We start from the raw sequence: 72089 nt of genomic DNA on the forward strand, positions 1-72089 counted from the left end.
TTTTTAAACAGTGATCTATCTCTTTCACGTTTGTAGAACAATGATTAATTGTTTGGGTTTTTGATTTAGCACTCTAGATTCCATAAATTACCTCCTTAAATTAAGAAAATAAAATTGTAGTATTTAAACTTTATTTTATAAAAGAGGTTCTTATTACATATTATTTATGAATAATACGACTTATTCTTAAAAAAATAAATATCTTTGAGTCGTTTCATTAACTACTAAGGTACCCGATCTTCTACACAGGATTTATAGGGTTTCGGGTAGGTGGATGATAATGCAATCTTAAGATTTCATTGTTATAAAATTTTTATTTAAAAAAAAAAAATTCTCTTTGGGGATGCTAACTGACTAAGTGGTAGTTGGAAATCCTCATAGAAAAATTATACTTTCCTTGAATTTTGGGAATTTGTGAATAGTATATTTTGTTTACATAGAAGGCTAATCCATAGATTTACAGTTGAATACCTTTCCAAGCCATTACAAAAATTTTCACAAGCAGTTCTTATAATTATAAATGAATAACAGCTACACCTATCCTTTAAATTAATTATTTTCACAACCAAAAGTTAGAAATCTGTAGGATTTCTTTAAGAAATTAAACATTATTTAACTCTTTAGGATTCATCATTAAAATTCTTTCTAGTAAATATTAATTAAAATAAATAATTCATTATATATTCTTTCTTGGCTTTTCGGCTTTTTAAAAAAAAAAACAAATATCCCTTGGTTTTTCCAGTTATTTGTTTTTATACTATTTAGTAGCAGATGTCTATGATTTACATGGTACAAGCACATACATCAATTTTCAGGACTAAAAAATTTGGGGATTACAATAACAGTTGACTGAAGATATCTGATCCGTGAGTGGTATTTCATTTTAAGAAATAGGCTAATATTTTAGAATATTTATCGGAACATTTAATTTTTTTATTTCATTTAGTATAAACAGTTCGTTTAATGTTCATATATTATTATTGAATAAGGGCTTCCATTATTAAAGTTAGGAAAAGATCTTATTAATGAATTCATCTTTTTATGAGAAGTAATTGATTAATAGTTTGCCACCTTCTCTCAATTGCATATACTTAATCCGAAATAGTTTTTTAGGCTCATCTGGATATTTGAACTTATAAGACAATTAAACAAAAAAATTATATATCCGTTAATTTCATAATAGTGATGGATATGTAACTTTAAAAATTATATTTTAAAAATTTATAAACTTTATAAATGTTATATAAAAAAAACTAACAAATTGATATGCAATCTTGCTCTGTGAAGTTGATAAAGGAAACCAACAAAAAACCATAAATCTTTAAAACCACCATTGAAAAATATTGTTTAGCAATTACATAGTTTTTTTTTATTAAATATTCGTTTGTACTGAATAAATAAAATATTTGAATAAAGGGATTGAATGAAGAGTCTTTATCAATTGAATTGCTGTTTAAAGTCTAGTAGAATAATCGTATAACCTCTTTGTTTGGTTGATTTGGATTTATGGCTTGTTCTTCCTTGGATCCCATTAATGCTTCTACATTGCTATTTGTTTTAATGAAATTAAGCAGTAAATTTCTAAAACGATCGTTTAGTTTAATTACCAAGGCAAAAAGAATTGCTATCCGATTAAAGGTGACTCGCAGATATTTATTGACCTTATAAATAACTTAAAACTATCCAAGGACTGGATGAGTGATCAGTAAATCAATAATACAGAAAGGATTGATACTGGTAAATTTTCGTTCTAACTTCTGTATTATTGGTATTATTTTATCAAACTATAATTTAGTCCGATACTGGAGGGCCATAGTAGTATACTAATTATGATTACTAGATTTATTTTAAATTCAAGTAAGGCTTTATTGACACAATGAAATTTTCCTACCTAATCAATAAAAATATTTAACCTAATCTATAAATATGCATTCACTTGCTAGAAAAATTTAAAGCGTTTTGTAATTAATCTAAATAATTTATTAAAACAAAAGGGTTTTTTCAACATTTCAATGTTTTAAACATATTTCTCGTAGAATATCATATTAATATGTTTATTTCTTGTTGTAGTAGCAACTAAATATTGAAGCTTATCTAGAAACTACATTTAACAATCCTGGGGAAAAAAATTAGGAAAGGTAATTTACGTTCTTTTTAAATATATTTTATTGTAGTGAAAATTTTTAAATAAGTGTCGTTAAAAGTTATACTAGCATCATCACACAAAACTTAAAACGCTAAGAGATCATAAAGGGAGCACATACAAGTGAAACAAATAAATGGATATCAAATATCTTTTGTGAAAATTGAATTAATAAAAACAAATATATATGAAAAAAGTTGAAAAAAAAGTTGTAATACTTTCCTAGCATTGGTTATTTATTTTTATTTAGTGGAAAAAATAATGATAAATAAAACAGGTACTTAAAATTTCATTTTTGGGTTACGGGTAATTCAAGATGAAATTTTATGGTAAAATTATCGTTATATTTTTAAATAAACCAATTTTTTTTATTAAAAAAATGTCCTACTCCTCCACCTCCATCACCCCCTTTCAAAAACCTTTTTGACTTTTCTAAGTTTATTACATTTAAATAGAAAACTAAACATAATATTCCACTAAAAATTGTAGAATCAATAAAAAGTTAGATAAAATTGTTTTTTTGGCAGGAGGGAGTAAATCATGATGAAAATTTCATTAAGTTGGTAATAAGCTTACATTTAGTTAACATAAACTACTTACATTCAGTTAAAAATAGCTATAATTTTAATAATATCTAAAAACTTAATCACAAAAAGTTTTGAAAAGCAACATTTTCTAAATCTGATCGGTTCAGCGACCCACAATACTGCTCCCAAAGTATATATTTTGGATCATAAGGCAGAAAAAACAATTCGTTCAAATATGTAATAAATAAAATTTTTGGGGAAAAGGGAATTTTGGGACAATTTATTTGAAATGTTAAGATAAGTATGATTAATGTTAAGTGGGATTATGTTTGCAAAATTCTGAGAAAAGTTTTCCCTAATAAACTTCTCTACCCCCTGGAGATTCTAACCCAAAACTTTACAACAAATTGTCCCGTGTACACGAGTCTGTACAAAATTTCACTAAACTCGGTTTATCCAGTCAAAAGTTATTAACCTTCAAGCAGACCAACACATACGTACGAACATTACCCCCAACTTTTTTTTGTTTTCTTGGATTCCTGGAGTTATGAAACGTAAACGAATCCAAAATAACACATACCCATGCTTTTGACTGATCTATTATACTTTCCTTCTTTCAAAATTGTTCTAGAGCTATTACGCCAGGAAAGTAATATTTAATGTAAATATTCTATTTAATTTATAAAATTAACCTAGTAATTAGAAAATTCCTCATCTATTTCGTTTAAACAACTTCAAAATTTAAAAACGATTCAACACATCTCAATCGAGACAGTCGACATTATCCTAGTTAAATTTTGTCCACGTAGCAAACCGTAAACAGTTAACAAAAATATTAAAAAATGTTGTCCGTTATCATCCATAAGTGTATTGAAACATCATAAACGCTGTCTCAAACAGAAGACGGAAAGCATTGATTAAATTTAATTGTAATTGATTAGTTATTTTCTTGTGAATATTCTATTTTATTAAAAGTTATTTTTGATAAAGGCAAAATACTAATTTTGCCAGGTTGTTTTCAAACATGGCTTCAGAGGACACTATTAATTAAAAACACTTTAAACGATCTGCTTCTTTCAGTTGAATAAATGATTCCTTGGCAAATTTATTGATTCCTTTTCTATTACTGTCATAATTCTAAGAACCCAGAAATTAATTACACAGATATTATGGTTATCAAAACCTAAGGTACATGTGTGTATGATCAAAATGACTTACTGCATAAAAAATACGTTCCTTAGAAAGTAAAGTGCATATATTCAACCTCATCCCACTAAAATCCGATGGCATATATCTGGAACGAGAATTTCAAGAAAATGAGAGTACATTGACGAGAAACCACAAGTATTTAATGAGATTTAATTAGTTTAATGAAATTTATCCAGTTTTGCAATACGCTCCTGACGGATTATATTAAGTACAACTATCTAAAGCAAATAATCGATGCTTCAATACGTCTAGGTTCATCTGGTTAAAATATTTAAAACACTATGCTAAATAATTAACTGATAATCTTTATTTATAATCTTTCAGATATCGTCTAATTTGCATAATTGATTTTTAATGAAATTTTACAAAATTATTGGAAAGATATAGATTGTGAGAGTGAGGAAGACGTGCGTCATCAACATCGAATCTTAGTGATAAAAGCCGCTGTTTAAGGAGAAGACAGGTAATCTAAATTTAGGGATTTCAGGAAGGATAATTTAAATACTTCAGTGAAATTTTTCAAATCTCTTCACTGTTTTTATTTTCCCTGCGTAACCAGGCATTGTCATGCATAAACAAAATCCTGTGAGATAGCATCTCGCGTCATTTGTTTTGAATAGGTCTTTTAAGATTCTCTAACATTTTTAAACACAACACAGTATTCTGTGCTATACGTAGTCACAGTATATTGTAATTACATTATTCTTAGTAGTTCTCAATCACTAAATTTAGCGCTCTTTTTCTCCCAATAAAACACTAATCACAAGGTTCTTTAACAAATGTTTTTGGTTGAAATTATTCGGTTTAAAAGATGATGAACTCCACCATTGCATTGACTGGTAGTTTTCTAAAAGTTCAGGTATGAAATCCAGGCTTCATTTCCAATAATAATGCGATTAAGCAAATTCACCACCTTCATTATTATATCGCCACAAAAATTCATGCTCTGCAGTAGAACGTTTTACTCTGTATGTGTTGGTGAACATCTCCGGTACCCATCTGGACCAACAATTTTTTGGTAGTTCAATTTTTCAGTTAAAAATTCATACAGAAAAAATAGAGAATCATCAAAGACAATTATGACAAGGTGAAGCACCGTTTTCTCACATTTTTTGTCAACTTTTTGAGTCAAATCATCCGTTAACACAGTTCTTCTACCACTACGTTCTTCATCATGAACGTCGTTTGAGCTTCTCAAAATGAACAGCAGCACTGTCTTATTTTAGCGTCATTCATAATATTATCCCCATAAACGTCACAAATTCGCCTGTGAATTTCAGCCGAAGAAATATTTTTAACAATAAAAAATCGGATTACACCTCTTACTTCGCAATTGGCGGGATTACGAATTGTAACACTCATTGTAAACTACAAAATGACTGTTGCTAACGTTTATTGCTGAAGTTGAATATTGATTGACGTAACTGAGCTACGTAAGCGTCATCTGTTTATATTGTATTTATAGACAGCTAATTCAATCTGCTTTATGGTACTTATAAAAACACGCCTTGTATCAAAGATCTTTTACAATTTTTTTATGGTACCTTTGGACGAATTTTAATTGATAATAATTGTTATAATTTATTAGTCATTTAAAAAAAAAAAAAAAAAAAAAAAAAAAAAAAAAAAACATTATGTAATGTTTAACAACTATTGTTTAGTAACGAAAATGAATAGATGAAATATACGGTGGTGTAGTAGGTAGATTTCATAAGGAAACTCCCTATTGTATTGAGAACCATGGTTCGACTACCGGAAAATTTCGACATATCTTCGCGTTTAACATTTCCCAGACCCCAAAACCACCGTCAGTTCAAAATTTTATATATAAATATAGTTCACTTTCTTGTGGACACGAAAATTGACGTAATTTTGCGCTAATTCCTTTCAAATTAATACGTAAAATATAACGACCGAAAATCTCGGTCGAGTTCGTTAATGGGCAAAATCGGACAATGGGATTAGAAATGGAGGGTCTTTATCGAAAAAAAAAATATCACTATAACTTTCTTATTAAGTAAAATATCGAATTCGTTTAAAGTTCTTCATATTTTTTTTGGAAAAAGGCCTTAAACTTATGTAAGTAAATTTTTTTGTTGTCACCAAACATTGGCCCAGGGAGTGGAAATAATGGGGTTTCAAAGATAAATATAAACATACCTCCATTGATAGACATAGAATCGAATCTGTTTTAAGTGGTCGTTAGTCCTTTAAACATTACCTAAAACTTTTGTATGTAATAATTTTTGATATGATCAATCCATACGGCAAGGGATGACTAAAATGTTGCTGGAATTGTAAAATTATTGGGCTTTTCGTACGCTACATACGTGAAACTTTTTTCCACAAGCAACTATTGACGTATTGAGTAAATTTTAAGTTTTCCTTAACTTAAAGGTGGAAATATTTTTTATCCCCTACTCAGCACCGGTGAAATCTACCTCCGCCTTCCGGCGTGTCAAAAGGGATTTTTTCCTTTACTTTTGACAAGTAATGCATACGGTAATATATATGGTAATGTAACTTATATGGTGTGGTGATATGCTTAAAAAAGTTTTTGATGATTATGTATATGGAAAACTATAAAACCAATATGCAAAAAATTCAACAATACCTTACAAACAAGGTATAACTAGGGATTATAATTGACTAGTAATAAACTATGTATTATAACGAAACTACTAATATTATAAAGAACTATGTAATAATCTCATTTAAAAACAAGGTTTTTATAGTTTTTTATAAAAATGTACGGCTGCAGAATGATTAATAAAATTATAGTTGGAAAATTGTAGCAAACGAAGATGAATTTAGAAGTATAGTAGTGGAGACAAATGGTTCACCATTGTCTCACAGTGTGATGTACCATATTTTGAAAATACAACCCCTTCTGTTGGAGGAAACATAGGGCTGAACCTGTGCCAACTGGAATAGGTGCGTGAGAGGGAGTTTATTTATATCTTCTTCCTGTAGAGACTATCCTAAAAAGTGTATCTCAGAAAAGATTTGCCTGGAGTCTAGAACAACTTCGTTTCATTATTGGGTACTTATGTAAGGAAAATAAAATAGTGTACAGTTTATTTTAACATTATTTATTGTTATATGATTTGATTTTCTTTGCTTTAATATATATGTTAATTGTTATGATAAATCTTTTACTTTTTAATTTAAATATTAGGCTGCTAATAAATAATTGTGAAATTTATTTACCGTTCATTCATAATTTGTAACTAAACAAACCAGGACATAAATTGTTTATAAAAAAAAGAAAAAGAAAACTTTAGTTTTATATCATAATACGTTGACAGACATCATAATTTAGCAGATAAATTCATGGGGATAAGGTTTGCTTAACAGTTTATACAATATTATACAACTCCAATCCATCAATTTGATGAATTAATATTTCGATAAAGAAAAATACCAAAGAAATCAAGATGAGAAAGGATCATAGGTAAAAAAATCATTACACGCAAATCTCGTAGTGAATTAATTGAAATAAGAACTAAAATACTACGTTTAAATAAATATTTTTAAATTTTTGTCTCACTGTTGTATTTGCTGTATAATAGTAAAGAAATGATTTTGCAAATAATATTGTAGATATTTTTAACTTATTAATGTATATTCAGTTACATATTTCAACAAACTTTTGGATGAAATGAAACAATTATTAAAAAGTAGAAATTGAATGAACATTGCATGACAGCCAAGCATTAGGCTATAGGTATAAATTACTTTAAATTATTTAAATACATATATAAATAATATATATATACATACCAAGTATATAGATTAATTTACTTAGGTTTGTATGATTTCATCAGGTAAATGCATATGCTGTGTTGCAGAATCATAAATTATTATGATATGTTTTTAGAACTTTTTAAAATATTTTTTTTTAAGAAATTTAACTATATTTACTTTTTTATAAAGTATCTAACGCTTTGTTGTAATTTGTCTACTGATCACGAATAATGCACTGTAGAATTAAAGATTTTTTAAAAAATTTATTTATTTTCTCCCCTCATTATCATAGTATTATTTAGCTTTCGTTGTTTATAATATATTAAATTTGGCAAGAAATTTGTAACACTATTGTATATAAATAAATAAGTTTTAATTTTAGTAAAGGAAATTACATACTACAAAACTTAAGATTAGTTTCTGAGAAAAAGAAAAAGCTGGCAAAAATTTACTAAACTTTCCTAACAGTTCTTTAGAGTAAAGTACGGGATCAAATTTTTTTATTTTAAATTGCTTCACGAAGTAAAGTTTTCTATTAAATCAACCCTCTTTTTTGCTTTTATTTTTATCATAATTGATAAACTATTTCACCATCTTTATAAAGCTTTTATGTTCAGTTATTTTTAACAAAAAAAAATTAATACGAAAAAATTTATTTCATCCGTCCACTTAAAAAAAATTTACTAGCACATAATTTGTAGCATAAATTTTTAATCAACACTTTCAAGATTTTGGTAGTTTTAAAAACGTAATTATTTCAAGAATAAATTTCGTAATCCCATTTTAATAAATTCAGGAGTATTTTTTTTTATAAAATTCTGTATTCTTCCTGATACAGCATCTCGACCCTTCCAGACTCTGGAAAGCTTTAGAAAAAAATAAGTAAAATTTACTGAGTCAAAAAAATTTTCATAATATGTAAAAAATTTATTTTTTTCCGGAACATATATCAATTGATTCTTTGTTATTGAAAAGAGTACATTGAATGTTATGCTTATCTATAAACTCACTTCTCATACCTAACTTGATTTTAATCATCACATTAATTGTGGACCAATCTCATAATAATTTTATGGTGTTTTATTTATTTGTTTGATTGTTTCATATATAACGGATACACAATGTGTAATTTTTACGAATATTTTTTTTAAAGTTCATTTTAGTGTAGGATGACGATGATTTGATTTTTCCGCAGTTGAATGTTGCTACTGTCACAATAAATAGAACTTTAGTTAAAAGAAATAAAATTTCACTATAATCTTTCAGGAAGTCCATGATAAGTAAGCATCATTATGCTCAGAAGATTCTCTCACAGATTACTTCTCCGGTAAATGGAAAATATTTTGTTATCAATTTGTAAATAAGCAGCCAGTATACTTGGGTTTAATACCCAAGTACCCTATATATTTTTTCCGTTTTAAAATGTATATCACCGGATTTATAGACTCCGTTTTTCTGGATAAATGAACTGCCATTAACCGTAGATTTAATATCTCTTATATCTGAATAATAGTAAAAGATTCGTTAAATTTATTTTTATTATACAGCTTGAAAAACAATAAGTATATTGTTTTTTCGATTCTAAATTTTCTAACAATTTATTTTTTACAATTTTCAATTTGCAAGATTCAAATTTAAATTAGGCAGGATCTATTCTAAGCATTTATAATCCTTATCGAGGTTTGAAATTCGACGAAAGCGTTTTAACGTTACATTTTTTTGAATGGGATTATAATTAACCGGAATATTCGAACACCATAGGATCATCAGCACAATTTAAATTTTAATGCTAGTCTCTTAATGAAGTGAAAAGCAAATCTATTAATAAATTTTGGATATTAGTGCTATTAATGATGCGATAAACATTGATGTTATCGATAAAGAACTCTGTGTTGAACATTCAGTAGTACTTTTTGTCGTAGGATTTTATTTGAAAACAGTGGTTTTTCGTAATATATTTCTCAATAGGATTCATGATTAAAATCTAATGATTTTTATCGGCGTTATGGTTAACTTTGCGTTATACATTAAATTAAAAACCTAACCATGGATTCGTTTTAAAGCCAAAAAAATTCAGACAATTTTCACTTTATTTTATTAAACGTCTTAAATTTGGGTTTAAAAAGTTACGGAAACATTTGTTATCACTGAAATAATGATGTTAAACGAGACAAGTATATAATAAATAACCTTTTTAAAGGTTAAAAATCTACTCATTTTCTATTTTGAAATATGCTAAGTATTGATATAAGCACTCGAATATATTGTACTTACCAGATTATCATAATATTAATAGTTGAAGTCATGATATCATCATTATAAACATGATAGTGGCACTATATCAAAATTAAAATACCAGCAGAACGTTTTTCTGTATGCTACATTTTTAGCTTCAGTGTAGGTAATACACGTACATCTGTTCTTAAAAAAAAATGGGTAATATTTCTGCCATTGTGAATCTCGGAAACTTGATTGTAGTTGAATTTTGACCAATAAACTTATATTTTTTTTATAATACAAGAAAATAAATTATTCATTTAGTCTTTTAATTTTATTAAGTTAATGTTTTATTTTATTCAAGAAATAGTTTACAATATTATGAAAATTACCAAAAAAATTATTAATAAAAATTATTGATACTTCTTTACTTACAAAAAATAAAAAAAATAAGATTATATTTAATTTTTTTCATTCATTTAACAATTATATTCATCTGTAACAAAATCAATGATACACAAAACTATTCATTTTTAGAGTAACTGGACCTTGAAATAGTATTTTTAATTACAACCTTTTTTATGTTCTTTAAGAAACGTACCTAATGTTTTTCTCTATAAGTAAAACACTGTTAAATTTCCATTAACACACAGTGAGAGAATCTGTTTGAAATATCTACAGTTCATAAAAGCAGACGAGTAATTCTACTTAGTTCTTATTCTTCAACTTCTTCTTCTTCTTAAAATGAAAGGAACTTTTATACTTCAACTTTTTATTCTTTCTAAAAACGAAGGAATAAACGAAAGCCGCATCTTTCTCCTTTCTTTTTAGCTAACCAAGAACACCACCAAGATTGTAGATGCTGTGCCGTTCCTTTTTTCTTTTTTCAATTGAACTTCTCTCATTCCCCCTTTTACTTTTTTTCAAGTATTAGTAAAAGTAATAGTGAAAAACACTAAAAATATTAGTCTTAAGGCCAAAAATACATATTTTGTTTCGACTTAAATAATAATAACTCAGCATGAATAACGCTTATGTACTTTTTCGAAAAAGTTAATTAATTTACAATAAATATTACTAGTCTACATTATTTATGATACGATGAATACAAAAAAGCATATAATTAGTCAAATTTCATGCAATAATCAATAATTTTAGATTACATGCAAAACGAAATTTATGCAAAATTAAAAAATCAAATAAATATTTATAGAAATACTTCTAAAGATTTCAATAATATCTTAAGTTGATGACTGGTTCATAGAAAATTAAACTTCCGTCTATAAATATTTGTAATTGTACTTTTTGCGAGTGATTCACAAAATTATTAAAAAAATAAAATTAGATAAAATTATGCTCATTAACAGCTTTTATACAAATGTTTATTAGGATTCCATAAAACTGAAATATCATTTTAATATATCAGCATGTAAAATAATTCCTTCTAAAATAATTTTAGTTTATCACTAGTTTCAACAATTTGGCCTTAGAAACTTTTATAAAAATCTACATCCAGACTAAAATGTAAAAGATATTACAATCCACTGTTAAATTTTGGAAAGAAACTTATTTAACTCCAATTAGAGTAATATACCTTTAATAACTTTGGATTATGTAAGTTTTTATCTATAAATATTATCAGTTCATGAACTCTTAAATCGTACAAAATATCTTTCTTACGATAATGATATTCAGGATAGAATTTGTATAAATGTTAATCTCATTACAATGACAAAAAAAAAAAATGATTACAAAAAATTTATTACAAAACGATTTTTGCCCTCATTTTCAACTAATTCACAAAGAACAAACCTGTTAAGATGATCAAGTACAGTGCATTATTAATATTATCATAGCATTAAAAACTGAATACTTTATTGATAATTGTAATGAAACAGCAGAGGAAAAGGTTTATACAAGTATTTTAAAATCTAAACAGTTAAATGTAAAACCTGTTAAAATAAATACAATAGTTTATTAATACAATTTTACTTAGCTCTAAAATTTATATACCATGAAAAAATGTTTATTCGTAACGCAGAAGTGTTTTTCTCAGAAATAAAACTAATGAATTTTAAATTAAATGTACTAAAAAATTAGAAATTATCCCGAAACTGTTTAATCAATAATGTATATCTCAATAATAATTTTATATCTCAAGGTGATTCGTAAATTGAAAAAAAAAAAAACTATATATATAAAAAAGTATTATATTATCATAACCACAAGAATCTTTATTCTTAAGTTAGGCTTGGCCGGGGTATATATCGTTCATGAGAATGCCTAAGCCAAATTTGGAAGTGACATGTGTCAAATATGTAAGCATTAGTATGACACCTAACATACATCGATTGTGCAACTAATTATCTCAATGAGGATATATTCCATAAGATTTTCATACTGATGTAATTATCTTGAATCTTTCTACCATAGAGACTGATTACGAATTAATTTTTTAGTTATGTTTACTTAGGTACGGCAGGTAGGCGATTACTCTTAGATTCAATAAATGTTAATAGCAACATTAATTCTACTAAAATTTTAACATTCATTTCAAAATTTTAACTAGTGAAAATTGGCTAAACAAACCATCCGGGAATTGCAGATAGGGAAAGCTAGGTGATGTATAACCTAAAAATAAATTGAGGGAAAAATATTTAAAATGAACCGTCAAGAATAGTTTCTCATATTGATTTTGGATTGTCTAAAAGGTAAGTGACACATTTGAGATCGTAAGTAATGATGCCACGCAATGAAAGCGGATGAAAAATAATGGTAAAGCTTTTTTTTTTCTAATAAAAATCAAAAATTATAATAACTGATTCAGAAAAATAATTACATATTAATTTATTTCATTAATTAAGTTTCTTATTTACCTAGTGTTTAAAATTAAGTAGTCCTACATACAATAAATTTCACAACTTTGTTAATGTTTATGCATGTTAAAAATAATCTTAATGGATTTTGATATAGGATTTAAATTTTAAATCCTGCATATTTAAAAATATTAAATACTTATTCTTATACTTAAGCTGAGTTTTATTATATAAGCTTTATTATAAAAAGCTTTCTTTTTATTATTAATATAATAATAATAATAATAGTAATAATAATAATTAGTAATTTATAAACCTCAACGTAAAACTAGCTAATAAGAATACTGCGTTATAAAATGTGCTGTGATGTCATTTTTTATAGTGAAATATATATGTCTTTAATGCCAAAACTTCCGCTACTCTTGGCAAAAACTCAAGATTCTGTTCTTTTAGATGATTTATCGCCTCAGTTTTTTTAAGACATATTGCGACGCATATCCGGAAAGGATTAATTGCTTAAATTTTATTTCCCACCGGCGTAGCGTAGTTTTCTGAGGGTAAAAATCAATTTTTTTAAATTTATTATATTATTTTATCTATATTACATATAATTTATTTACTCTTAACGGCCTTATAATTTGTTTTTGGATTAAAAATAAATAATAATAATAATAGTAATTACAATAAAAAGTAATAATAATAATAATTATAATCATGATTAATCTTTTACTGATTAAACTTTACAATTCATTCCTTACATAAAAATATAATTGCCAGTTCTTCAATCAGTCTTACGTTCTCTATAAAGTATATTTTTATATATGTAACATTTTTATACATAAAATTCATCATGAACAAAATATATATGCATATATATATTCACAAAAAAATATAACCTCAAAGGTAAGCAAACACCTTTATGAATTTCAGACAGTATTTTATATCTGCAGTGTTTTACCTAAAATTAAACAGGCTCTACAAAACAGTAATTCTAGATTTGAAGTGCAAAATACTAAGTACGTGTTTTTTCTTATTTAATATAGTGAAATTATTCAGGAAATAATACTAGTCATGTACACCTTGCGCACTTGACTTCTAGCAAAAATTTAATAAATTGAAGTAATCAGTTGGTAACAGCTCTTGCAGATTAGAATCCTGAATAATTTCACTATATTAAATAAGAAAAAACAACGTACTTAGAAAACTGCACATCAAATCTAGAATTACTGTTTTGTAGAGCCTGTTTAATTTTAGGTAAAACACTGCAGATATAAAATACTGTCTGAAATTCATAAAGGTGTTTGCTTACCTTTGAGGTAATATTTTTTTGTGAATATATATATGCATATATATTTTGTTCATGATGAATTTTACCTTTATTTACGACCAAATTCTTAAATTACGTTGTATTTTTTATTTTTTGTAATCTTGTAAAATTTTCTTTTGTGTTAAAGCAAAAAATCCTTCAAAATCCATATAATTCAGTATAATCAGTAGAATAATATTCATATCACCAGAATCTACAATAATGTGATTACTGTAGTATTAATTAATTTATCTTTCAATATGTAATAATAATTATTACTATTATTATTAATATAATAATAATAATGTAGAAGGTTAAACACGAAACGAAGTGAAATTAAAATTTACTCCATATAAATGGAGGCGACTCGAAACTCACTTGCACGGAACAAGTGGCATTGACCAGACTCAGAATCGGCCAAACGTGAACCAATTGACATTTGATAACTGGAGAAGAAAGATCAGTGTGCAGTGTATGTGATAAACTACTTAATGCTAAGCATATACTGGAAGAGTGTAGAATATATGAAAACTCAGAAAGATGCATGGATTAACAAATTATATCATTGCTAATTTAGAAATTGGCAAAGAAGAAATAATACTTGCTTACCTACACGCCAGTGGATTACTAACGCGTTTATAGTAAACCTTCGACGAGGACATTATGTGTTATTTTTGACTGAGAATCCTCTACGTGAAGTCACTTTACACCCTAGTATAAGGTTCTAATATTTACATGGTATTGTCCAATATTTTTTATGAATTTCATCTTACTGTGTGTTTAATATTTAATTTATATTTTTGTGTTTGTGCTTTATGCAAATGTCAGGACCGTATATACTATATAGGTGTTATATGTTTGCGATTTTAAATGTTTCATGATACGTTTATGTTATTAAACGTAACATAGGTTCTAAGGACCCTATGCACGCTTACATCTAACGAACTTTCCTGCAGGTGATTTTTTTTTTCTTTTTATTAAACCATGTGACGAGGGCTTATGACCATGGAAGTTGATACCCACATAAACCATAAAAAGATGTTATATATACACATATATAGATATAAATCTAAATATATATAAAACATTTTTTTTTGTACAAGAATTATTTGACCATATTTGTTTTTTGTTCTCATCCTTGCTTCATTTTGGATTATTGTTGAATAATAACACAGAGATCAAAAAGTCAATTAATCTGATTTTTAATGATAATTTCGCTTATAAATGGAAGATAATTTGTTTCAAAGCTTAGCATAAAAATAAATAACACTCTTAATCTATGCCATAAAGCAGACTATACATCATTATTTTTGTATTCTTTACTTATTTTCATAAGACCAAGGTTTTCCAACTTTCATTTTTTTCAAACAAGTATTTAAAAAGTTATGTATTTTTAATTTATAATTAAAAATCTTCATTCTAATTAAAAAAAACGCTACAAATATTAAGTTATGTTTTAAAATTGAAATAATAAAAGGGAACGTAATAGCGATAAAGAGGTTTGAAATTCAGTAATTTAAAATACGACTAATAAAAAGTTACAGGAAAATATAAACAAATATCCATCATGAGATATTTATTTGGCATTGACTAAAAAAAAATTCGAAATAATTAATTATTTTTTAATACTAATTTATACGTATTTTTGATATGGAATCTATATTTGGTAAATGTAATTTTTTCATTATATTTTAACTAAACATTTATATTATAATAACTGCTAAAAATTCTAATTAGAAAATAGTAATGAAGTATTCAGTGAAAAGGAATTTCCTAGACTTTATTTTACTTTTTAGATTTAATTAAGTAAATTAATTTAAAAAAGATTATCCAGGTTTGATTGATTAATTAAAATAATGTTTTTGATTGGGTAAAGTAAAATATATTTGTTTTTTTCTTAGTGAGGGGAGGAATGCCATTTTCGGACTGGTGTCGGCCTCGCTAACAGGTTCCGCTGGGTGTAATGAAAGTGCGTGAGGGAACGACTCCCTCATATTCCGGTTCGTTTTCTTCACTGGAGGTCTTTTCTTTCGATCTAACTTCACACGAGTCTTCCTTGTCTGCCTGTCATTCCCTGTATTCCTCCTCCTTAACTTTCAGAATTTCCGTTGCCAATTTGGATACTTCCCTCCGTCTTTTAGTGCCTGCCTCAAACGGAGGCAACCCGAAAGCCAACTCCACCGAGACTCGGTCTTTCTAGTGCCCAACGCTAACGGAAGCGACCCGAAAGTCGCCTCCGCCGGGACTCTGTCCTAACTGCTCCGGGATGACAGAGTCCCCATGTTTCAACATTGGCGTCCACCCACACAAGTGCGGACGGACGCCTTCTCCACAAAGGGGTGTCCGACAACCCATCGCTACCCCGCTTATTCGTCACTACGGATGTCCAGAAGCACCCCTACCTCCCTATCGATCACCTCATGCCCATTCATCTGTTTAGTGGTCCGCCTTTCCACAGAGAGAGAAGATCCCGAAAGTCAGCGGCCTTACAAACCTGTCGCACCGCCTCAGCAATCTCCGCTTCGGTGGTCTCGCAGTCGATGTCACCTTCGTCACCTTCTAAAGGAAGATGAACCATCGTTCTGAGGCTGTTCCGTGATTTCAAATTTACATGAAGGTCCCTCCCCTGTCACTTAGAACCACTGCCTTGATCTCTGCCTTAGAACCTCTGCTATGTCATCTAGAACCATCTTCATTGCTGCAGCATTGTCAGCTCCTTGAAGCCGAGTACAAAATTCGCCGCTGGGTCTTTTCCTCATCGACAGCATATCGCCTACCTTCTATGTAGGTACCATCTCCTTGACCGCGCTGAGTAATTCAGCATAGAATCGTCCAGCTGCCTTAACCACCACAGTCCCATTCTCTGTGACTGGCGAGGTGAAGCGACTCGTGACGTGAGCCACAGTTTCACGTTGACCCTCAGTAACTTGGGAAGTCTTCATCCGAATTAGGAATCCCCTCCTACCAAAGACGTATGAAAAAAGACGTTTCTTAAAAATTCACATCTTTTCTCCCTGAAAAATAAACGGTGGGTTTACAGACTATCACTGTATCCTTCTCAGAGATGGTAAAAGTACTCTCAGTGCAGATGGTACATCCACTGAAGAGTTATAGTATAAACAGAACCGTCTATCCGCTGGGTGATCTGTTCCCCCCCCCCCCCCACAAAATGTAGGAGATATCCTCCACCATATACATCGGTCGAATCCTAGGTGGCAACAACGCAGAGTCCGGATGTTGAGACGCCATGTTAACTAAATAACAATTATCAGTCTCCACCATCAACGGATCGTTAGCACGGATAAATTTCTTCATGACTCCAGTAGGATAGTTTCTGGTTGCTGCTCCAACGAGCTCTTTATCAGTCAATTATGTTTTTTTATTTTGTGTAAAAATAATATTACACATGTTTTTTTTTGTTTTTTTTAAACGAATTGAAGTATAGACATGTAATATTTGTACAATTAATAAGATGGTACTATTTGATATGGTAAACCAACAGAAACTTATGTTACTTTATTGAAAAAAAGGAAGAAAGTTTTAACTACCTTCCGAAGTTATGGTTAGTTGGCTGCTCTGTTGAACAATAGAAGTTGTAAGAAAGTTGAATTTAACTTTTAGTCTCTGGAAAAAAATTTATACATGATCAGGAATAATTTTTCTGTTCGTGTATCGTATTAAAAAAAATAATTATTATTTTACCAGCTAACATTTTTTCAGTTTTTAAATATTTTTTCTAACAAGATATAAATAATGATTTTGTTGTATTTCAGCTGTCGCTCATACTACTACTGACAAAAAAAAAATTATTTTTACGTTCGTAAAATTTGTTAATCGTCATTGAAGAACCATTGATTTCCAAATATTTTACATCCCTTCAAAAAATAAATCAGGTAACACATTTCTGTGGAATGATTCCTAGCTATTACGAATAAATATAAAATATTTTTAAGTAGATTCTATTAAGAAATTGATCCAAAATTATAAAGCTGTGTTAAATATTCCAATAAAGAAATACCCTTTCGTTGGGGAAACGTGAATTTCTGTTTTTCTCTTTCGACTTTAAAATAATTTATATGCAGTTTTATACCTTCTATTAAAATCTTCGAGTCAACCAAAAGGTCCTCTTTCGACTTTAAAATAATTTATTTGCAGTTTTATACCTTCTATTAAAATCTTCGAGTCAACCAAAAGGTCCTGGGTGATATTGCTATTTAATGAAAAATAGATCGTTTTGAGGTAGAATCATTTGCTAAATTTAAATTTCATTTTTCTATATATAACTGTTGAAAAGTTATTTTAGGAGTTAATTTGATAACACTGTATGTTCATGTGACATTGAAAAATATATTTTTTATTAAAATATAATTATTGTTTAAAATATATTGCAGAAAATTTTATAAAATCAATAATATATTTGTTTAGTTTTCTGCAGTGCACTTTTTATTTAAATTTTTGTAACATAATTACTCTACTTTATCAAATTATCCATTGTAAATGAAAAATATATTTTACATGTTTATGTAAACGTTTTAAGAAACAAATAATAAAATCGCAAAGTGGATTTAAAAATAAGCTAAATTTTATTGAAATCTCTTAAATAATTAATTTGGCACAAAAGAATCAAGTAACTTTGGCAATTCATTGAACGAGGGGAATATTATATAATCTTGGAGCTAAACAAGAAAAGCGGAATTAAATCCTTGCTTTTGCTATGATGACTGTTAAGTATAATATAATACAAATTAAAAGAAAATTAACTAAATTTTACAGAATGTTGGTCGATTATTTTTGTTTAATTTTATCGTCCGTGAGAAAAAATAAATAAAATAACAGATGAATGAATGAAAACTTACTTGCATAAAGTTGCTAATAAAGCAATAATTATAACAGAAATAAAAAATAACTGTTGACCACTTTTTATAATTTAATTCTGCTTATATTCTAAAAAATACATTAAATCAATATATACTTAATACAAAAGAAAAAAGAGATGAATTAATATAAAAATACAATAAAAAACATGAGCAATATGGAGCAGTATAAAGTTAATAATTATTTTATATATTCGTACATTAAAAAACTATGAAATTCATAGTAATTCAATTTTATATGCTTCACACAGTTATAATACAAATTCAAGTTTACTTTAACAAACAATTTAATTGTAAAATTTACGATAAAATAATAATTCGAAAAGTATATTTTGATTTTTCAAAATATAAAATAAAATATAAAATAAAAGTAGAAGATGGAAAATTCAGAGAACCACTTAGAAAAATAAAAATCTAAAAAACTGGAGAGCATTTCATTTTTTAAATTTATAGAAATTTCTATTTGGTGGTTTAACTTTTAATTCTCTGTCTTTTTCAGATATAATTTTATTAGATCTTAGCCTGCACTCTTTCTAGGGAATGAAGTAGGAAATGGTTGAAAGTCTCAGTGTGGAGTTTTATGGTTTTATACTCCATCACTTTGAAATTGGATGTTTCAATGACAATTAAATCATTTTTTAAATTAGTTTTATGTATTTTTTTAAATTTTTATTATCTTTAATATACCTACATATAAATTTTTTTTAAGTCATTTTTATATTTTTACTTTAATCATATTTTTAACCCTGAGTGACTGTTTTTACTACATATATTACGTCTTTTGATGACTGTTTAACAATCTAAATGTCCGATTAGATTTATTTTTTTATTAAAATTTTTTTTATTTATCTTCACTTTTTTTTAACAAATGTTTAACATTGTTAATTTGTTGTATACTGTTAAAGCCATACTATTAGTTTCGTTATTTATTTTATTAAGAACTTTTAATTTTCTACAATTTTGGTAAATTAAATATAATTATCAAAAGTACTTAATGTTGTTTATCAATAATTATAATTTTTTTATCAATATTTTTCTTGTTTAATTATGTTTAGAAAATATTTATTTATAATAATAATTCTATTACTATATTAACAGGAAAATACTTATTAGAAAACCCTAAAATAATTATAGTTTATAATTATACCATTTTAGTTTATATAATTAATACCATGTATATGTAACTTTTTAGTTTCTAAAGCTTTTCTTTTCTAATAATTAATAACTTAATTAATTTTAAGATTATAAAGTAATTAAATTATAATTATTAAATAGCATAATGACCTCATTAAACAGTATAGACAATGAAAGAAAAAATATTATTAATTAATTTAAAAACGTGTTACATCTAGAAAAATACTGAAATTTTTTTCAGTGTAAAATACATTACGTAAAATTCTTGTTTTCTGAATGTTTACAAATATTATTGTTTATAAAGAATTAATAATAACTGGGTGAAACTAGTTATTGTTAATATATAGTTATTGTTAATATTTGTAAAGGAATCGTGAAATCATAACCTTTTGCTGATTTTAGAAATCAACAGTACTTTAATAAAATCGCAGGTGATAAGTAGACCTTTAGTAGAGGGAATACAGATGTTGACGTTCACCTGCAGGTATTCTCACAGGAATTAAACCTAACTAACAACACTCTAAGCGAATACTACCTAAACAGAAGTTATTGATACGGTATGACTAACATCAATAGCACTTTACCGGTAGCTAATTTTTTAATACAGTTTTCATTTTTAAATGGGACTGGATCTTTTAACTGCAGCTTATAAATAATAAATAGTAACATTTCTTTTTTATTATTATTATTTAAATCATCTATTAATCTGCATAACGTTTCAATCGATAGTGGATTTGTATATTTTCTTTCATTACATATCACAAATATTACTTACCTACAATGATAAATTTAAAAACAAATTAACTCATTCGGATAATGTAATATGGTTTCAAGGTAATTTTTCTTTCAAATTCTACTGAAATTTCTAACACTGTTTTAAAACCTTGGACTTTTTTGTTTCAATTTACATGTACATCCAGTATATCTTATTAAAACGTCAATTCTTTTACTTTTTTCAGAGCCCAGATTGAAACTTTTAATGGTACCGTTTTAATCAACGATTTTCTTTTCGTGATACTTTTCTGTCGCTTAGCTTTCTTAATATTTCTTGTTTTGAATAATCCATTCACTCTTTTCATTCACTTCTCTTATTTCTTCGTAATTTTTTAATTGTTTGAAAACTTTAATTTCTACACCTTTTATTTCCGCTACCTTTCTTTAATTAATAATAACCTTAACTTTCTTTAGTAATTTTTTTACACGGCAATTCTTCAGCTCTCTTCCGCGTTTACTATCATAATAAAATAACTGTTATTTTAAAACATTTATTTACGAAATTTATAACAACCTTTTTCTAAATAATTATTTCTGAAATATTTATTTATTTTTTGCTAATTAAACCACATAAAAAGAAATCTTGTTATTAGGAAAGTGCTATACTTTTTTATCAGTATTTTATTTTATTTTTCTACTAAATGTATTGAAATTGCATAACGAGACAAAATGCTTAGAAGAATAGACACTTCAAAAAACGAGTAAATAACAGATAAATCATTGCAGATATGATGCACAGTTTAAAAACTGTTTTGTTTTTCAGATTAAATAAACTGCTTAAAACCTTATCAGCAACGGCAATATCAATCAGTAAACTCAGGAAGTTTATTGCACTGCTTCACATCTATTCAATTTTGGGATGAATAGATCTTATATAGTTAAAATTCTTCAATTTATTCTTTATGTGGTCGTAATGCACTAGATTACAGAGTCATTTTGCATTAATGGAAAAGAAGTAAATTATTTGACAAAAATATGAAATGACGTAACTTTATTTATTCGGTAAAATCAACAGATATCTAACAACAACTATAGAGTGTACTAAAGGATACTCAGGGAGAACCGCAAACGTCAACAGGATATTTCTGATTGAAGCCCAATAAGAGTTCGGCTACCAGTCCTGCTGTTACATTGCCTGGATAAAAATTATAACAGTTTAAATAAGATGTTTATATAAATTATTTATTTCTTAAATGCTTTTTATATTAAAGGTAAATGATTCCATTAATTTTGTAAGGCAAAACTTACGTTCGAATTAAACTTAAGTTCTGTATCAAAAATCATGCGGGCATTTGTCACCCTTCTTGTACTATTTAGACAGAAATAGATTAGAAATGTGGTTTGTCTGACTGGATTTACCTAGATTAATCAGATATAACTTTAAAATACAACGCATAATAAGTTGAATCAAGAAGTAACTTTTTCATTTCCATTCTGGATTTAATGAATTCAGTTTTCCGTGGAGACAAACTTAAAAAAAAATCATACTTCGAAAAAATGGACAATTATTATGTACTATGTATTATTATGTATTATACCAGTATTGTATGTTGTATATCATGAATTTACTATATATGTTGCGTATCCTATGAAGAGATTCTTCTTAAAAAATTTAGCATAAAATTTCTTAGTTAGAGCTTATGAAAGATTAACTTTTCACTTTTAAAGTATTCTACAAAATGAGATGCTACATAAACAAAGTGTAATTGTTAGGAATGTGTAGAGATGCTATTTATTGAGATAATCCATTTTTTTTTTAATTTGGCACCTAAGGAATAAACGGAAAGTCAGCATACTTAATATCTCTCGGAAGGCATTAGGAGTGTTGAACTAATGTACTTGTGTTCAGTAAGAGTTTTTAAGTAAATATAATAATAAAAAATTAATCACGGAGTAAATGATTAATGATGAACTTTAATATTACAAGATAATATTGTTTTATAACATTCAACTTATACTGTACGTAGTTTTTTATTACTTAATGACTAATTTTTTAAAAGTGCTCCTTTAATATTCTAAAGTATGTGTTATTATTCTATTTTTTATTTATTAATTCTTTTCTTTTTTTTATTATTGTTCTAGATGCATAAATCTTAATGGTATTTATTTTTTTTCAATATTGTGTAATTGTTTTATGATGATGCATAAGATAAGAAACATAAATATAACATTAACGTAATAAAGAAATTGATAAGTAAATAAACTCCATAATTTGTATACTTATATAAACTATTTACATCTTCTAACAGTTTATTTTCATGAATATTAATAAGTAAATAAACTCTGTAAAAGAAAAAAACCTGATACCATTGGACAAAGATCTATAAACCACTACGAGTTTATATGTAGACTAGATTTTCGTAGGAGATTTCAGATTTCATTGTATTTTCAAGGTGAGATAAACCCGCTTGAAAAATTGATCCTCTAACCAAAAGATACTCAAGCCACAAGAATATTTTCCCCAAGAGAACAGTTGTTTATTTGCCGTAAATGCTAAGCCCAAACAAAGGCAGATGCTTACTTGTTTTCATGTTTTCATATTTGATCAAGTTATAAATAAGGTAAAAAATAATCCATAAATATTCTATGGAAAACTACATTCTCCTTCATTTTTACGAAACCATCTCACCTTTACAACCTTTTTTAAATGTATTTATCTGAAAAAATGTTATGTATGACAATTTTTTTTAAATATCATCACCATTAAAATTTAATGATATTTTTATTAGTGTGTACACTTCAACTTAAAAAAAATTTAAATAGTAAATGATTTATATTTATTAGCCTATCGTCATTAAATAATTATTAATTACATGAAGATACGTAATTTCTTTTAAATAAGGGATAACTTAGTTTATCCCTTAATTTATTATCCATTAATTTATTCTTAAAAAAGTAAATGCATGCATCTAACTAGCTCCATCTGATACATTTACATACTTAAATGGATTTTTCTTATTCTTTTAATTATTTTATATATGATTAGTAGTTTATTCCTCATTACCGCCAGTTAGATTATGGTTGTATACAATGTACCTTTGAAAATTATACATCCTAAAGAACAAGATAATACAGATAAAAAAACAAGTCATACGTGTATGTGTGTTTTTATACATTTTTCTTTATTTCATTAATTTAGATTAATTGAATAATTATTGTACTGAGAGGTCAATTAATATTTTTTCATAATCGTTTATCCTTAAGCAAGTTCATTAAGAAGAATTATTTTTTTATTTATGAATTAAAAAAAATAAGGTTACACACATATATATATATATATATATATATATATATATATATGATATAGATAGTCAGTCGTATGACCTTAAAAACGTTTTAAAGTCGTACGTGTGACCACACATTCCAATGGAAACGTTTTCGTTCTTTTCACTGGTAGAATCAAAAGTAGGTCATTCCATTTGAAAAAACCTTGAAATAAGGGTCTTTGAAAGGTTTTGAAAAAAACCTTGGTTAAGGTCAATCCAAGGTCACCATGAGGTGTCATTCTTTAATCTGAGTAATTTGTTTAGGTCCATTTATTTGTATTTTGCGTAGTTTACGACACAATCGCCTGCAGCGATTAAAATAAAACAATATATATATATATATATATATATATATATATATATATATATATATATATTGTATTAATATGTGTATAACCTGTAAGTTTTTTTCATTTTTTAGTGTGTATTATAATATTGTCTTTAATTTAAAAATATTCTATCGATAAAAACAGTGTTATGTTATCAAAAAAATATTAATTCAATCAGAACCTTTTTTTATGATTTGATATAACCTTTTTAATTTAATGAACATTTCTTTAATTATAACAACTTGCGATCATTTAAAAATATAAAAATTAATGCTAGAATTTTTATAGAATAACTCCATTTCATTTAAGATTATAAAGAAATTAAATGTTGGTTGTTTAATTTTTCTTTTTTCATTAAAATATCTGACGTAGCTTCCATAAAAAGCTATCTGACGTAGTTTTTGCAGGATATAGGCATTCTGCATTATGAATGTTAATGGAATCATAATAATTCAATGATTCTGGTTTAAATTAATAATGAGGATGGGTGATAGTTTACCAAGAGAAAGCCAATCGAAGATTACATTTCACAGTGGTATGTAATTACACCAATTGCCGTTTTAAATCAATATAGTAAAACTTGTGGTGAAACTTCCTGTACTTATGGTAAGATAAAAGAGTACAAGATGAAAAATTTGGAGTAAGCTTAATACATCTCCAATTACAGATACCAAAATTTATGTTTAGGATGTAATTTTTTACCATTAGCAATCACGATAGGTGCACCGATTATAGAATTCATATTTCTATCAGGAAAAGTATCAGTTTGGTCATATATAACTGCAGGTATTTAGCGGTATATTTTTTTAAAATTTAATAAATGGTTTCTGAATGCTATTCCAAACAGGAAAGCTGAAAATTAAAACGAAACAATAAAAGGTTGTGTCCAGCTATGCACGACTTTTGTAATATAAAATTGTTATTTAATATGCAAAGCATAAACTTCACACTTTTTACAGTGAAACAGAATTAATACCTTTTGGAATCGAATATTAATGCACATGTTCAGCCAATCGGATCGTTGTGTGGATACTATAACACAAGATGGTGCCAGATGTGACATGCACTAATACATTCTTCTTTCAAAACAGTTTTTCAGATAATCAAATATAAGTAATAATTTGTAATACTAGATTGAGGGTGATATTAAAGCAAGCTGGCCGACTAAAAACCCGAAAAATAAAAAAAATAATAAGAAGCTGTTAGATAGGTTTTATAACGTTGGATAGCATGTAGTTATAGTTTCAATGGATGAAGAATAGATAGACCCAGAGTCTGATCCCGGACCTCTAGAGACGGCTGGATTGCAAGCACAAGGAACTGAAGTAGTACTTGACCCAGATCCTAATCGGTCACGTGTATTCCAAGTATACCTGTGTGCACGGTCATTGAGACCTCCGCTGAGGTGATTATGGGTGAAGAGAGGACGACGCAGAATACAACGTGTTCGAATGCAACAGGTTCTTGCGAATGCCTGACACAGGAAAGCATACCTGAGAGAATTCAACGTACTTACCCCCGATAACATCCTGGGAACTATGCTGCAGAACGAATGAGCGAGGCTTACGTTGCCGAGGATGCTGGTGACAATCCGCACAAAGATGTTGGAAGAAATGCAGTGATGCTACCCCCCCTCCGTGATTTTCCCATTGGGCTGTATTCGTAATTACAGCACGTCCGGCCCTAAGGAGGAGTAACAGTCAAAAAAACGTTAGGCTAAATTATTCAATGTTACACAAATACACAATCATAAAATCAGGAGTAGTACACTGTTTCCCCAGTAATTTGTTATATTAGTATAATATATATATATTTTACATATTGTTTGTATTTAGAAATAATTTAATCATATCTTTCAATATGATATCTCTAAAGTGATTGTAAATAGTTTTACATTTTAATATATAGCATTAGTTGTTTTTATCATTAGTCTATTTGTATTTTTTTTTTTAAATTCGTAACATTAAACTAAACAATACAAGAAAAAACTAACATGAAAGTTTTTTTTTGGCATTGGTTATTTATTTTTATGAATTACAAAAGTAATTATACATGAAATCGTTTCTTGTGATTAGTTTTTTAGTGAGGGGAAATAATTTATGATGAAGTTTGACTGTAAAATTATTATTATTTTATCCTTAAATAAACCAAAATGTTTCAAACATTTTAAAAACCTGTATTCTTTTTTTTATCCTCCATCTCTAAAATACATTCCAAGATTTTTTTTTTTGGTTTTCCTACGTTTACAATGTAAAATTAAAGAACCAAAACAATTGCTCTAAATAATATACAACTAATAAAAAATTACCTGTATATTTTTCTGTGACGGCAGGTAAATTATGATTAATTTTATTGTAATATTATTATTGAAAGTTTATTATTTAAACTTTTAATGATACTAAAATATTAAGTAAATGAAAATTCCAAAAAATTTATATTTTTAATCTTTGATCGGCTCTCCATCGCCCCTCATATTGTTGAAAGTGTTTTCTGTAGTCACTTGCACTACTAGTATACGTAGGAAGACCAAAATAATTCGGTTTAAAAATATGCATTAAACAAAAAGATACCTTTTTTCGACTTCTGGGAAGGGAAATCATTGGAAAATATTTCTTAAAAATGGTAAGAAAAGCTTGGACACATGTGTTGTTTATTATATACTGAGGTTATGTTGGGAAAACTTTGAAAAAAATTGACCTTTAATGACCCTTCTCAACCCCTGGAAAAACCTCATGTACATAAGACTGTGTACATAATTTCATAAAAATCGGTTTCACTTGTCAAAAATTAAGCTTCAACACTTCAGCACACGTATACGTACAAGAATGAATGTTATTTCCCAAATTTGTTTTGTTTTGGGGGGGTTTTAGGTTATTAAGCGTCACTAAATGCAAAATAAATTTTACTCCATTTTTTTTACTGATTACTATACTTTCCTTCATGCAATATTCGTCTAGCGTTATGATGTCAGAAAATTAAAATTACGTAAAGCTATAACAACTATATACCAATTTATACTAATACATATTATCAATGAGTTACGGCCTATCAGTCTATAACAATATTTTTACCTAAAATAAAAAATAACGTATGATAATTTTTTCTAAATTTTGTGGTAGTGTCTCGGCCTTTCATCTGGAGGTCCCGGGATCGAATCCCGATCAGGCATGGAATTTTTCATACGCGAAAAAATGTCCATTTCATACTCCTATTAACAAGCTTTAAGCTTATATGGCGAATAAATCATCAAGAAAAAAAAAATATATATATACATTTCAATTTCATAGCATTATTTTATCTTAATTAAAATATAAATTATTTCACGATTACACTAGGAATAGGACAATATTTCAGTAGTTTGATGTTTTAAACTCCAGAGGAGCTGTAATCACAGTCAGAAAATACGTACTATTTAGGAAATACTATTCATAACATGATAGGGAAATATATTTACTGTATATATTGAGAAAAAATAAAACTAAATTATTATATCCGGTAGTTTTTCTCGATACTGAAAAAACAAACGCATTGAAATTCGTCAACCAGGTTTCGTGTAAATTTGCTGGGAAAAAAATCCTTAGTTTCAAAAAAGATTAGTTTACGTAAATTAATTTTACTCTTTTACATTATCACTTACAATCTTTAAAATTGAATGCTAGTAAAATATTTGAGGTACAAAAATAAGCAGAGTACCTTTCTCTGCATAGCCAATCATTGTGGTTATATAGAGTAAAGCTATAATTTGTACGGCTGAATATCAACTGTATTACAATAGGTATAGGGCGTCGATGTGAAAAAGTATTTTCAGCTCAGTGAAAAAGATTACTAGGAACCACTTTCATTTTCCAAGAATTGATAAAACGTTTTCATGAAATTCTTGTAACTTATATCCAATCGTTTTCAACCGCAGCCGTTACAATTGTGACACTTAAAAAAAATTGCTACCGTATTAGCTGTATATAACATGAGAAAAGGCTCTAAAATTTTAAATATTATAATAAAAAATAATGGTATAAAATAAATTTAAACTGAATTTACATTTAAAAAAAATCAAAAATAAATTTTAACGAAACGCAAAAAATACATTATATATTAAGATTTCATTTAATCAAATAATGTAATCATTGATTTTATTACGTAAAGAAATTTAAGAATTAAAAAAAAATTATACGGTAGAGTACTCGTCAATTAAAAAAAAGATATATATATATATATAATGTAGTCATCTACATTTCAAGATCAATCATCAAAATTCAGTTGTGGGCTGATGATTCTTGTTACTAGAAAGAAATACTGATATGGTTCTCTCTTTGAATTATTGTTCTATTAAAACTATTATTTCATTTATTTGTTTTTTTTTTAACTGTATTTTTACGGGCATCGACTGCTAAGGTCATTAGCCCTCGTCACATTCTTTAAAAGAAATTATTATCTCCATCAGGATCGTCATATGTAAGGGTGTAAAGGGCCCTTACATTTTATTTAAAAACACAAACTTCACAATAAACATTAAGACATAAAAGACAAGGACAATCACAAACACTTACGGGGTGTAAAGGGCCCCACTATTAAAATTTGAGATAAGGTTCTCAAAAGACCATGAAATTAAAATTTCAACTTATCAATACCATTTCTTTCTTTATATATATATATATAATAAACTACCGCTTAGAGATTCTTTTATCACAGCTTTAAACTTTCATTTTATAGACTTTTAAGAAGTCCACTGGCGTGTAAAAATGCATCTATATTTTCTTCATTTCCATTATCCAGATCAGCACTAATATTATTTCTAAGACGGAACCTTTTTCTGAGGTCCTCATATATGGTACACTCTTCTATAAGATGCTTGATTGTCAGTGTTTGATTACAAACACCCCACATTGGTCTCACTTCGCCGGTTAACAAATATAAATTTGTTAATCGCGTGTGAACGATTCTAAGTCTGGTCACCGCTACTTGTTCACGGCGAGTCAACTTAAAGTCACTTTTCCATTTATAAGGAGAAGTTTTTACTGTTTAATTTTGTATTTAAACTCCATTGAGCATTCCATTTGTTTTTTACTATATCCAAATCATCGCAGACTGTTGCCTTTCTGGCAACTTCGTCTGCGATTTCATTACCTGTAATACCAGCATGCCTCGGAGTCCATACAAATACGCATCGCTGTCCTCGTTGTTTTAGAACGTATAAAATGGACAGGATGTTTGCAATTAGGACAGCCATAATGTTCTTGTTCCGAATTGCGACAAGTGCACTTAAAGAATCGGAATATACTAACACTCTCTCTTCGCAATAGTGTTCAGTGTAGCGAAGAGCTTGCTGAATTGCAGTGAGTTCTGCCGTGTAGACACTGGCTACATCTGGCAGTTTCCAAAAGTTGGCTTCTCCATTTGCATATATTGAGCATCTAACACCATGTTCGGTTTTAGAACCGTCAGTATAAATTCTAATATGTTCTTTATAAGTACTCACGGTTGCCAAAAATTCCTGTTGGATGATCACTGCTGGTTTCTTTTTTATTTCTCCTTGAGAGAGATCCAAACTTGTATTTACCGCTGGCAAGAGCTATGGCGGTATTTCTCTAGTAGAAATTGCTAGTGTCTCTGGTATAGCAATTTCGTATTTTCTTCTTAATTCGTGGTACCTAATTCCGGCTAGTCTATAATAATTAAATTTAAGGTTATATTTTTAAAAATGGATTTTTTCAATTTTGATAATGCATATTATGTTTTACAAAATATTTTTTTCGGGTTCGGATTCCAATGAAGGTGATGATTTTGCACACGCTTATGTTTGTAGGCTGTAATGAATTATTTATTTAATAATTAATAAATATGATCCATATAAAAATAAGTATTAAACTGTGCTAAATATACTAGTATTTAAGAATTATTTACACAGAATCTATTTATATTGCAATTTAAGTAAATGTAGTTTTATCTATGAAACAAATCGTTCATCTCATCCTCTGTACAGTAATGCTTAACTGCGGCCCCGGAGGTTTTATTTATGTAAATTTATATAAAAGTTTTATTTATGAATATTATTTAATTATTTATAATTATTACACTGGTTACTCTTCTTATTTATAGTTATTAACATTACATTTTTATTCTGTATTTAATAAGTAAAGTTTGTTTCGTAATAAGTTAAGATGAAATAGAAGCAGGCTATTAAGACTTATTCCATTGTTTTATTTTATTCATTTATTTTTTAATTATAATTGTTAGTTTTATATTAGCTCAATAGATAAAAACTATTTTTATCTACAATTACGTATAGTGTTTAAAGAATATTAGAAAAAAAGTTAAAAGCATTAGAATTAGAAATAATTATACGAAATAAATCCAAGACATTATTTATTTTACCATTTAAAGATAATTTTTAATTACTAAATAAAATAAAGTTTTGTAGTATAGCTAATCTACATTTAGATAATACTCTGCATAAGATATGTGGTTTAATTTTGAATAATAATGCCTGAAATAAAATACTTTAATTTTTTGGTAAAACTGGAAATAAAAATAAAAACAACAAAAAATTTAAAAAAATTTTTTTTCTTAACATGATAGCATAGACATTATTTACTCTTACCATAATAACAATTACGGGTTGTTATTATGAGATTTCAATCCACGAGTTCCAATCTCAGTCAAACATATCTGTTCATACGTTACCAGTTTCCACCGGGTAATGACCATAGCTGTTGATGCCCGCTCTTTTATAACAAAAAACAGCCATTGCTATTCACTGCCGTTTTCCTACCAGATTTGATTAATAAAAATTTATTTTAAGGAAAGCATTGAACAGGTTTTTAATTACGACAGCTAGTAAAAGGACTTTCCAATTTTAAATTGATTTTGGTAGAATAATGATAATTCTGATTAATTTTAATAAGTTTCCCAAAAGAATATTTTTAATATTTTGGCAGAAGGTTTTATGAAATAATATTTGTTTTTATTTTACTTAAAAGAAACAGAAAGAGAATAATAGCGAAATATTTGTAAAAACGGTTGAATTTAAATACAGTGTTAAATGTTGTGTCATTATTGAAAATAAATTATTTATCAAACTTGTAAATATTATTATATTTTTATTTTCACTTACAATAAAGAAATAAACTATAAAGTAAATACAATAATAAATTGAGTTTTATTAATTGACTGAAAATATTATTCAGCAAAATGATAGTGCACTTATATATATTAAGTTGTATAAAAATAATCAATCAAAGTAAGTTATTGCAAATACCAATATTTTATAACTGAGTGAGAAGTACAATGGGAAACCACTTCACTCTTCACTTTTGTTAGAATAGTAATTTATTCTTCTAATAATAATAATTATTATTCCAATTTAGGGAATTATTTTTTATTCATTTCAGATCGTCAAAAACCGTTATGATTAAAATAATAATCACTTTCATAAAATGTAGATATAAAAGAAATATTCTTTACATAAATATCTAAAAACGAACAAAAATTGTTAGGTTTTAGAAATAACAATTGACTAGTGAATAATTTGATGTATATTTTCGGGTAAGGAAGTTAAGCTGTTTTGAGAAACTTGATGAGGGATGACTGGAGAATACAGCTTGGGATAAAGTAGAGTTAGCGAGCCGTCAATATGACTGTCGCCAACAGTAACTCTGAGATTAACTGTGGGTTGATGACTCTTGGGAACTCCCAGCTTGTTAATTATCCTTCCTTCTCTTTCTAACTTTACTCCCCCAATTACTTAGCATAACCATTGTAATGAATTGATCTTAACAAACCTTTTTTTTTAAATAGAAAAAAACAAAACAAAAAAGATAACTATAGTGCAATTTTATTCTTTACTAAATGTAATCTTACTTAATAGACCAACCATACTGCTTGCTATTGTTAGTTAAAATTAATCTTTAAAGCCTGTTATTAATTGCTCATTCATGTTTAGATCATTTATTTTGAATTCCTCTAGGTTATTTTCTTATAGCAGTTTAAGAAGATAATACACAAAGTAATGGCTAAAATAATTAATGATGGTTTACTTTTTAATTTAATCTGTGTTTCGTTTTTGGTTTTAACCTATTTATCTTTTTTATTAATAATTACTACCGAATTAAAATTATTTTTAGTTGATGATCATCTTGATGGTATGATAGTGTCTCACCGGAGAGTTCTAGTTTCGAAATCTTTTTCTTACATTTTCTCGCAAGCTAAAACAAAACATTTTATATCAAAAAAGAAAAGGTAGTTTATATAATTTGGCGTAAGTGTATAGTTGCCAAAGTTCCATAAGGAGATCTAGATTTAATCATGCACATTCATTGACATTTTCGTAATATCAGAGGATATGTATTGTTGTTTAATCTCTTCTTAGAAATCAAATAGGATAAAATAATCATTTGAAACAGCGAATGGTCTAAATCATTGGTCCTCAAAATGGGTGATAACGCCCCCTTGTAGGCGCTGGAGGCCTTCAGCGGAGGCAGTAGAAGGCCGACAGAAAATTCGGAGCGTTCAGGCGGTCTAGGAAGGTGATGGCTGAGAGCGCATCTTAAAAAGTGAAGCAATTGCAATTAATATTTTTAACAGATAAGTTTAAAAATTTTGGGGCGCTAGAAAATGTTTAATTCTCAACGTGGGTGGCAGGCGAAAATGTTTGAGAATCAGTGGCTTAACTGATAATGATTAGGGCTGTTTAGAGAGAACAGAATTTAAATTGATTGTGTTTTAAATTTAACAACTGTCTTAATTTTTTTTTAAAATCACATCCATCTACTAGAGTTATGTAATTTAAAAACCAGAAGAAAATATTTTGATATGGTACTCTTTTTTTGGTAAATTTATTATCAAATCTACAAACAGTTTCATTGAGAGAGCTTTATTTTTATAGTATCTTCAAATCAAGTACCTATGTGATTCTCTTACCCATCCATCTGTTCAATTATGATCCTCGCCCACAGGGATATTTTTCTCCAGACGCAAAAACACATTTATTAATGTACAGTACCAAAACAGATTCTAATTTTGGCAGCTGGATGAAAAAATTATCTTTCAGGAAAACTTAAGACTTATTCAGGTATTGATTTGTTTCCGTAGGTATCCACTCATCTACTATTTGGTTGTACAGCTAAAACCTTATTATGCATGGATCCATTCTATTTTCTGAAATTCTGTGTTTCATTTACTACAGCAAGTTCATTATATTGTATGATGGACTATTGTCTATTCTAATGCCGAAAATATGTTCTCATTCTACCATCACACTTCTAACCTCTCCTGTTGGTTCAGTTGATGATTAGATTTACAGTAGGTGGAAATAGAAGGCGAATTACAAAAAAAAAAATAATAATTTTATCTTTCGATTTTAAAATTGGATGATGATATAAAATTGTGACAAGCAAACTAATTGTAAACAAAAAGATCTTCGGTTTATTCAATTTTAAAAATTATCTGTAATTATTTTTCATAATCTTCTGTAAACTCTTTTAAATTTATCCGAGTAGTAACATACTTCATTACGTGATTATTTGAAATGTTTTTACAATGATTCAATAATTATCGGAAAAACAAAAACATTTTTATTTAGTTTCAATTTAAAGGAGTTGAAAGTCGAACTAACGTATTACGGATTTATAATTTTACAAAAGAATAATTCAAATTTTAATAATTCTCTAGTGTTCGAATAAATACAAACAAAAACTCAAGGTGAAATTAGTATTTATACTGACGTTAATTAAAGGTAAACCAATATATTGAGTTGCCGGCCTCCGTGGCGCGAGTGGTAGCATCTCGGCCTTACAGCCGGAGATCCAGGGTTCAAATCTCTGCAATTTTGGGGATACAAAAGTGGCAACGGTGGAGTTCCGACTCTGCTCGTGGATAAATTCTTGAAGGACAGCCGCTTCCGCATTGGGTGGATGGATGTCTTGCTGGGTTTCAAGGTCAGCTGAGAAGCATTGCTATAAATGTTTGGGGATTGGGCATCGAGCTGGGTCCTGTGGCGGTCCCGATAGGTGAGGACATTGTTACAACTGTGGGATCGCCGGAAATCTACGAAAGGATTGCCCAACGGAGACCAAATGTACCCTTTGTAGTTTTTGGGGGCGTTCTCTCGGGGGTCATAGATGCAGGTTCAATACCAAATAATGAGGTGTTTTTCCTGTGTTTTGAGGAAACCTGGTTGGGACAGTTTCGTCTAGGAGAGGTAGGCCGCTTAGATTTCTCCCTGCCGGTGATTGGACAGGGACTCCCTTAGAGTTCCGATCGGATTTCGATGAGCGGGACAAAGTAATATCGTTGTCCCGGTGGTGGATCGCTTATGATTCCTTATTTAAGGCGTGGCATCAAGACCGAAGTCCCGGTGGGGGTTCTCTACGAGGTCCCATCATTAGAGGCATGGCAACTAATCAAACACCGAGTCCCGGCTGTCTGGGAGGAACGTCAGTTATTCACTTGGCAATTTGAGGCATGGCACCCCCTGGAGCTGTGTTCATGCTTGGTTTCGGGTCTGGCTCCACCGGAGGGGGGGGATAAAAACAGATGAGCTCAAAAAAAGAAGTTTGAGTTCGGTGCAGAGGCGATAAAAGCGACAACAGTAAGTGTTTTGTATCAACGAATGAGTAGTGCGTAACTAGTATTCCAGTTTTTACTGTGGTTGAAGACAAGAAGCTGTTAGGTGAGTTATTCGCGAATGGGATTGAAAGTGACAGTATTCTATTCATTCATAACGTGTAGTGTAATGCTTCTGTAGACAGTAAAAGCAAAAGTAAATAATACTTTCAGAAAGTGAATTGTATGATTGTAGTACATTTTTATGTTGTTATCTTATTGTTAATTCAATATTAGTTTCTATTAGTCATTATAAAATTATTTTATAAATCGGAGAATATTGAATTAATATTTAATTTGTTATATCTTTAATATTATTATTGTTATTATTTATTTATTTTATTTTATATATTTATATATATTTGAGAGTAATAAATTGTATTTATAAGAAACCGTTACATGTGTTACTTTCTCAATATTCCTATCGAACCGCGAACTACCGACAATATGTATTCTCCAAAAATAACCACTTTTAATTTTACAATTTAAAAAAAAAAAGCTAGCAAGTATGTAGTCTATATCTAGTACATAAGCTTTTGGAATATTCCGATTGTATAAATCGTTGTCTAACTTCATTTTATATTCGTAGAGTTCATTCCACAGGACCTCACTACAAAATAACTCTTCTTATTGAAACATTGCAAGGTGGAAACCTCTTCAAAAACTGATTTCTTAATCGGTCGCGACAGATTTCCTTTCGTGGAAGTTTTACTGTAACTAAAATTAATACGCCTCTAGTAAGGTAAGATGGTAAAAAATGTTATTTCTATTCATTACGTGTTAAGAGTTATTCGAAATCGAATCTTTATTGACTCTAAAATAAGTTTTAGTAGAGTACTTTCCCAAAAATCGAAGTTAACAGAAAATAACTAGCGATAAATAAATAACTCGTTCAGCTACTCCCAAATGTTTTAAATTCCCTGAGACGTGTAATGACTGTAATAATTATGTTTTGGATAAGTGTGAAGAAGTTTATTTTCCTGTCTCTCAGAAATGATTTCACGGAAAAATATTAATTTATTATTCAATAAACATACTGACCATCAATTTTTTTTAAGAAAATAATTTTTTAAATAAAGTAAGATCATCATCGATATTGATAATTGATATAATTCTGGTGATAGATATTATGAAAATTGTACTTTTACTTCTTAATATATAAAAATTATATATTTTCGCATGTTCGCTGTTATGCAGCTATAAACGTTTTTATAAATGCACTTTGTTACTCTAAAGATATGTGAAATAATAATAATAATAATAATAATAATAATAATAATAATAATAATAATAATAATAATAATAATAATAATAATAATAATAATAATAATAATAATAATAATAATAATAATAATAATAATAATAATAATAATAATAATAATAATAATAATAGTAATAATATATATATAACACACAAAATATTTACTCAAATAAAAAGACAACATTTTTTTAATGTTAATTAAATTATAAATACCAAAATACTGTCCGATTAACTAAAAACCATTATAATGACTAATAGAAACTAATATTGCATTAACAATAAAATGTGCCTTCGCCTTGTAAGATCCAAATATTTCATTAATTAAAATCTTATTTCATTATAACTCGGAAACCAATGAAAATAAACTACATGATATATCGTTGAATAGCTCTCAATGAGGGTTGATTGCTGCAGTGAAAGAAAACACCAAAATCCAAAGTTATTTAGATTTTTGGCTTTTGTGGACACTTTTGATCCAATCGATTGCAATCAAAAGGGGAAGTGCACAACTAGATGTTATAACAGTCCTAAATCCAAAATTTTAACATTCTACGGCTAATCGTTTATGAGTAATGGGAGATACATACGTACGTAGGTACAGACGTCACGACGAAACTAGTCAAAATGAATTCAGGGATGGTCAAAATGGATATTGCCGTTGAAATCTGAAATCCGAAATTTTTTGCGATCGCAATACTTTCTTTACTTCGTACAAGAAAGTAAAAATGTAAAATTATTTTAAGTGTGCTTAAACTGGAAAATAAAAAATTTAGGGAATTTTTTTAATATTAAATCAGATCTACAATTCACTCGTTTTTCTCATATTTTTTAGTATTAATTCATAATCTATATTGGGAATTAGATTATTTGTTATTATTATGCCACGTATTTAACAATATTTTACGTAAATAATTTTACTATTACAACTGTAGATGAATAAAATTATTTTATTTATTAAGAGAAATAAAAACTTCTCGTGTACATATTATTGCATAAAGTGGATGACAAAAAATATATGAGGAAAATATATATTGCGTATAAAATCATTAATTAGTTTGTCGTATGTAAGATAATCAGAACATTATAAAACTGTAACTTGTTGTTCGCTACTCACTGTTGTATGCGCGCGCAACTCCTGCCTGCTACGAGTTGATATTTTCGAACGTGTTCAGACAGGTACAACTTCATACAGCGCCGCGTCACTGCTAGTTTATTTAATGCTGTCAAATGTTGCAGTGCAGTGTATTTATAAGTATTTTAAATGTTTGTCAAAATAGTTTTTTCTCTATTTCAAAATGTACGGCTTATTATAATTTTCAAGAACACAACTATTTTATAAGTAACAAGGTAAAATTCTTAACATTTTGTTGTTTTTTATGTAAATAAATATGCTGCACAGGTACTGTTTAATACTATTACAGATCTCATTTTCATCAGAATACCTATGTGGGAATTTAGTTTTTTTTATAGTATAGGCAATTCAGTTCATTGTTTATTAATATGATTGTTAAATTGTTAATATAATTATTAAAGTTAAACATGTTAAGATTGTTGTTAACATTTTTTTTAAAGATAAACTTAAATAAATTGGAATAACGTAGAGAAATTATTTGTAGTTTTTGAGTATTCAAAATACTATTTTGATTTCAACCTTTAATTAATTAATTGGATACACAAATTAAATGTCATTTACTGTAATTATGACAAAAAAATTGTATTAACAAACTTACATTAGTTCTATTAGTAGGAATTCACTTTAAACTACATTCTACTAATGAAGTTAATAGATATTACTCCTTTATATTTTATCTGAAATAATTACCAATTTTTTACCTTTTTATATGTAACTTACATTTTTATATTAGCTTTAATAAGTCTTATTACAAGATCCAGTTGATGAAGTTGTAGCATGTTCTAGCTGGTTAAGTCATTTTTAAACATCCAGTTTATTTAAATATTAAAGTATATTTTTGTCTTATAAAAGCTAGTTATTTATGAATAGTTTCTTAAATATTTCCTAGTTTATCTTTGAAGTTTATTTTTCAACAAATTTCAGTTATTTTCATCCAAGTACTGTCAGTTATTTACCTCTATTTAGAAATAAGGTAATTCCCTTTTAAGGTTGTAATTATGTAACTTTTTCAAGTATTTTCTTGAATTTTACAAAGTATAAAAATAGTAACAAATTATTTTTTTCATTATATAAATATCAGTTAGTCTAGAAGGTATCTAAAATATAATAAGCATTTACTCATACTTCAAACTATTTTTAGTCTTTCACTCCGCTACTTTGAATTTGGTTTGAAGCTTATCTTGTGCATCTTCTTCCGGGTAAACCCTGGCAATTTTAATTATCCAAGTACATCAGGTTTTAAAAGTCACCTGAAGAAAAAAAAGATAGCTTTTAATTACTAACAAACCATTTTGAAATTTTATAAATATTAGTAAAATATAAACGAAACAATTTTTTCTATTGAATAAAATATATATATATATATATATATATATATCGAATAATGATACTGACCTTTCTAAAAGAAACAAAATATTTTTTATGTAAGATCTATGTTTTTTTACGAAATCCTCATAAACATTGTGCTAAGTGGAGAATGTAGTGATAGGTACATTAATTTCAATTAATTACATTGTAAGGAAAATGAAATATCCTTGATTTTAATTTTATTCTTACTTTTTTTAAATTTTTGGTTCGTACTACTAAAAAATGCATTACGGATAAAAGGTTTTCTTGATGATTCTTAATATGATAATATAATATGATAAAATATTTGCACGCAATCAATATATTAGTTAGCTTCTAAATAAAATTAAATTAAATGTGTTGAAAAGGAAACGTGTGTACAGTGAACCAGAAAAATTCTACTCACCACTTAACGTATTATACTAAACATTAATTTTGAGACTCATAAAACCACAGAACGTGCAGCCCTATACAAACTCCTGGTTACACTAGATAATTATCCATTGGAAAAAAATACATTATTCATTATTTCTGGCTGGTCGAAGTATTTACCTACTTGTGACTGATAGACCTCTGTTTACGTTTTTGTTAATTTTATCACATTATATAACTTTGCCGTAAATGTTTTATCTGAATAAGATTCATAGAATTGGAAAAATGTCATAATCATATTTCATTTTGGAAGGAAATTTAATTTGTTTATTCTTTACTTTAATTTACTTTCTAAAAAAAAGAAAATGAATGAAAAGTACCGTTTTGAAGTACTTCTTAATCTTACTCGAATTTACGCCTTTCTGAAATTTAAATAAAAATAATTCTAAGAGATTTATTATAAGATTATTTATTATTATTTTCTTACTGATGGGGGTTTGTGGTATTCTGTCTAACGGTTTACCTACTATCGGGAAAAATTTTATATAAGAAGTCTTTTATAAGATTTTTCTTTTTTTTTGAAGACTTATTTTCCTATTGTTGATAAGCAAATGAATGAGAAATATATTTTTCTTGTATTATATATGGTCTTCGTAAGAGGGTAAATTTTAGTTATATAAAATTTCATTAATATAATATACACACACACACACACACACACACACACACACATATATATATATATATATATATATATATATATATTTGGTTGTAATTTTTGATATTTGTTTACTACTCTCCCCGGCCTCTAAAGAATTTTAATTGAGAGATGATCTATTAAATGGTTTGCTAACGGTGAGGAAAGAGGTCTTGAGAGTCGGAAACGCATTGGACTAATAGTTCATCGCTATCAGCTAGGAAGGCGCTAATTACGCTAGAGAATAAGTATTTCAGTTACATTTATGACCCATCGGGTTGGTCTAGTGGTTAACGCGTCTTCCCAAATCATTCTATTTGGAAGTCGAGAGTTACAGCGTTCAAGTCCTAGTAATGCCAGTTATATTTACACGATTTAAATACTAGATCGTGGATACCGGTGTTCTTTGGTGGTTGGGTTTCAATTAACCACACATCTCAGGAATGGTCGAACTGAGAATGTACAAGACTACACTTCATTTACACTCATACATATCATCCTCATTCATCCTCTGAAGAATTATCTAAACGGTAGTTACCGGAGGCTAAACAGGAAAAAGAAAGAAAGTTGCTTTTATGGGTTCATGTTTATCTGATCCATTTTTTTCACGTAATGTGGGCTTTTTCTAGTTTTCTTTTACCACTTGAGAGGAACCGGTAACCGCCTATAAGACGTTACTTCGGTGGGTTCCAAGTAACATGGCTGAAGACTAGCCTCCTCTTTGTGGAAGTTGAACCTGATCTCCCGATGGGGTCCCTCTTGAATAATTAAGACATCACAACATCCCTCCCGGTTGCCATGGTGACTCTCCCCAAGAGGGCTACCCTTTCCTTCACTATCACTTACTCTGCGTCCGGGTATGCATCCCACACATACCCCCCTCAATCGAGTGCCCATCTCACAAACCTTGAAGGGTTCTCAATGCGTCATAAGAACGTCCTGATCCAGCCATCTGCAGGACCCAAACGCACTCAGCAAAGAGGCTGCCTCCCTGGCCGTGTCAACAAATTGATCCCCTGGCGACAGAATCCTTTTCGCCAGTTCCCCCCCGATTTTTTGTTTTTAATTTTTGTTAGTGGAGTTTGACATCCACACAGTATACTTTTCATTAGCTCCAGTCAGTCGAAGATATATGTCATTGCCCTTTAGTGAGAAGAGTTATAGCACCTCACTTATATGTGTAGCAAGATTTATTTACCAACACAATTCAGTATACATACAACCAAGTCACTCAACGTTACAAAAGGGATGAAATACAATTATTAAATACATTAAATTTATTATACATACTTACAATAATACAGCTCTATTAGTAGGTCATACTACAACATATGTAGTAATGAGTTTGCACCATAAATCGTATGCACCTACATATGTAGCACAGTAAAATAATATAATAACAGTACAATGTAATGATGATACAAATAAAAATAAAACAGTAACATTCATAAACAATGCTCGGTCCCTAGACCAGCCCAGACAGTAAATCCTAATTACTCCCCAACAAGCACAATACAACTTATAAGAAACAAAATAATCACACATGCTAAAAAATCAATAAACAAGATACAATACAATACATAATATCTTCATTACAAAATATAAAGTGTAGGGGCCCTCGTCCCTGATTCATACGTCTGCGACTTCCCATGAAGCATTTCTCACAGTGAGCTTCATCTCGGCAGGATGCAAAAGGACATCATTTATGTGTAATATATACAGCAAGAAATTCCAATAAGCATTATATTATATTATAAGAGTAATTATACAAAACATCTGTAAAAAAATGGATAGGATCCTTAAAACAACAAATTGAAGAATTGTGTATATTACCCAATATTACACTAAACATAACAATAACACAAGTAACATGGTAGAAAGTACCACACAAGATATGGCACAATATATACATTTCATAACAAAGTATAAAGGTCCTTGTTCCCAGTTTAGTGAGCTGTATTTCACCAAAATGCAAATGTACATTTTTATGCACAATAGAAACAGTAGTAGATCCAATAAACATACGACAAATTACAAGATTACATACAAAATTATAAAATACACACGGACGAAGTCATTATTTATAAATTAATCTACGTATTTACAAATTTTCTTCTCCGAGTAACTGGCAGACTTAATGGTTGTCATGCAGTCAGATGTTATGCCCGTCAGTGTCCTCCCCATAGTTCTGCCTCTCTCGCTTTCGTAGTTAATATGCGGAAGGCAGTGATGCAACCTCTTCCCCGGAGCATGTAATTTACTAAGTTATCAGGGGTAACCCATGATAGGCCCAGGAGTCTCCTGACTCCTTCCCAACGTCTACAAAAAAAAATTATGTGTTTCCGGGTATCCTCTTCTTGACAGTACTTACATGTTTGTGTGGCTCGTCTTCTGAAGCAAAACAGATAGGAACCAAAGCCCTCGTGCCCTGAGAGGAGTTGGAAGCTGAAGTAATTCAGTTCCCCGAATCCCCTTCCGAGCCATGGCTCAAGACGTGGGATTCGCCTCCTCGTCCAGGCTCCCTTTTCTGTTCCCATCCAATCTGCCTGCCACTCATCTGTTATTTTCTTCCTAGCCACCGCTTTCGACATACAATCATAAACTCATTTGAGTACCAGCGCAAGGAGGTGGATAGGTAGAACTCCAGCGGTCATCTCCATCGCTACACCCGATATGGTCCGATAGGCTGAGAAATTAGCACGTTTACGCGGCGCTGTAGGGAAGCTATCCTCTTTACATTACGTTTCACTCCCAGCTTATCGTACCATACCGGGACCACGAGCAACATGATGGAGGTGGCCACGGACATTAACACACTTCTCCTACTCGCCCGTGGTTCCATCTTTACTGTCATTATCTTCCCCAAGTCTGCCAGTACCTTCTCCGCTTTCAGTGTCACTTCTTTATCATGGCGGGTGAAGCTTCTTGACTTGTCCAGCCATACGCCCATGTATTTAGTACCTCTGGTATCCTGAAGCGTATGGCCGTCCACCGTAACTTCCATCCTCCGCAGCTTCTGTCTTCCCGCTAGGGTCAACACAATGGACTTGTATGAGGCTAGTTGTAAGCTCCTTTTGCTCGAAGCCATGAACTCATTCTCTCCACTGCGTTATTGGCGGTCCTCTCCACCTAGTCCTTGGTGCGTTCTGATACAAACAAGGCTAGATCATCGGCGTATGCGACCACCTGTGCATCTCCTGGAAGCTCCATTGTTAGGAGGCCAGCATACGCCACGTTCCACATCAACAGTCCTAAGACTGAGCGCTGTGGTATCCCGTTCGTACATGTTAAACACGATTGCTCCCTCTTCAGTGTACGCCCTAATATGTCAGTCCTTAAAGTAATTGTTGATGACTGACAGAGTGGAGTCACTGAGGCCTTTCCTTTGCAACTGATCAATTACTACGCGCAACGGGACACTGATAAACGCATTTTTGATGTCTAAGAGAACCATCAGTGGAATACATCTGCCGCACGTTGGTGCGGCAGGTACATGATTGTTCGCCCACGTTACCACATGTTTAATTGCGTCTAGTGTGGACCGGCCTTTAGTGAATCCATACTGTTTGGGGAAGAGTTCCCCGCCGCTGCCAACTCAGCTTTAATACTTTCGGTTATCATAGTCTCATACAGTTTCCCACTGAAATTAGTAGGCAAATAGGTCTAAATGTCGACTCCTGCCCTGGAGGGTGCCCCGGTTTAGGGAGTAGAACCAACCATGCCTCTTTCAAGCAGCGGAGAAAATAATCTCCCTCCAAAGCGATGTTACATTCGCCCATAGATGTCGTGTGACTAGGCATTTTGTGATAGTTGCGGGTACCCCATCTGGTTCCGGGGTCTTCACATTAATTCTTGACGCAGCCCATTGTAGCTTTCCTAACGAGAAGCGTAGTGCACGGCCTCCGTCTATTCTTGTCCATTCTTATTCAGTGGCCGTGAAGAAGACAATATAGACCTATTCATCTGATCCTGTGACATCTTGAGAAGCCGGTTGACGAACCTTTTCGTGACAATTTGGTACGCCTGCCACCATGGATCACCATCTACCTCATTCACGAGCCGCCGCCAGGCCTCAGCTTTGGCCAGCCTAATAATGTCTCTTAGTCTTCCCTTCATGATCTTACATTCTGCCTTCAATCCTACCAGTGCTTCAAGACCATTCGCAGAGCGCCTAGTTGCTCTCAGTAGTACCCGTCGTTTCTTCTTTGTCTCTCTCACGAGAGACGCTATGTCGGCTGACCACCAGTAGACCTTCCTGTGTGGCTGCCGTTTGCTCTGCGGTGCTTGTCTGCTTTTATGCGCCAACAACGACATCAGTCTTTCCGGGATCAGGAGTTGGTCGTTTCCCACGTCCTTAATCGTTTCGTCCATCACTCTTTCCAGTTACGATTCTGATTGCTTCCATCGCTGGGGAAGCATCTGTTATCTTAGACGTTCGTCGGCGATCACAAAGACAATCGCTCTGTGATCGCTGACGATCTCCTCCTCGCTTACCTCCCATTTCTCTACAAGAGGGGCCAGCCCTTCAGAGATAGATGTTATATCTAGGACCCGTTTCCTCTTCCCACGAATGTCGGGACAGCGGGTTCATTGAGGACTACGAGCTCTAGCGATGATAGAAAATTTGCTAGTTGGTAGCCCCTGCCTTTGGACATCAGACACTCAAGTTCCGCGCACTACGCGTTAAAATTCCCGACTAGTATTACTTGCTTTCTTCCCATCCTTATATGTCTTTCCAACTCATGTAATACCTCTAGAAATCTATTGTCGTCAAAATTAGGGGACACGTAAATGCTGAATAGGATGCAGTCCGTGAAAACTATTGGGACAAAACCGTTTCCTTCTGTCTTGCGTTCCGTGGTATACTTTGTCGAAATTTTACCAATCGCTGTGTCCCATTCTCTTTCCACTAGCCAGGGACTGTCACTCGTCGTGTACCTGTTTGGTTCCGATAATATAAGAAAGTCGGCCGGCACGGCTACCACAGACTTCCAGACAAGGTCTTGGGAAGCCGCGCTTCTATTTGTGTTCAGTTGTATGCACTTCATTTCCCATCTTTACAAACACGGCTACCGGTCCTGTGACCCTCCCCATAGTCTAGGAATTTGGCAGGGCCGTGCATTCTGCTCGCTGTCTCCATGACCTCCGCAATTGAAGCAACAGTCCCGTCTATCAGGTCGACGACATTCGGCCACTACATGACCGCTGCCCCAACATCTAAAGCAATGTCCATCTTGTTTCCTCATTTCGGTTCGGCATGACTGCCAGCGACGCGTATTCTGCCCGTGGTGGTTAGTCGATGCGCATCCCTGGATGCCAAAATACCATTCGCGTTCTGGCAATTCCCGTGTGCGGGGCGCATCGAGGTGACTCTAGCTGCAGTCTGTCTGCCGAGTGCTTTTTCAACACTTCATCCGTCGTAGCCTCACCGTCCAAATCCTTCATGTGAACCGCAGCCTTTCTTAAGGCTGTTTCATTATCCATGATTGTGACCATCGGTGACGTCGCTGAAATCTTTTCCTTCAAGCTTCGTACGTTCTTATCCCCGTTTTTTAGACTGACTTCAACGGCCTCTCCTCATCCCTGTCGTACTGAGAGGATACTGTCCGCCAACCCCTCTCCAACCGTTGACTTCACGATTCTTAATAAGTCCGCAGAGTCGAGTTCTGGACGGCACTGAGTACAGACGTGTGTTCTTAGCTCTGCGTTTTTTATGCTTTTTGACTGGTATTTTTGGATATTTTATTGGATTTGGACATTGGAATCTTTAGTGGTATAGTTAACGGACATATGTGTGAAATATTTTGGGTTTTGGTCACGGAGTAATTAAGTTATTAGACTTTTTTCTTAAAAAACAAAGTTTTGAGAATAGTGAAATGATTTTACAGTGCTGTAGAATTTTTGGATAACAGCGAAGGACTGTAGTGTAGTGGAATTGCTGGTAAGAATAATAACAAGTCAATTCATACTTGTAGAGTGAGTTAAAAAACATTCTAAATAAGTTTTTTTTAGTGTTTTAAATCTACATATATTAGCTTATATAGAGTGAAAATTTTATAAGTCGAACGACAAGCTTTGTCTTGCTAGTTACGTCATTGGCAAGCTAGTAAACAAGGACTTGGAGAATTTTCACAAACTTTATGTTATACTGTCAGAATTTTTCTGAGTGTTTGGAAGCACTTTATACGGGCAATTCCTTTTCTCCTACATCTCCTACAATTTATACAATAGAAGAAAAATTCCTTAACTTCTTTCCGAACCCAAAGATTTCCTACCCTTTGACCCAACCCCCCCAAAATTGACCCCCCCCCAATTTTTAGGACCTCAGAATTCGACAGATACATTTTACTAAACCAAAATTATTTTGGGGGGCACCTACCTGTGTGGGGTGTCGTTGGATTCGGAATCGTCCCCTGATTCTGAATCCATACAATGAGGAGACGTAGTTCACTTTCCGTGGAAGATACTGCCTCCCAAGTGGCTGGGCACTCGCGGGGAAGTTCTGGAAGGAGGGAGACCGTTACTGAGGGTACAGAAGTCATGAAGACTACAACACTCAGCCAAGACAAGGCCAAATGGAAGACAATAGAGGGTAGAGGTGCCAAGAGAGCAAGAGCGGGATCGTCTGAAGAAGAGGAGGCCCCTCCTTATCTAAAAGACGTCACCTATAGATTGGGAAATGCACTGTTGCAACTAAGACATTTGACCGTCAAGGCAAGTGCCACAGCGATAAAGGCCCATGAGAGAGAACTTACAGAGATTTACAAAGAACTACAAAGGATAAGTGAGGAAGCACCTGACACGAACTCCCAGGGTACACAAACTGAGGGCTATCGTAGGAATGAGATGTCGGATATATTGGACGTTGATTTATCTGACGAACAGTTAATAGAAAGACTGCCCACTCGATGGTCAACTTGGGTGATGAATCGACTCACCCAAGAAAATACTTTGAAACCGGGAGATGATAACTGCATCTTCGTAGACTTGAATGGACTGAGGCCGAACAGCCAGTATGCTGGGACTACACCGGGAGTAATGGTGGTACAAGAATCTACGATCCTTGAGGAACAGAAAATTACTACTAATGCTACAAAATATGTGGTGATTTACGACTCCAGCGAGGGTGAGAAGGCTATGGCCTCTCACATCATAAAAGCTCTTCGAAGAGTGGTGGGAAGGACTGAGTCAGCGGTTTTCGTCGTGCCCACTGGCCCGTCGGGTATTCAGGTTAGAAAAATTGTTATATACCTTATGAGGAAAAGTAAGACACTACCTAGAATGATACTCCCTAATCTGGGAGATCACGGAAGAGCGAGGTCCAGGTCTGCTTCAGCGAGACGGGGAACCCCACCGGTTATAGAAAGTAAAACCGTGATAGTTAAGGCTCCGGGAAAATCTTATGCTGACTTCCTGAAGACAATGAAAGAGAAGGTCAAGGCGGAGGAAGCTGGTGAAATATTGTCTATCAAGAAGGGTAGAGATCAGCAGCTTGAAGTCAGAATAAATTGATCGCAGAAAGCGGGGTAATTTTCCTCCCTACTAAAAAATAGAACAGAGGACCTACAAGTTAATCTTAGAACAAAGGGGGACCGCAGAACGGTGGTTCATGTAAAGGATATGCTGTGCGACACCAAGGAATGTGAGGTCAAGGAGGCAGTAGAAAAAGTATTGGGTACGGGGGAAAGTTTTCAGATTACATCTCTCAGAAGCGCAATGAACGCCACGGTGGTTACCACACAAAAGAATGCAGTAAAACTTGTTGCATCAAGGCTAAGAGTTGGCTGGGTGCACTGCCGCTCATACATCAGAACGGATTCTGTCAAATGTCATAAATTTTGGGCACTGGGACACATCAGTTTTGAGTGCAGAGGTCCTGATAGGTCGTTTTTGTGCTACAACTGTGGGGGTACAGGCCACTTTATACGTGATTGTAAAGCGGCGTCCAAATGCCTCGATTGTAATGGGACTGACCATTGCACCGGAGGCGTAAAGTGCAGCAAAGTCCGAAATGATTAGTATAATATTGTCCAATGCCAACAGGAGTATTCTGTCCCATGATTTAGTGGGAGAGACCGCCAGGGAATTGAATGTTGACATCGTGATTACTACTGAGCCGAACTTGGGTACTGCTGCTCGTCATGACTGGCTGGCTGATGCTGTTGGTGATGTCGCTATAACAAACATCAGTAATAGGATCGGATGGCAGTTGCATCATAGAGGAGAGGGGATTTTAGCGATTTTTTTGCCGAATTTTGTCCTTGTGCCTGGATACTTGAGTCCTAATATTGGAATTGCTGAGTATGAACTTTACATTGACGAAATACAACGGGTCATCTTACAGTCACCGAAAAGAGCCGTGGTTATGGGTGATTTTAACTGCAAGGCCACGATTGCTGGTAGTAGTTATAGTAACAGAAGAGGGCAAATCTTTACAGAAATGATGATGGCGACTGATATGATCTGTCTAAATGACGACTCTTATACATTTGAAGCCAGAGGTCATAGATCTGTATTAGACCTGACATTCGTTGACAATAGTTGGGATCCTTCGCTCTATCAATGGAGAGTTTTGAGGTCAGAAACTGGTAGTGATCACTTTGCCACGTTATTTTCTTTTGACGGTATACGACCGGTGATCGGGAGAACATCAAAGCCGCTGAGATTGTCTAAAAGACAGGTAGAAGTAGTGGTTGACAAAGTTACTCGCAAGCTAATGGATGGCAGAGAGGTTACGCCTTTCGTTCTGCAAGAATTAATAGTCACGGAGATGGCGAGGATTCCCCAAAATATCAGGGGGTATCAACCCGCTTACTGGTGGACTGCGGATATTGCGGACCAAAGACGGATTCTGCAGTACTGGCGAAGGAGAAAATTTAGACTCCGTAGAAGAGGCGGTGCTGTGTATGAGCATTCTGTAAATATGTTTGCTGATGCCAGGCGGTTACTAAATTATCTAATAAAATCTAGCAAGAGAGCACGTTGGAAGGAGTTATGCTTGGAGCTGGACTCGGACCAGTGGAGACGTCCTTTTCAGATCGTCATGGGAATACTGGGTAGACGTTTGCCTGTCCTTACAGCTGAGTCTGCTGGTATACAATTGAGAACACTTTTTGCGGTGGCTGAATCGGGTCTATCGGAGCTTGTTGAATGCGATGCAGGTCGATTCACACAATATGAAGTCACCTTGGCGGTATCTAGACTCAGGAACAAAAAGAGTCCGGGTCCAGACTGTATTCCTGCTGCGATCCTCAAGGGACTTATGATGAAAGCCCCTTGGGAAATGACAGATGTGGCAAGTTATTGCTTGCAGAACAGGACCTTCCCTAATTGTTGGAGGGAGTCGCGCACTGTGTTCTTGCCCAAGAAGACTGCTAATGCAGATGTGGTTGGTTACCGCCCGTTGAGCCTCATAAACAATATGGGGAAAGTGGCTGAGAGATTGGTCGCAGAAAGGTTACTGTTTGAGTTAGAGACAGGCGGGGGTATTCATAACAACCAGTATGGGTTCAGGCGTGGCAAATCGACGCTTCAGACGATTGAAAAGATAAGTAGCTGGGCTATAACAGTCAAGGCTGGAACATGGCGCACCAGGAAGATTCGTTTACAGGTTATGCTCGACATTAGAAATGCTTTTGGGACCGTCCAGTGGGACTCCATCATGGCGGCTTTAGTCAGAAGGCGATTAAGCCCTTACATTAGGAGACAGATCTCCGAATACCTGTCTGAAAGATGGACTACGGTTAGCACGCTTGATGGTGACATACGATACCAAGTTCATGGTGGTGTCCCCCAGGGGTCAGTACTGGGACCATTACTTTGGCTACTGGTCATTGATGATGTATTACGACTACAGCTACCTGAAGAGACGGAAATTGTGGCCTATGCTGATGATTTAGCGATACTCACCTCTGCGAGATCAGAAGATGTCCTCGAACAAAGGAGCAATGATACTCTAGAGATCGTAAATAATTGGCTAACCGACAAAGGATTAACACTTTCAGTAGATAAAAGTCAATATATTATGTTGGCGGGAAGGAGACGGCTGCGAGATCTTGAACTTAAGATAAGGGAACATAGGCTTGAACGTGTCAATCAGGCTAAATATCTGGGAGTGATAATTGATAAAACCTTGAGCTTTAGTGCTCAAATAGTATACATATGGGAGAGAGTCAAAGCATTACTACAAGCCCTCATAAGGCTATTAGCTAGCCGAGATGCCCCAAGATCATCTAAACGTAGGGTTTTAGTCTCCGCATGTACTTCGGCTTTATTGTATGCTGCATCTGTTTGGTATAGAGCCATATTCACGCAAAGGAATGCTAAACGATTGAGGAGTCTACATAGACAGGTTCTAGTTGGGGTGATGTTCGGATACCGCAAAATATCTTATGAGACGGCGTGCGTTCTGGCGTCCACAAAACCCATAGAACTCCAGGTCTTGGAACGCTGGCTTCGCTTTCAGGGCATGGAACGGGGTGATGCTTCTGAAGTGGTTATACAGGCATGGCTGCGTAGATGGAGTCAACATGAGGGGGCTCTGTAGACAAAAAGGTTGATTTCAGACATTAGCCAATGGGTCAAACGAAAGCTTGGCGAGGTCAGCTACTATGTCTCTCAGATGTTCTCTGGACATGGTAATTTCGAGCAATATTTATTCCGCTTTGGCAAAAGAAGCTCTCCACGTTGTCGGTACTGTGAACGCGATGACACAGCCGAGCATACAATATTTGAATGCGATAAATCGACAACACTTAGGTTTCGCACGGGAATACAGAATCTCACACCCGAGGAACTAATCGGCTTCATATTGAGATCTAGACAAAATTGGAATAATTTTGAAAAATTCTCCGTTTTAGTTTTAAAAGAGAAAAATGATACTGAAAGACGTATGGGGTACTAATAAAGACTGAAGTAATTGTAGAACTAGGATATTCATGAAACCTACGACCGCGAGTAGGCGTTACGAGATCGGACTGGGAATGTAAAGACCGAGACCCGGCTTCGTATTTGGTGGTTGGGAACGACATAGTTGGGCCTGGCCTACCTTCTGCGGGGTTAGCGGCAGGCAGCACCTAAAGACCGAGACCCGGTTCCCGGGGCTGGGGCTGGGGATGGCATAGTCGGACTCGGTTCCTGCCCTGGGGATTTGAGGGCGGCAATGTAAAGAAAACAAAAAGAAAAGATCCGACCGGGGGGGGCTGACCTACCGTGCCGGACATACAGTCGGTGGGTGGGGAGGCCTCCTTTGAGTAAAAGGACACTTCCTCGGGCTGCGTATACTTAATTGGATAACTGGCCCGAGGGAGTAGGGGAAAAAAAAAAATAAATAAAAAATAAGTCCGCAGAAGTGGCCCCCATTTTGCTTTAACACAATAGTTGTTGCGTTCAGATGAACCCTGTCCTTTTTGGTTTTGTCATCTAGTGTACAAACTACGACATCTCTCTCCTGTTTATGGCCCCAATACTCTGCCGTTTTTCTTACCAAATCTCCTTTGGTTGTCACCATCGTAATTTTCTTCTTGTAAACATCATCAGTTTTACCTATCGCTTTGACTAACCGGTCTACTGCATAATGTTCTCTACCTGCTACAAGCACAACGTCATTTTCTCCCAACATGTTGTTTTCATCGATGCCTTCGTCTTCAAGTACGGAGGCACCCGACATATCTCTCACTATCTTTACCGGTACAAGAGTACTTCCCTTCAACCATTTCCTTGTACTTGGAGCTATTTTCCGAGCACAGTCCGACTCTGTCTCGTCTATTCTTCTGTAAATCAACCACGAAAATTAGTCCAGTATTTTCGTTTTCAGCCGGTAACTCAGTAGATACTTTAGGTCTTGCAAATACCTGAGGCGCCCATTTCTTTGCTATATATCCCGCAGTTCCTCTGCCGTTCCTGTCTCTAGTATTCTTCCTTTATCTAACCTTTTGGGATCGTCCGTATGAGTTCCCATTTTTTTTTAATATGTTTGAGTTCGTCATATTTTGGCTTTCTTCATTTCTTTTGACAGCTTTGATACCAAGTCGATCATGTTCTTTACTGCCTTTTTGGGCTTTGCTGCCTTGCAGGCATCCTCGAGTGCCTTGACTGCCGTGAGTATTGACTCGACCACAGTTTCATCGTTTCCTAAACAGTCGTGACTTTGCCTTCTAGATTTTTGGCTTCTCTCTCGCCTGGTTCTTCTGGGTGTTCGCGACCAATTTTTGTTGACTTTCTGTGTACTGGTTTCTCCCTTTCTATCAGTGTTACATCTGGTACATCGATTCTTGACCCGTCTTCGTTACACGCAATCGTGTGTCTTACTTTTTCTGACATTTTGGCAGGATAGATGAGAAAAAATCAGTAAAAAGGCGTCCTCACAAAATGGGGGTTACTATATGGGTGTCCCCACTTGTGTCACCGCAAGTTTCCCCACCTTTTAAACCCACAAAGTGTCCCCACTTGTAACTCAACTTTTTGGGCCCACAAGCGTCTCCACTTGTGTCTCTACTATATATTGGGGTGATTATGTCCAAATCCAAAAGATTTTTGAGTCCGGGGCTCCTGGTTACTTGTAATAGGGAAACTAACGTTTCCTTACCTAGAACTCTAGAGACCGAATATAATCTAAGTCAAAAATCTTAAATTCAAGCCTCGCGTGTAACCGCAGTGAGATTGAATATATAACTTGTATTAAAAGGATTAATAAATGAAATAATAAAAACCAGAAAAAAAACAGAGGTTGGCACAACTACAGACCACACCCTGCAGTCTTTCGTCTTATAACCACGTGCTAAGAAATAAACTAAAAATTATAATTATGCACTATGGCATTGTTTTTTAGTCAAAAAAACTATGCTACACAATTTATAAATGTTTAATCTAGTATCTAGTTGCAAAATAAATCCGAAGTAAACCTTAGCTAATGATATATAAGCCTACTTAGTCCGGCCTCGTGGCCGTATAGGTTATAAAATGGCACGTCTTTTTAAGAACTATAATTACCTTAAATACTATGTGTTGTGTTATAAAACATTAAATCGCGACGTCTTTCATAGTTTTAAGCCAGACGTAATCACCATGAAGTTATAAATAGCAGTATTTAAACTAAAAAAATATGGCTCACCACGCGTATTGAGTATGTGAAACTAAAAAACACTGTAACTTTTTATGCACAAAAAATTACACTTTCCACACTCGTACGACACAAAAGCAACATAACACAAACCATTTTAACAAAATATTAACACAAAATACATGAAAAACAAACCGATTAAAAAAGCGTTCCACTGAGGAGCGAAAAAAACCACAAGTAGTGCTGACCTATGATTTTGCGCTAACATGTAATGTGGGTTTACATTATCACAAGTTATTGTTTATCAGAAGATAGTGAATCCTTGGGTAAGTTTTTTTTTTGACCACGGATTTTACTAAAATCTAAGAAATATCCGATATGCGAAAATCAAAATACTTTAAGTGAAAAAAAGGAAAGTGTTTCGTTTTCACAGAATATTTAATATAGCTGATTTTCACTGAAAAAATGAAACAAAAAATTTGACAAAACAAACTCGCAAAATAAAACTATTTCGTTTTTCCATCATAATTTCACTAAATCACAGAATTTTTTTATTATTTTGCGTTTTGGATTACAGTGAAACCACCGCTTCAAAATTTATTGTTTATCAAGATTGGACGCTTATCATACATGTGTAGACTGGAGTTCTTATCTTTGTGACATTTGTGTATGCACTGTATAACAGAAGTCTTCAGGCTTGGTGATATAGGAGTAACTGTACAAATAAAAAATAGGGTAATGAAAATTATAACAGATGTAGGCTGATTGATGGTTACCAGAATCTTTGGAGTTAAAGAGCGTGACAGTAAAAATTGTAGGTTAGTTCCAGTTCCAACTTCCGTAAGTGAAACTTTATTAACAATATAAAACAGTACATTTTACCTGGGAATATAATTAGTGACTGTTGGATATCTTTTAATTGTTTGCGGTTCGAAAGTTTCAACCTCTAACAGTTAATCACTTGCTAAACTTTGTCGGTCTCGACACTGCTGCTCATACGCATAAAGTAGAAAGAACGTGGCGTGAAGTTGCAACAAATTTGCCTAGATGCGGTTGTCTGATAATATGCCGCCTTGATTCAATACCTCGGTTAAGTTTAATTATTCTTATTATTTATTATTCACTGGTTTAATTAAGTAAATAAAAGTCTTTATTTCATTTATAATATAAATTATGTTATCAATTAATTATACACTCGTAAAAAAGAAGTTGAGGCTTAGGAGGATGGAACTGGGCTAAATAAAAATAGGGTATTAGACCAATTCAACAAATTACAGTATCATAAAGAGTAAGAATTTATAGAGTAACAAAAAAGTGAGAATGTATAAAGAAAGAGTAAGAAAAAAATTGAAGGTTTTTAATTTAAAATTTAAAAGTCCTCCGAAATAAAATGTAAAGTTCCTCGTTTTAATAAAAAATAAACAAACGAAACTTGAGTCTTAGCATTCCAATCCCGTAGGGGAAACACCCGTCTTGTGACGCTTCCGGTCGCCACACCAGTGGCGACCGGAAGCGTCGCCACTGGTTAAAGCGTCGCCGTTAAAGCCCAGTAGGGCTTTAACGGGACTCGTCAGTCGCCCTCTCATAGTAATAAGCCAGTCCTCCGGGGATGCCACTGATGCAAATGCCTCGCTAGACATTTACATCAGTGTTTTATAAACTCATCTTTTGCCTTCGCTACAGGCCTCATCCGAACATCTTCAATATCCTGCATCGTTGCCCTCTCAACTAGCTAACCGAGTTCGCGGAAGCACGAACCCCGCTACTAGTTCTACATTTTATAAAGCCAATTCGTGTGTAAATCTCTCATAAATTCGAGGCAAATTAACAATAACATACTACCAAAAATGTTATTCGCGACAACGAAATTTAGTCCTAGTTCCCTTAGTGAACTCAACATTCAGTTCATAACCCTGACATAGTTTCATTTGTGGACTCCGGTCTGGTCTACCAGGGAGAGGCGGATAAACCTCCTACTCCCACTCAACTCCATCGCAGAGTCTCGCGTGACATTTACTTTCACTACCACCATCGTCGAGATGCCGCTACACCTCACGTCTGCTTGCGATCCATGCCCTCGGCAGTGCAGTCGCCATCGCGCCGACAGTGATGTTTGCTCATTCAAAAACTTCCCGTCAAAACGACGCTACACCTCACGGCTGCATAATTACCCATAACCTCGGCAGTGCAGTCGTTTTTCCGCTCACAGGTACCATTAACAATAATCACCATTACTTTTACCAACTAACCGTGGCTCGATGCCACCTGCGGCCGATCAACTTCCCAGGCGGTTCCTAGTCACCCGGGATGCTATTCTACTATACCTTTTCAGCCCTTTCTGCTCAGGGCGAGTAAACTGAGGAAGCCAGCCACAATAATCCATTCCCTGCGAGTCTTCCAGTTGACTCGCAGATCAAGAAAGGAATTCACTCTAAAGAGCTCCACCTGAATCTTAACAGCGGTAACTCATAGCACCGTTTAGTTAGCCACCTGGCCGAATTTATGTCTAGTCGACTCAATTTGAACGCAATATCGAGAATTCAGACTGTTAAAAGCATTAGGATATCTTTACATCATCCGATAGACTTTTCTGTATTTTCTGAAGATGAATTTATTGTTACTAATGCAAGTTTTATGAGTTTCCGATAAAAAAAAATGTTTTCAATGTTCATTCTTGACTTGTATTTATATATTTCAATATTAAAGGCAGGGAAATTTGTAAACAATAATAGCGGAATAAAATAAGGCAAGTTTATCATTTTTACTTTTTTCATGAAGCAAGTTTGCTTCAAGTAAATAAGCTACAATATTTTTCAGAAAAGATACAACGCAGTTATTATTGACTATGCCATATTCTAATTAGGATAAACAGGCGTATTCATATTGATTAGTTATAAATATTTAGAATGAAGTGAAATATTACAACGTGTATTATTAAAAACCTGTAATTCCTGTAACAAATCCTTTTTCCATAAATGGCTTCAATTTAAAAAAAAAATAAGTTTTTTCCACGTATTGAACTGCTTGATAAATTTAGATAGTAAGATGTATTTAGTTGTCTTTGTAAAGTGTGTATTTAAGGATTAAATCGTGAAAGTGAACGCTAGAATGAGAAGGTTACTTACCTATTCATGCATTTAATATAACTTTATTGAATCAGAGCAGAATACTTAGGGGAAATACCAGAGATATTATAAAAGGTACTATTATTTCACACCCGCTTCAAACAAGCTAACTAACGTCGTGGAAAATAGAGAAATGTCGTGTCATTCTGAAGCGTATTTAAATCCAGTCATTAATATTATATTAATCTTGCCTTCTTTATTTGTTCTTTTATCTTCTTTATTTTCCGCGCCCCTCAGATCCCGATCCGCAACTAAGCATAAATGTAGATCCGAGGGGTGCCAGCGCCTCCATCTACCTAGGAAGGGCACAAGACCCCGCCCAGGTAGCCGGGACTCGATCATTTCTTGTTTGCCATGCTTCTTTGTTTGTTTATGATGAACAATGCTAACAACTGTATTTAATATACTTTTGAAACTGTATTTAATATACTTTTGTAGTAATCTATGACGAGTGTTTTTACTGATTTCAATATTAACTTTTTAAGATTTCCCTATTTAACTCTGTTTTATTGTAGACTAACATACAATAATGAAATATAAATTCCCACGAGCAAGGTTATATTTTACATTAATGTTACAGTTTTATACAAATCCGAAACCGATTTGCTAATTATCATAATTTTGCTTCTCAATGCTTAAATATATATAATATAAGGACGGCATGGAACAAGTTAATCAAGTTCTGATACTTATTTTTATCCGGGAATTAAAATTTCCAGTTTCTTTGATGTAAATGTTTAATTTTTTTAATAGAGTGATTGCATATCTTAATCATATGTAGATTTCAGAGTTTGGAAACTCTCTCAATTAATAGTTTAATTCCATTTATGTTGATTGTTAATATAAAATTTTCAAAATCCAAGATCAAAACTTTTATAAAGTTTTTAAACTTCATCAAGATATGAGTGTATTATTTAATGATTCTAGAAGTTCTATTTTACTTTTTGATACTTTGTTGCTTCGTCACAACTTTTTTTGGTTGCTTGGGTATTCAAACTAATATCCAGATTAAAAAATGTACCAGTCGTTAATAGTGAAGAGCTGAAATCCTTCTGGGTGAAGGTCATTTGTTTAGTATAGAGATTAAAACACGGTTTGTTTTGTAAATCGTCTAATAGTACATACGGATTTTTTTCGTTTGATAGTGTAAATATTGTTTGGCGTGTAGAATAGGAAAAGTGACACGTTTCCCGATAAAACTTGGCCAGGATTATTGTTTTCTACTTGAAAACAATAGCTTTCGTTAACTTCAATAAACTTTTAATCTTCCAATTATGTTTATTTTTATGTTGCAGTTTATCGACCTGCGATATATTCTTCTTACAGTAAACATAAGCACACCTGCCTTCATGTTCGAGTTTTGTGGAAGGGGGAATTTTGAAGTAAAATTCTTTTTAAAATCGTAAAATAATCATGGATACGGAGCGCATGTGCGGATGTCAATATAAGGTTGGGTTATATTTGAAAAATTTTGAGAAAATTAACCCCAAATTACTATTAATCCCACCTCCTGGAGATATTGACCCCAAAATATTACAGACTGCTCCGTATTTATGATTGTCTACAAAGTTTTATAAAAAGCAGTTTATCCAGTCAAAATTGATTAAGCATAAAAATCGGCAACACATGTACACACCTACCACGTACAAAAAATAGCCACCATTTTTTTGGAGGGGTTCTCTGAGCCAAGCAATGCAAAAACCTCTTACCCAGTTTTTTTTACTGATTACCATACTTTCCTTTTTGAAGCATAGCTCTAGAGCTGTGATGACAGGAAAGTAGAAATTGTTATTTTTTCTTTTATTAATTTATTGTTAATCTTATGATAAAAATAAAGACTTATTACAAGTTTTCATTTTGAGAAAAATTCGTTAAAAAGGTAATTTGGTTAAGAAAATTAAACCTAAAAAATTTTAATAAATCCTAATTTGGCAGCAGCGATGGTTTGTTTCATTTATTTATCTTTAAAATATTTTTCATAATAGGTTACAAGTTACCCAGTTTTTGTAAATACGTATTTACAAAACTGCGCTACGTATTTAAAAGCTACAAAACGAAGAAATAAAGAAGTAAGTTATTTATAAAATACAAATTTCCTTTATTGAACAATATTAACAATTATTAAAATCCAAAATACCAGCACATTAAAATATCCTCCTGAACTTTCAACTTACTGGAAAACCATCAGCAGGAGTTAAAATATGAAATCGAAGTCAAAAATTAAAAATCATAAATTGAAATGTGTAGGAACGGAACGCAAGAATGGTGATAGTTTCAATAATTCTTTCTGCAGATTGCAGAGCCTGGACAATGTCCCTTGCTGCTGTATCTTAATATTATCGGGCGGGTTTCATGGGTTATTTATTGGCGGTTATAAATTTTAAGTTTTATTTATGGACGGATTTGGTAATTTGCATTGCTATCCGTATGAACAAACGTGAAATTTATTTATTGGGTGTGACAGTGGAAGACTAAGCTTTTGAGCCCTGTACTCCCAGCGTGATTCCCCTTCAGTCCGTTCGCTTAAGTGCTTTCGGTACTAGCATCTTATGGACTACCGGGGTCCTAGTTATTTGGAGGAAACAATGTGCCCCTTCTCCGGAGGAAGTCGCATATGCTGACTGAATTAAATTTAATTTTTGAGGATGGTGGGCAAGAGGACTGTAGATCTTCATCTTCTTTTGTGGCTGCCCTTCGCGCTGTTTCTCTGCTGAGCTATTGTGGGTATTCTTTTTCTTCTTTTGTTGACGTCTTCTTTCTTCTGTGGCCTGCATAATCCGTGAGTTGGCAGTAATCGAATTACACGCTACTAACCTCTTAGGCAGTCCACTGTTCCGGAAGGGCGGAACGGGGGAAGGTTTATTCTTACTTCGGCCTACGGCTGGTGGCTGCTTGGCTCGTTCCCTCTTCTTCTTTCTTGAAAGGTAAAAGGAAGTAAGGAACTTACAATTAGGTTTAATTTCGTAATCGCAGTATGGGAGCGGCAAACGCCTTGGTGTTTGAAGTAGAAATAAGTGGAGTTCTTAGATAAAAATAATTAATAAATCATCCAGACACACTGTGTCCGGGAAGGGGTTGGGGGACCGTATGGCAGCCGGTAATTGGTTATGTTGTTTTGGCTGTGGAATCTGAAACATAGAAACAGGATAAAAAAAAAAGGTTTTATTTTATTTTGTTTTGTAGGATAGGATTGGAAGGGAAAAGGCAATAGTTTCCCTAGACTCGGGAGTTACAACAAACTATCCTGTGAGTAGAGTTGTATGTAGGCGGTGTAAATTAGTTTATTTTATTTTAGGTTACCTTCTGGGATTATAACATCACACATCGTTTAAAAAAAAAAAAAAAATTGTCGATAACGGTTCAGCGATAGCTAAGCCCAACGGTTTGTGAGGAGAGCGACATGATATACGTGGATTGATCAATCGCAAATTCTCCATACGTACTAAAGAGCACAAAAATAGCAATAAACATAACAAAGCAGAAAACTCCACAATTTCCAAACAAACGCTATAATAGAATACGGTCATGGAATCATAGTAATTTCACGAAAATCTTACATATAAATATTATAATACTTCTAATTTAGAAAAAAATATCATATTTACATTTCAGTAAATATGATATTTTTTAATGAAATTTTATTAATGAAAAAACAAATTATTAAATATGTTATTTAAAAACGTAATAAATAAAAAGAAATAATAATTTAATCTAATAATTATATTCTTAATAAAATGGTTCCTTTGATTTCATTTTAATCACCCAGAGTACATATATTTTCCTTCAGTATACGGCTAGGATCGTACAGTCATGATTGTTTACCTATTTTAACTAATAATTTTTTATTTTTGACTTCGATTTGATATTTTAACTCCTTATGACGGCTTTCCAGTTAGTCGAAAGATCTAGAGGATATTTCAATGTGCTGGTATTTTGGATTTTAATAATTGTTATATTATTTGGTTAATTAACATATCACCAGTACCATGTTCGAGAAATTCATATACGTATATATATATATATAATTATATTGTACATGAGATACTGAGGAAACTTCTTAATACCACCTATCTCTAATCAAATTTTTCGTAAATGAAATAGAATGCATCCCCCTGGTAAAATTATTATATAATATAAGATACCACACTACCTTTTATGATTCGATGTGGCAAAACATGATTGATGTGAGCAAAAATATAGATGCCACTAGATACGTATACATATAGCCATACAATCCATTAAAATATGCAGATTTATATAAACATAGAGTAATAAATAAAACATATATTACTCTAGATCGATTTCTCTGTTTATACATTAAAATAGGGAAGAAAACAGCATATAAATCCTTCTTCTTCTTCTTTTTCTTAGAACGGTTCTGGAGTTGCTGAAATATAATGCGCCTCTCGTTTCGTTCAGTTTGCCTCGTCCACCGGTTAGACATTGAAAGCGCACATGTTCTCATTTATACTACCTAGCTATCGCCTTTTAGATCAGTTACAAAGGCTTGAAGGTGCCCATCTAGGCACTCCCAAAAATCGTCTTTCTCCTTGCGTTGACAGCCCGTTTGTGGCGTATAGCGTGATACAACATGCAGCGCATTTGTTCTTGTGACGATTTTGACTGAGATCAAGCGTTCCGAAATGTGGGAAACTTCGGTGACATGGTAGCGTAGCTGACGCCACATTGCTATGGCCACGTGGTTTTTGTGGCTCTATTGTCCGAAGTAGTAGAGTTTATAACCCTCGCCTATGTGATTTGCTTTGGCTCCGGTCCATTTTATCTCTTGTATACAAGCAATGTCAACGCACCATTGTCTCAAAACGTCTACAAGTTTACCTCTGCGACCGGTTATATTACCAACGTTGACAGTAGTTAGGCGAATTCGGCGGACTTGCTTTTAGCTTCGCCCAGCCTTGATCAGGTAGCCCTTGCCACTTTCGCATTGTTCGGGTAAATACAGTTCGTGTCACCTATAGGAGACGCCCTAGTACTCCACATGAAATTTTTAGATTTCCGGATTGAGATGTGTCGTTGAGATATGACAATCTCCTCGTCGCTCCGTCTGACATTGAGTCAGAAAGGAAAGAATAATTCCTTTCTTTTAGTTTTATTACGGTTTGAATATATTGAAGAAGTTGTTGTATTTTGAATATAATTCTACAATATACGATTGATTAAAATACTTTCTTTAAACGCTATCATAAATTATTTGATTTCCAGTTATAAATAGTAAGGCCTATGAAATATACTCTATAATTAACTGTGTTGTAATATTACGGCAGTGTTGATTGCGACAATATTGTTGTAGTATAATTTGTTATTGATTAACGTTTATGAAAGGGTAATTACTAAAACTGACTTATCGAAGGGTGGAAGGTTATTATAGAAAGGGTAATTTTATCGGTGTTGATGCTATTCAGATTCAGAGCAAAAATCAATGGATTTATATTAACAAAAACGATCTCCAGATGCTCACTATTGGTTTAACCTATAGCATAAAGTTTAAATGTTTGTGAATCGAATAGCAAATTTGAAATATACAATGTGCGTAATTACCTGTTGAATTAACAACTAAGTGTTTTTATATTTAAAGTAGAATAAAACTTGGTTTTTTTTAGAATATTATTAAAAAAACACCTGAACCAACGGTCGTATGTGAACCAATGATGTGTCTATTTTGGGAGAGAAAATAGGAGTGCTGGAAGTTAAGTAAATAGTGATAAAAGTTTTTATTAATTTACAAATTAAGATATCAAAAATGTGGACATCTTTTTAGATCTTTTTTTTAGATCAAAATAAGTAATTTTTTATGAGTTGAAACAGAATGATTAACTTGTTTTCTCCTTGTGGATATAATAGAAAGGGTAAATTTTTGGTGTTGGTGCTTTGAAATCAGAACAACAACCAATGTATTTGTGTGAGTAAGGATGATTTCCGGTCCTCCTACTGCATTATGCTACAGAACTTGTGTGTGCGTGTATGTGTGTTGATCATCAGGTTAAATAAAAGTCAGGTTGTTCATAATCAGAATAATCATCAGGTTGTTGATAATTAGAACCAAAATTATGTGGGGAACTTTATTAAAAAGCATTAATAAGCGAGTAATATTAAAGTACATTTGAATCGCCAGAGCCTTGAACTATTAATATATATATACATAAATAACCTTACACATAAAATTTATTACTAATCGGATTGTTATTGTTATTACTTATTATGATATTTAAATAAGTTGATGTCATATATTTTGATTTTCGTAACAGCTTTACATTTCTCATGATTTACTTTTGATGAATCTTTCTCACCTTATTTTTTATGAATTTATGCTGAAGTCGTTGCAATATACATTATAAACCTTATCGAGTAAATTTATGCTAAATTGTGTTTGGGAGAATTTAAGCCTGCTTCTTCGGTCCCTCTAATCATGGTTAGAAAAACTGGAAAAACCACGTTTCTATTGACAGTATTATGTTGTTGGCAGTATTGGTTGTATTGGTAGTATTATGTTGTGTAACGGGAAAAAAGTTCTTCAATTTCGTTTTTAAGTGAATATACCTTTTTGTCTAAGAAGATGTGACTTTAATTAAAAACTATCTATAATGTTTAACCAAGGTGATTATATTCTCTGATATTATACATTTTGTTTTCTCAGTCTTATCTTTGGCTTTAACAAAACAAAAAGTATAAAATTATATTTTAAACAGAAGTACACTAAGCTATTATAACCAATATTTCATAACGAAAGTTCAGTGTTTTAGTAGATTACTTTTAAGAAAAACAAAACTATATCTCCTTGGAAACGAAATTTTATCATATTATGTATTATATGTACATCCAAGGTAAATTTAGTCTTCAAAAAAAAAAAAAAAAATTTGATTGGACAAATGATAGTCGTATCAGTATATACTACTACAAATTTTTGTGGTAGAATTTCTATTAAACTGATTAGAAATGACATGTCTTTCTCAGAATTACTTTGCATTATTTTATTCAAATTTAGTAAAATTCCAATTGTACTGTTGTTAATAATAGAAATGACTAGAGGTAATATTATTTGGGATGGTAGTAGTATATGCAATAATACGTAGTAATTCGTTATTAAACTAAAGTAAATAATACAGTTTTATTGTATTAATCTTAACTTTCAATCTAAAAACTGAAGGGGTGTTGAGTTTCAAAGAATTATTCGTTGGCTGCGTTCTCATAAAACAGAATATTTTGCTTATATTATTTGTTGTATCTCCTTTGAATATTAGATATATGGACTGATCATATTTTATTAATTTTTATTAAAAAACTTATTATATATGTTTAAGTTTTTAAATTTTATTTCATTCGTTTAAGACCTAGTATGTTTCACATTTATTATTTTAAATTAGAAAATGTAAAAAATATACTATAATTTATGCTATAATTAGCATAGTGAGAACATTTACTGTTTAAGGCTACAAGATGTTTTGTTTAAGAAAATGTGTTTACTCAGTAAGAGCTTTTCATCACTTCAATTTTCCCTCCTCCACTACACATCATAATATAGTAACTTCATTCTCCGTCATAAATTGAATATCGGAAAATATTTTCTATACTCTTCAGGTAAATTTTTTCAACTATTACCTTGTCTTCAGTTAATCTTCCATTTTCTCATAAGAACTATACTAAGAAAAAATTCCAAGTCTCAGTTCTTCAATTCCTGATATCTTCTGTATTTATTTAGTTACTTTTTTCCATTATCTATAAAAACGCGTATCTTACTTATATTCGTTCAATTTCATAAACCCCAGTGTCAGAAACTTTATTCCTTACACTTTTCCCCAGTTCTTTTCATATTTACTCATAGCATTATTATTTTGCTGTAATCTACTACAAAAATAAATCTAAAAAAACATTTTAAATAACTGGATCTGTTTTACTTTTACAGATCATTAATCAGTTGCTTTACTCTCAGGCTTTTTACCAATTAAAAAATTGTAATACGCTATTAGTAATATAGATTACAGCAGTTGATTTGGTTCTTGGAATAACAAAAAACCACTATTGATGTGTCTATAACTTTCTGAAAAACTTTTCCATAATTGTAATTGGAAAACTTCCCAACTGAATTCCATGATGACAAAAATATTCCCATATTACATGCAATATCAAATATCAACTAATGTTATTTTAATATAATGCTACATCACAAACATCATTTAATAGTTTTAGTTATAGCTAGTTGGGGCTTTAAAGAATGATATTTTTATACAATAGGGTAAGACTGCGGTTTTAGTATTTCTTTATTTCTTGGTATCATACAACCTTCAGAAAAAATAATATTATTTTATACTTTTAGGAAATCATTTGTTAAATGATAATTTCGTTTTAACAAATTTCATCATTATAATATTAAAAATGATTTATTTGATGTCTCACTTTTAAGAACTCATTTTTTTGTAAAAGGAAAAGATAAAGATGAATTTCACTAGATAATATGATAAGGAGATAAATGTAGTTAAGATACAAGCATATTGATCTTAAGGATTAAACTTGTGTTGGTAGACCTACAGTTTTAGGCGGCGATGTGGCCGTCGCCAGGAAATTGCGTTTATATGCGGCTTCCTCAGTAAAATGACAACCATCTTTTAATAATTCATTTTCATTCTTTTTAGGTAGATGGATCAATTTTCTCATATTACACAAATCAAAATAATAAGAAACTTGGAGTCCTTTAAACAATTAGACCAATTTTTTTTCATAAAGGAAAAATAAATTTCACAATTGTTTCCGTAAATAAGTAATAATATTGGTTTCAGTAAGTAGTTTAATCAATAACATAACATTGCCTTTAAGAAATGTAATAAATCATTATATAAAAATATATTTTACCGTGAAGTTTCGATTCCTTGATATTTAGAAAACCGTAAGTTTCAAGTGTCGACACAGAGCATTATTTTGGACGAAAATATAAATAATTGTAATATTTTACATTAAGAGAAAGAACTTAATTTATGACTACAGTAAACTGCAATATCCAAAAACAAAGTATTCAAACCCAAAATATTCACTTATTCTTATATCTTCTAATACTTAACATAAGTTATATTTATCATTCCTATACTTCGCATTTTTTATTTTACGTGATCCTTAAAACGTTTATTGTAAGAAATAATATAACACTTAATTATAACTTAACAGTCTAGATCTATTCATACTAAGATTTTTTGTTTGCTATTTCTTTTCAATTTATCTTAAACCAATTTATATCAAACTTTATTAATAATTAAATGTATGTATATACATAAGAGTAATAATGTAAATTTTCAGAAACTTCAACTTGTTCTGGTTTTTCGTACCGTCAGAAAAGTATTGTTTAATTTCAAAACCGTTAATATCTTATTAAAACATTATTGCTTGTATGTTTGAATCACGGGATTAAAGAATTCTATATCTCATTACGCCCCATTTAAGGCATTAAAGAAAGATGAACGTAGAACTATAAAAAAAAAAAAATAATTAGTATATACATATATCTATATTTATAAAAGGGCATGTCGTCGTGACCGATTCACCCACCAAAAACTATTGAAGATAAATTGATGAAAATTTGTATATACGATCTTCTTACGGTGTAAATGCAAACTAAAAAAACTAAGAAACGATTTTTTAAATTCCATATAAAGGGTTAAAACTGAGTAACAATAAGATTTACTATTCTTTAAATTTCTTGATAATAAATGAAGATATCAATTTGTATTTTGTGTGTGTGTACGAGCGCGCGTGTGTAATCTTCATTTGAATGAACATCTATAATCAAATTTCAAGATTTTTTGAAATTTTACCTTGAAAGAGTGAAGAAATATAAAAATATTTTGAACAATGATTGCATATTTTCCTCATTTTCGACTACACAAAACAAGATATTCACACTATTTGGGATTCCAAATACTCATCAATAAATATCTGGAAATCATTTTCGAGTTTTTTAATTTTAATCTTTTAAGGGGTAAAAAAACAATTTTTTTTAATTTTTGCCGTTTTATTCTGCCGCTATTAAATCAATCTTTGTTTGATTTAGTAAATTGTGATAGTAATTTATGTTTGTAATTCTGATTATTTAGTTCGCGAGCGAAGCTGCGACGGTAAATGTAAAACCCAATTAGTGGGTCAATGCTGACCAAACTGTTGCTCTGAAAAAATTACAATACACTGATAGTTTTTATAAATTTGTCACGCTTTAATTTTTATTTATCATTATTATTCTTATAAGCGTAAGTTTAATGATCACATTGGGGTTTAAGGAAAGAACCCATGACCGCTTATACATCCCCTGACCGCGACGGGAACACAAGTAACCATGTAGCGCGGTGGAAGCCGCGACAGGAAGGCTTGTATAAATATATTTTTTAAACATTTTATTATAAAAAATTAACAGTAGCATTTCTGTTAATTTTTTTTTATTTGAAATGCGCAATAAAATTTGATGATATTTTACAATGATTGAACGACTTACTTACAAAAGTAAGCTTTATTTATAAGTTTAAAAAAGAAAATAATAAAGAAATAAATGGGTATTGATTTTTCATAAAATCTAATTCAGTTTAAAGTTTATCCTTTTACATTACACCACTTTACACTTTACACATTACACTTTCTAATCTGACCTAAAAACAATAGAAATCTACTGGATAAACGAGATGTTACCTTAAATATTGTAATTTTATATTCAATCATTCCTGATAAAGAAAAGCAAAGAAAAACAATACAGTAGTATAAATATCTCATGTTTAGATAATAGATTTTTGTAAGCAAGATTACATGATTTTTTCTCGGGAATATCAAAACATTGTTAAAAAAATTTTCCGTAGTCAATTTTTAGTTTCTGTTTTGCCCAGCTCATGTGAAAAAAAAAACCACTAAATAGTGTGAACCGTTTCTTAGTTATAAGCCTACATATTTATGGACAATACAAACACAGCAATATTTTAATAAAACTTTATTTTTGGATTTTATACTCATAAAATTAAAGAAATATTAAAATCGAGTAATGCAAAATGCATCACTTTTTTATTAGGAACAATATTTTTCCTCTTGTAATTTATAGGGTAATGAAACAGAAAGATAACGTAATACTGAATATGTAATAATGAAACTAATACCAATAGTTTGTGATAATAAATTAATTTAACAAATTATTTATTTATTTTTGATAATTATTCATTTAATTGTAATAAAATCTCCTTTTCTTGAACTGTTAAATTACTGTACGTTTGTAATAAATCAATAAGCAAAACATCAACAACTTGTACAGGTTTAACATAATTCAGTTGCTTTATGTCATACTGTACCATGTTATCCTATTAAAACAATTACCAGCTCTAAATGATGTATGTTACATCTACGATGTAAGGATGATCTAAATCAATTAGAAATTCTACTGGAATACGATCAATCATATATCTCATGCAGATACAGATATTGACAATGTCTCGATATTTATAGTCCCATTGCGACCACAGCTGTAATGAACAGAACCGGTACTCCTAAAAACAACTTTATTTTGTAATCAATGAAAATACCTAAAACTTAAGAATCAATAGGACTACATGCTATTCAAATAAAAAAGATTTAAAGTTATCTTCCTAGAAATTCATTTAGAAAGTTAAGACACAATTATAAAGAACGTTAAATTTAGCTTCACATTCCTTTTCAGACGTAATACGTATATTAATGAATAGAGTTCAGTTGATAGTGAATCTGATTTCCTGCACCAGATAAATACGTCACTACATATTTGAACTTCCTTATATAATTAATATCGTCTTTATTGTATTAATCAATAATGAATGACTCAAATCGACGGGCATGTTTAGTATTTAGCAATAGTTACCAAAATATCAAATAATTTAAAATAGTTTTAGATTTGAGCAGATAAATGTCAGAAATTGTTTTGCAAATCAGCAATACAAATTATAAATTCAATAAAATATATGATCCATTCTAAATGATATAAATTTTTTCGATAGCTCTAAATTTCAATTCTGTTTTACTAGTCTGATTATAATAGTAGTTTAATGCAACAAACATAGTTTAAAAATTTATTTTATGTTTCATATTTTCTATAATAAATTTTTAACATCAAATTATGGAGATATTTCAAGAACACATACATGTACACAGTACTAAGGAATAAAAAAGCCGACAAAGAGCTTCATAACACTTTCCTGTCTTTACTCTTTACCAATTTTTATTTCAAATATGTCATATTCTTTATAAATATTAATGACTTGATTAGGTAATATTTTACTAGATAAATATCCAGTAAAAAGTATTTCGGTCCGATATGACTTCTTATGACCAAATGAGTTTACTACATCAAAGTTATAATGTATTTAGAGGTTTCTGTATAAACATTTGGGTCCTAACAAATTGTTGCTCGATAATAAACTCTTACCTGTATTTAATAACAGCCACAAATTGAAAAACAGATAATATATCAGATATTATAAAAATGAATAGATAAAATAAGCCATGGTAACTCAGTGGGAATTCATTGATTCCCTTACAAGGAAATACTTTAAACAAATTTCGCGATTTAATGTGAAACCTGTTTAATAATATAAGAAAAAAATGAATAAAATGTAAAAATTGAATAAAATGTTACCTCTCCGCCTAGCTTGTCGGTGGGGTGTAAATTGGAAAATTGTGAAATCTAACAATTTTGCGCCTATTTTCACGCATTATATATGAAATTCACTTATACATTTTCAGTCATACCTTTCCTAATTGTCAATCAATTTAAACAAATTATGTGTTATTTTGTGCACAATGAAAATTTCAATGTTTATTTTTAAACCGTAATTCTACGAAATTAATACTTACTTGATAATTAATGATTAAAATATTCTCTGATCTACATTTTTTAATTTCTAAACTTGAAATTTTCAGATTTATTTACTAAGATGTTGGGTATATATATATATATCAAATTCCATTAGAATATTTCAATCTGTTCTGAAAATATAAATCTTTATTGAAAAAACTTAAAATGCTGAACAGGTGGAAAAAGAATCCAGATAATACGTTTTTTTACATTTTTTTTTTATTTTTATTCCCTGAATAAGTTTATAAGTTTGTCCAATAACTTCTGGCATATTCTGTGTAACTATTATCAGGGAGGGGGAATGAATTCTATTAACCATTTTCCGATGAAGTGAAAAATCAGATCAAAGCTGGAATACATATATTTGTGTCAAAATAATATTTTAACGTCTTATTTATTATTAATTAAACATTATATTTATTATTAACATAATATTTGTACCTAATTTCCACTCTTTTGGACATGGGATTTTGATATGAGATAAAAATTGTTTAGAAATAATGTTTCATATTTCACCAACTCTAGAACCAAATGACTTAAAACTTTGGAATTTTAAATAAATTAATGAGTACTTTCATCATACAAAATCTAATTTTTTTCCAGCATTATACAAATAGGAAAAATATCAAAATGATGAAAACTACCTGTTTGCAATCAATGAAAGAGAATCTTTTTAATATATTTTCAAACAATTTATGATGAGCCAATTTGGAGATATTAAATAAAAAATAGGCTAATAGATGTATATGCGTATATCTTTAGGATATTTCTATATACTTTTTTAACTTTTTTTTATCCAGATGGCTATTTAATGTCGACAATGGCTAACAAACCCGATAGAAGAATTTTTGAATGATGTAAATCGTTTAGCTTAATACATTTAGTTGCAACGTATCAATAATGTAGCTGTAGCCGGAAAGTATAAAGGGTAACAAGTTTTATATGGAAGTGCCCGGCTTTCCCAACTCATATACCTTATACTGAATGGTACAGGAAAAAGGTGTAGAAACCATGGATAAAAACTAAATTATTTTCGTAGATGATTTTTTCAATCTCTTACCTTTCTCTAAAATTTATTTCAATACATATTCCAGCCATTAGCATAACAAAATACTAAGAAATTAAAATTTAATTGTCCTCACTGACTACCAGAGAATTGCAAAAATAATTTATTATGTAAAGTATTACATAATTAAACAGTTTTTTTATCTTTTACAGCATCACCGTCATAAAATATGCTACACTAATATTTACTGACATTACTGATAATATAATGACCAAAAAATAAAACTTTTCTGTGTAATGTAGATGTTTTACCACAACATTTAATCAGTGCAGTAGCCAAAAGGCGACAATTTTCTAAAACATATCAATATTCTGCCTACATCAACATTCTCCGCAATATGAATTCACAGAATTATGATTCCGTAATTTTTCGGAAGCTTATAAAGATTCCACAGATTGCCTGTTGGAGCCTATAACTGAGTAATCTTGAAACAGTATACTCGGGTAATGAAGACTAAATTAAATAACAATTGTTAAATTGTTAAATTAAACACATCTATACAGCTCGATTGTTTTATATTTAGTACAACCTCCTACTGTAAAGATTTGACGCGTTTCTTGTAACTGTTTAAATTACGGGCGAGTTGAAACAACTATAAAATGTAAAATGAAAACAAAATGTATAAGTAAAATTTGCAAGGTAAAGACTGACTAATAAGTTACACTATCGTTATAGTAAATATTGATAACGTTAATATAAAAATAAAAAAATTTCCTTTAAAATAAAAAATTATTAATTATGAATACTTCAAACTGATTTGAGTGGTGATCACTAAAATTAATAAATAACTAATAATTTACAACAGTAAAATTAAACATATATCGATAAATTTCAGCCATGTGGTTCTAGAAAAAAAAAAGTTTATTTGAATTTGTAAACGACAAATCTTTGAACAGTGATCTATCTACCATTCTGATTAAAGATAACATGGACACTAAAAAGTTGTAAATTATATGAAATTCCACAGAGTGTAGAGGCTTTGAACAGTCATTTGGTTTGGGTGTTTATTTCTGTTTGCCTTCCATCTATGGAGACCTTTGTATCTTGTTCTACATATTTTCATCAGGTTTTGTTCTTTGATGTTGGACGCCCACTATATCTGAAAAAGAACGTTTTTACGTTTTTGTTTCCCGTATTGAGTGGTTTAGCGGGATTAGTTAAGTCTTTCGAGCTATCAAGGGACCCATTATCCTATCCCGTTGCAGTATAAATGTCCAGCCCGAGACTGAAGTTCTTATCGGGATTTCTACTCTCTTCTCTCATACACACACTAGCACGCGCGCGCACACACACATGCCAGCATGCTCGTGCGAATGCCATCACATTAGATCGATTAAAAATTAAGTACTTGTTCTACATATTAATATATATTTATTTTTTGAGTTTGACCTAAAAAAATTCATGTAATTTGTCTTCTAACAATGCAGCTAATTAACAAATTACCTAAGCTGCTTTGGTTGATTGTTTAATCAGACGTTATGTAGATTAAGTATACGTAAATTTAATTTAATATAGATCAACTTAATTAATTTAGGTAGATACAATTTAGGTTATGCATACATCCTTCCGTCTATTTATATTAAGAGAAAATTAAAAAAAAATTTGTTTTACATATATTCTACGTTTAGATTTAGGTTTGTTTTTATCAGTCACATCATACTTAAATGTTGCTATAAATAAATACTTTAATAATTGGCTGTTGAAAAAAAATTGAAAAAATATTTACTTACTCTAAAATGTATAAAGGGCTAATTAATTTATTCTATAAATATATCTACTATAGTGTTTAAACCTTTCATTATTTTTTGTGGTGGTTTTTATTTTAAGAAAAAGAACAAGGTCTTTCCTTTTGGTTAAGTTCTCTATAGCCTACATAGATACAGAATAGTAACACTTCTATTTATGAGTTAAACTTAACTAAGTTGGAGAACTTGATGTCAAAGTTAGTAAGAAAGGATAGAGAAAGTTGATCCATTTGTTGTAAAATGGTCTAAGAATGAATGGTGGGGTGAGTATTGAGAGGTTAACAAAACGTATCCAGAATAAGAATCAGCGATTCTGGGAAAATTGCTCGTGGGTCATTACAAACACAGTTTCCGTAACTTCCTATTATTACTATTACTACCATTGTTATTACTTGAAATATCTTATTATAACGGTCTATAAGGCAACTTAAAGAATATTGGTTTTTAAGTGGAATTAAATAGATGAAATAAAACTTAATTACAG

Source organism: Lycorma delicatula, chromosome 3 (assembly GCF_047948215.1).
Source record: "Lycorma delicatula isolate Av1 chromosome 3, ASM4794821v1, whole genome shotgun sequence".
In the NCBI taxonomy this organism is placed as follows: Eukaryota; Metazoa; Arthropoda; class Insecta; order Hemiptera; family Fulgoridae; genus Lycorma; species Lycorma delicatula.